The 54,509-nt window shown below is 39.8% G+C and overlaps 4 protein-coding genes and 1 long non-coding RNA gene across 7 annotated transcripts; 2 read left to right on the forward strand and 3 right to left on the reverse strand.

The window, feature by feature from the left end:
• The first annotated feature begins 223 nt into the window (after positions 1–223).
• Positions 224–3,719, forward strand: LOC131226809 (putative disease resistance protein RGA4). Its single transcript, XM_058222534.1, has 2 exons — positions 224–3,590; positions 3,703–3,719. The coding sequence occupies exons 1-2, from the start codon at positions 224–226 to the stop codon at positions 3,717–3,719; spliced, it is 3,384 nt and encodes a 1,127-aa protein (XP_058078517.1).
• Positions 3,720–3,827: 108 nt separating this feature from the next.
• Positions 3,828–17,789, forward strand: LOC131227775 (uncharacterized). Of its 3 annotated transcripts, none has more exons than XR_009162492.1 (6): positions 3,828–4,016; positions 5,151–5,282; positions 7,622–7,759; positions 11,686–11,878; positions 12,080–12,165; positions 17,582–17,789. It is a non-coding gene; the product is annotated as an uncharacterized LOC131227775 (long non-coding RNA). The 3 variants fall into 3 exon arrangements; XR_009162491.1 differs by lacking the exon at positions 17,582–17,789 and adding an exon at positions 12,325–12,680; XR_009162490.1 differs by lacking the exons at positions 11,686–11,878; positions 12,080–12,165; positions 17,582–17,789 and adding an exon at positions 10,483–10,750.
• On the reverse strand, positions 13,896–21,530 carry LOC131227774 (calcium and calcium/calmodulin-dependent serine/threonine-protein kinase-like). Its single transcript, XM_058223587.1, has 7 exons — positions 19,445–21,530; positions 18,665–18,719; positions 17,571–17,681; positions 16,714–16,946; positions 15,481–15,688; positions 14,580–14,639; positions 13,896–14,191 (listed from the first exon to the last, which is right to left on the reverse strand). The coding sequence occupies exons 1-7, from the start codon at positions 20,161–20,163 to the stop codon at positions 14,015–14,017; spliced, it is 1,563 nt and encodes a 520-aa protein (XP_058079570.1). The 5' UTR covers positions 20,164–21,530; the 3' UTR covers positions 13,896–14,014.
• A 4,905-nt stretch (positions 21,531–26,435) lies between these two features.
• LOC131227828 (large ribosomal subunit protein eL30-like) lies at positions 26,436–34,122 on the reverse strand. Its single transcript, XM_058223644.1, has 5 exons — positions 33,973–34,122; positions 33,597–33,702; positions 30,151–30,252; positions 28,855–28,923; positions 26,436–26,689 (listed from the first exon to the last, which is right to left on the reverse strand). The coding sequence occupies exons 1-5, from the start codon at positions 33,991–33,993 to the stop codon at positions 26,649–26,651; spliced, it is 339 nt and encodes a 112-aa protein (XP_058079627.1). The 5' UTR covers positions 33,994–34,122; the 3' UTR covers positions 26,436–26,648.
• A 5,579-nt stretch (positions 34,123–39,701) lies between these two features.
• LOC131227063 (uncharacterized) lies at positions 39,702–50,031 on the reverse strand. Its single transcript, XM_058222768.1, has 6 exons — positions 49,685–50,031; positions 45,589–46,770; positions 42,891–43,145; positions 41,943–42,094; positions 41,117–41,763; positions 39,702–39,853 (listed from the first exon to the last, which is right to left on the reverse strand). The coding sequence occupies exons 2-5, from the start codon at positions 46,766–46,768 to the stop codon at positions 41,128–41,130; spliced, it is 2,223 nt and encodes a 740-aa protein (XP_058078751.1). The 5' UTR covers positions 46,769–46,770; positions 49,685–50,031; the 3' UTR covers positions 39,702–39,853; positions 41,117–41,127.
• Between the last annotated feature and the right edge of the window lie 4,478 nt (positions 50,032–54,509).

Consider the following 54,509-nt stretch of genomic DNA (forward strand, 5'->3'; position numbering starts at 1 on the left):
TATGTCAACTCACGTGTTGGGCTCTCATTGGCTTATTATATAGTGAAGAATCTAAGATAGATGGAATTTGAACAGGCAATAATAGAAGAGGATATGATAGATGGAACATATATAGGCAATGATAGAGGTGGATAATCTTGTATGTGATCTTGAGATCCTTCTCTTTCCCTTACTTTGAACATCTCTAATTTTTTTCCTTGTGATTTCCTGTTAGGAACAAGGAATGGCAGAAGCAGTTGTATCTGGCTTTCTTCAACTAGTTATTGAAAAACTAGCATCGCCAATTCTAGAAAAGTGTAAACTGTTATGGGGTTTTCACAATGAGATGGAAAATCTAAGAAGCAGGTTATCAACGATACAAGCAGTGCTTGAAGATGCGGAGCAGCAGCCAGTAAAGAGTAAGGCGTTACAGAATTGGCTGGGAAAGCTTAAAGATGTGGTTTATGATGCAGATGACATATTGGATGAGTTCACAATAATTGAAGCAGACGCAGAAACAAAAGTGGAAGCTAAACGCAGAAAATTGCAGATCGGCACCTTTTCAGCATCGAACCTGGTTTCCCGTTCAAATATGGCAGATAAGATAAAGGAGATAGGGCAGAGATTAGATAAGATTGCTGAAGAGAGGTCTCAATTCCATTTGATAGGGGGAGAACGGGTGTCTGATATTAAAGGCCGAGAACCAACTGATTCATTTGTAATCGAATCAGATGTTTATGGAAGGGAAGAAGATAAAAGAAGGGTAATGGAATTACTGATTAGCAACGATAACGGAGAGGATGTTACAGTCATCCCCATAGTCGGTATGGGGGGCCTTGGGAAGACCACACTCGCTCAGTTAGCTTACAGTGACGTGAGGGTAGCAACGCATTTTGTATTAAGAATGTGGGTTTGTGTGTCGGACGATTTCAGTCTGAGTAAGGTAACAAAAGATATCATAGAGTCAGCAACCCGTAGCAAATGTGATCTCCAAAGCATGGATCAGCTGCAGCATCGCCTAAGAGAATTGCTGAGGGAGAAGAAGTTTTTACTTGTGTTGGATGATGTCTGGGAAGAAAATCCTGTGAATTGGGATCGGTTGAAACAATTTCTCAGAGGAGGTGCAGCGGGTAGTAAAATCATAATAACTACCCGTAGTGAAAAAGTTGCTTTAATCATGGGCACTCTCCCTTCACAGCATTTGGCAAGATTATCAGACGATGATTGTTGGTCTCTGTTCAAGCAGCGGGCGTTTGGGCATGGAAGACAAGAATATCCAAACCTTATAATGCTCGGACAGGAAATTGTGAAGAAGTGTGGGGGCGTCCCTTTGGCGGCGAAGGCGCTCGGAAGCTTGATGCACTCCAAAACAGAGGAAAGAGAGTGGTTGTTTGTTAAAGAAAGTGACATTTGGAAACTAGCCGAAGAAGATAATCACATTTTACCTGCTTTGAGGTTGAGTTATTATCATCTTCCACCACATTTGAAGCAATGTTTTGCATACTGCTCAATATTTCCAAAAGATTATCAAATCAAGAAGGAGAAGCTAATCCGACTATGGATGGCAGAAGGTTTTATTAAATCATCAGGCAGAAGTCAGCAAATAGAAGACGTCGGTGGAGAGTATTTCAATAATCTATTATGTCGGTCCTTCTTTCAAGATGTTCACAAAAATGAAGATGGGAATATCGTATGGTGCAAGATGCATGACCTCGTGCATGATCTTGCATGCTCTGTTGCTGGGAATGAATACTCGATTGTGCAGGAAAAGAATGCGGTACTGAGTATCCCTAACAGATCTCGTCGTTTGTTGTTGGATTGCGGGGATAACACATGTGTCCGAACAGACCCAGAGCCCTCAACGACAGCAAACCATTTGCGAACGCTGCTTGTGCTTTCAAATTGGTATTTCAGCATTTCTCATAATGTTCTGGTACATTTTATGTTCTTACGTGTGCTCGATTTAAACTGTATGAATGTCACCATGGAGTTGTTGGTTTCAATCAGCAAGTTGAAGCACTTAAGATACCTCGAGCTGCCTATTACTGAAATACGAGCCCTTCCTGAATCCATTTGCACCCTTCACCATTTGCAAACCTTGAGACTCTGGAGGAGTTATGATCTTGTAGAGTTACCCAGGGACATGAGCAAAATGACTAGCCTAAGACATCTTGAAATTGGTTTGTGTGATCGATTGACCCATATGCCAGCTAATATGGGAGAATTAAAGTTCCTTCAGACCTTGCCAATATTCATAGTTGGTAAGGATAGTAGATGTGGTATAAGAGAGCTGCAAGGTCTAAACCTTGGAGGAGAATTGACTATTCAAAACCTCGAGAATGTGATGTGTGCAGCAGATGCCCAGGAAGCAAACTTGAAGGATAAGCCGAACCTTTGTGAGTTACGCTTTTCATGGGGTCAGGATATTGATCTTCAGTTGGAAGGAAATGTCGAGCAAACCCTTGAAGGTCTCCGACCACATCAAAATCTCAAAAGGTTGACTGTGAGAGAGTACATGGGTGTCAGATTTCCGCGTTGGATGTGTTCTTCATCACTTCCAAATCTGATTGAAGTTTCAGTGATTAATTGCAGAAGATGCGAACAACTCCCCCCGCTCGGCCACTTACCATTCCTGAAGGTTCTTGTGATACAAGGAATGGATGCCGTGAAATCTATTGGCAACCATTTCTATGGCGGCAATGATGTCACAGAGGCATTCCCATCACTGAAAGAACTCGCCATCCTAGAAATGCCTAATTTAGAGGAGTGGTCAGGATCCAATGGAAGAGTACTCTCCTGCCTTAACCGATTAACTGTCAGGGGATGTCCAAAGTTAACAACACTTCCATGCCTGCCATCTCTAAAAGAATTGGAATTGACGGATGGTAATGAGATGTTGTTAGGTACAGTGGCAAACCTTGCTGCTTTAGAGGATCTGTTTATTGGGGGCTGCAGTATGTTGGTATCTTTGCCAGAGGAGTTACAAAACCTCACCTCTCTCCGGAAGCTGTTGATTGCAGAGTGCAATACTCTAACGTCCTTGAGACTACAAGGCTTGAGCTCTCTTCAATCTCTATCCATCGACGGGTGTCAAAGCTTAACGAGTTTGATAGGAGGACTGCAACACCTCACTGCCTTACATTCCTTGGAAATTATTAATTGTCGGGAGCTGGAATATTTACCAGAGGGTATGCAACACCTTACTTCCCTTCGAAAACTCACCATACTGGGCTGTGAGAAGTTGACATGTTTGCCGGAAGGGCTACGACATGTCACAACACTGGAAGATCTAATGTGTGACTGTCCAAGTCTAACGGCTCTGCCGGAGTGGATAGGAAACCTGTCATCGCTTCGATCTTTGGAACTTTACAATTGTCCTCAATTGGAGTGTTTGCCAGAGGAGTTACAAAACCTCGCCTCTCTCCGTTCTTTGTGGATTGAGGGGTGCGATGGTATAACGTCCTTGAGACTACAAGGCTTGAGCTCTCTTCAATCTCTATCAATCCTCGGGTGTCAAAGCTTAACGAGTTTGATAGGGGGACCGCAACACCTCACTGCTTTAGAAGGGTTGAGTATTACTGATTGTCCGGAGCTGGCATATTTACCAGAGGGTATGCAACACCTTACTTCCCTTCAACACCTCACCATCAAGAGCTGTCAGAAGTTGACATGTTTGCCAGAGGGTATGCAACGCCTTACTTCCCTTCGACAACTCAGCATCAGGAAGTGTCAGAAGTTGACATGTTTGCCAGAAGGGCTACGACATGTCACAACACTGGAATATCTATCAATCGGTGGAATGATTCTGCCGGAGTGGATAGGAAACCTGTCCTCGCTTCAAGATTTGAGAATTTACGAATGTCCTCAATTGGAGTGTTTGCCATCAGGGTTGCAACTCCTAACAAATCTCCAAAGTCTAAGAATCATACGATGCCCCCAATTAGAGAAGCGATGCGAGAAGGAGAAAGGCGAGGATTGGCACTACATATCACGCATCCCACGTATTCAGATTGGCGAGGCTGCCCCCATTTAGGATTGTAAGCACCACTTCTCACTCAAAACTTATCTGTGCTTTATTAGTCAGGCATTTTTACTGGAAAGCTCCTTACTAATAATATGATTGGGAATTTTATAAAATACTACAATATTAAGACTTTATTTACATCTCAGTACTTTTCTAAAATTATCTTCGCATTAAACTACCTCACTGATCAAGGTAATTGTCAAGGGGCACCTTATGTCGTGTTTTTCATTAAATGATAAAAATGCCCATCCTTAATGATTTATCTCAATTACTTAAATGTAAATACCATATTTATGAGGTGTTTATTGTTGAAAGTTGTTGGTAGCAAGGGGCTATCGGTCAGTGCTCTATGGATTTATTTCCAATATCATTTTATAGCATGATTCAAAAATTAAGTCACGTCCAAATCTCAGGTGGACCAAGGAAATAGTGCTCTTTAAGCACCCACAATTAAAAACTTCTTAGAGGCCCAGAAAGCTTTGGATCAAGCTTATGTTTATTATTGGGAAATGCTTTTTAAGAGAAGAAATTACAATATTGCTCACCTTTGCCTTTTTTTTTTACAACAAAGTGGAGAATCAAAAGTTGTGGGGTCCATGTGGTATGTGTCTCACATCCAACCCTCCAACATCTGCACACAAATATTATTATTATACTGAGTAAAAATATGAAAAATCCAACCATAAGGTGGGCTAATCCAAAAAAAAAAAAAAAAAATGTACAGCATTCAAAATTCTCAATTTAAGTGTAGCCCATCCGCTAATATGATTGACCTGATATTTTGGTCATGTTATCACCATGGTGTGGTGCATATTTTGGATGGTTTGGATGTTATAAATATACTACATGGGCCTACAAGTACCGAGTTTCACTACTTACTAAAGAAAAAATGAGAGTATTTTTGTAATTTCATCCCTCAAAATGCATCACCTCATAATTTTTAATTGTAGAGGCTTTATTTGGTAAAATATAGATTCCTCAAGAATTTTGCGGTAAAACTCCCAAAAAAATAGAGGTCACTTCAGTCATTTCAACTGACCAAAAGGCAATCTTACGTGCTTTCCTTTAGTCAAGACACTGTGTACTAAAAATGCTTAACTAACTCTCAGTAGACGTATTATCATTTTAATTAATTGTACTTCTTCAGGAGTGCGATGGAGCCACACATGGGCATCTAATACCAGAGACAATTCAGGAGCTCATGATAATCTAAGGCTAATGCTACCTTGAATGCTTGCATGGTTGAAGTTACACTGCAAATGATCAGTTCAAATCTAAGGTAATTAACTTTAAGATTATTAATTTTAAATATATGTTGGAGTGAAATTAAGTCACTAAGGTCTGGCTCTGATAGAAATAAAATTTTAAATGTGAAAAATCATGCTGTTTATAGTATTTTTGTTACATTATTTAATCTAACAATATTTTAGGCTTGTTTGAATTGATGGAGTCCAAAGAGTAGAATTGAAAGGAAAATTCCACATCTGAGGAAAATAATGGATGAGGAAATCCATGGAAAAGAATCGTAAAAGGTTGTCTATGTTACTTTCCATGATTTTAATGGCCCGTTTGGATACCACCAAATAAGTTACTTTTTCTACTTACAACAGTAGTTAATTAACTTATTTCAGATAAGTTTGGTTTATAATTAGATAAGTAACTTTTTTTATTTAAAATCACATCACTTAACTTTTTTACCTTTTCTACCTTTCATAGTTACTAAAGAGACACATCAGGAGAGATGAAAGAGAGGAGAAGATGATGAATATGTTGTTAACCAAACATGCTTATCTGCTTAATAAGTAGAAACTAAGATAAGCTACTTGATGCATAAGTAGCTTATCTTAAGTCACTTACGATCCGAACGCCCCCTAATGGAAATGTGGAATGATCACTGATCAAAAAGTGATATTTGCCTCTCAAAAAGTGTGGAAATGTGGATAATCAAAGTCTTTGGAAGAAAATGAAAACACTCTTTTCTAGGAAAACTGTAGAAAAGAAAATAGCTTCTCACATGTAACTTTATTGTCGCAACAAACAGAAAACATCACATTAGCAGAAAACTCTTTCTTTGCCACAGTTTTTTTTTGGATTCCACCAATCCAAACAGGCAGGCCAATCATCCTTTATGGACATTGCAATGATCAGATTGTTGGAATGACAAGAATTACATGCTGAACAATCATACAATGAAGGATGTTATTATCAAATAATGCACTTACCATGATTGTACATACCCTATAATGAAGTAAATTCCATGGAACTATTTGTCCATTATGCAAATTCTGTCTTAGCATTGTCAACTACCTGAATTTTTTTGGTAGATGCATCATATGGTTCCTGGATTGCCTTTTGTGGTTAACTGATATGTTTGGCAAACAGATCATTTAAACACCATCATTTCATTGTGAAATGGGAATGGAACTCCTCCAAATGAATAAGGAGCCTAGCAGCAAACATGCCAATGTGGTGCACTTGTGTGAGCCTGAGCAAGAAAGCTGGTTGTTGAACTAAAAATCAGGCCAGTCTACTTATTAGGTAGGTGACACGCATATGTTGAATGTGAATCAATAGTTATTTTCTTTGCAAAGTTTCTAATTTTTTGTTACAAAAGTGGCGCAACTGGTGTGTGGATGACGCTGAGTTTTGGAAGTTCATATCACAATGGAACGTCATGTTTACATGATTTTAGGTTTGCTAACAGGGCTCTCTCCCCTTCTGATCCACCATGTGATGATTCAAATTGTTCATCCAGAAGTTCCATCTGAAGATGGTCCGTACATGGAAAGTCTTCCTTACCTAAAAGCAACTTGAAACAATGGTCTATATGTTATGCGAACTTGAAGATGTGATATCAGTTATATTTCTCTCATGGGGGCGGCCATATATTATGGGACCTTCTAGATGTATAGTTTGGATCAACATATCATGGGGTGAATGGGCAAGCCTTGATAGGAAATCTCATTTAGTGCTGAACTGTCACTGTATTAATAATCAAATTTTCTACGCTTTTTTCTTTATATTTAACTTGATCTTTTTGCTGATGTGTTTCCTAGACATGTTTGAATGCTTGTTGCTCTCTCTCTCTCTCTCTCTCTCTCTCTCTCTCTCTCTCTCTCTCTCTCTCTCTCTCTCTCTCTCTCTGTGTGTGTGTGTAACTTTGGTTTTGATCATCACATCCTATTGAGTAGTCCGGGGAAGATGATTGATAATTGATCACCTACCAGCAACAACAGGACTAGTTCTTGTACTACAACATCTTTACCGCCAAAATGCCATTTGTGTAGGAAATCAGTACTATGAAAAACTATAGGCCTCCCTTCTCAAAAACCAGGCTGATCAGATCACTAGGTGTGCATTCCAATGTTGTGGCCCATCTGATGAGTGGACCAGCCTGATTTCTGTGCCTGGTAATCTTCATGGTGATGCCTACCATTTTCATAGTAATGGTGTCAATTATAAACAGCTGGAATCTACCATGTCGACAAGATACAACACCATAAGTTGTGGTAACTTGCTTGTGGGTAATCAGTTCTCAGGATGATTTCTTAAATTGTTATATGATGGTTCCTTAATACTGATAAAATTATTTTATTTTGGTAACCCTGGGCCTTTCAGGATTAGAGATATATTTAAGGATGAAAGTGGTTATTGAAGGAGGGAATTCTTGGCTATTACAAATGATGTGGAGATTTTCTTGGCCTTTGGAAAGTGCATTCTTGCTTCGAAGCCGAGCTCTATTTTGAATGAGTTAAGGTTGTGATCTTGCTTCTTGGAAATTTAATGTGTATATTCCCAGTAGTTGGTTTAATTGTGTTGTTGACTCTCTTGCAAAGGGGTCCATAGATATCTTTTATTAGTGACTCTTATCCATTGCCTTGATTTATTTTGTTATCTTCTCTTTGTATTGGGGATTCCTATTCAATGTCTTGAGGGATTTTGTTTCTTTCCCGCTGTTCTATTGTTTAATAGGATTTCATTGATATTTAAAAATTGAAATAGATAGACAAAAAATGATTTTTTTTTTTTAATTCATTGGAATTTTTTTAAATGATTATTTTATTGTTTTTTGTGATTAAAAAAAATTCTAGCATTGAATCATGTGATATATACATAACCATTTTCACGGCTTAAACTGAATGTTAAAAACTAAGTTTTAAATAATCAAAACACACCATGGCATTTAAAACAAGTAAATTATTGAATTGATTTTGCTATCATGAGGTTCAATAACCCGCTCGTGTTTATAACTGTGCTTGTGGACATGCCATTGCACTTGCAAATATCGCACGTGTACAAGATCAAGCTCTCCATGAGATGGCCCACAGGTCTTAAATCATCTAATGTGGGCCATGGTATACAAAACAAGGGACGGAATGACAGATAGAGGTTTAAAATCATTTAGACCTACTTTGATGTTTTTGGTTTTTGTGATTGAAAAAAAAAAAAAAACTATTATGTAGTATTGAATCATGTTATATAGTTAGCCATTTTTCATGCCCTTAGCTAAACTGAGTGAAAGCCCAGATTTTTGGACCAAAAGGGGAAGGGGAAGTAGAAGGATCCCTAGACCTACATGAGAAAAAGGAGGATTTATTCAATCACATAGTTTGGGCTCCTGGAATATGGTGCCCTTGTGGCAATCTATTTGATTGTAAGCTCAGATCTCACATGCATTTTTCATATTGGAACATGCAACGGCATGTGGAATAGCAAAACTCTGTATACAATATATCCTGTTTTGTATTTTTGTGATGAAGGCAGCAAGTGTGTGGAGCCCTATGGATCCACAAGCAAGCACACGTGCTAACTTGGCACATATGTAATATTCAAGCTTTGCAGGAAGTGGGGGATGCTATTTTATCTTCTGGCCAAATAATCAATCTGGTCCACTCGTGTGGGCCACAATGTAAAAACAAACAGAGGGCTAAAACATCCTGATGTATAGACTGGCATGGCTTTTGGGCTAGGGCACCTACTTGGTGGGGATCACATGATGGAAGGCCTGGATGTCTAATACATGCTCTGAATTTGCACGTCTTTGCACATAGATGTGCTTGGCTGTACGCGTGGGATTAACTAACCTCTTATCATAATTACCTACAATCAATGTAAATAAATAGAACTAAAATACACGTCCGCATTACCTGAGTTCTTATTTAGAGGTTTGCTAAGCTTGTGTGCCAGGGAGCCCAACTACATGTCATCTGTTGTATTTATTTCAGAATACATATTAAGCAGCTATTCAAGTCTGAGATATTAACTGTTATGCTTGTTACAATTAATCAAATGGGTTTTATGTGCTATACTTATGTTCAAGGAATTGATCTGCCATTGTATTTTACTGTTTGGTTGTGTATTGCTCCATTTACTTTCTTGTTCATGCTCGAAATTTTACAATGCCAAACAGTTGGTACAGGAATACTAAGTTTGATGGGCCATTGCCAAATAACAGGTTTCAAGAATTCAGGGGATTCCACAAAATGGATTTTCATTTGGATGGCAGAATGGATGTCTTGTTCAAAATATAGTTTAAAATCCCAAAAACTTGACTTGATGTTCAGTCTTTTCCAGTAGACTCGAAAACTCAACCCAACTTCACTCAATATCTAATAATTATAAAATAAAAAATATATATTAAGATTGGTAGTAAATAATACTTTTGTTTAACATGTAAATAATATGAAACAGATAATAATAAAAAAAGACCTAGACACTGAATATGATGCATGTTAAGGGATCACAAATGGCTGATTCACACCAGCCTTTCCATATTCATTTTAATAAACTCTTTAACAAGGGGAGTGACTCAGTTGGAGTCACCATGAGTCACGTTGAGTCAATCGAGTCAACGGTTGACTCAATGAGTCTCTTTGAGAGTCTGAGTTGGAACCAAGCCACTTCTGAAACTGAGTTCCTGTCAATTCAGTTCAATATCTTGCCAAGTCAGGGTGGCTCGGCTGAGTTTCGATTGAAGTTAGCGAGTTTAAGAACTATGCTTCAAAATCTGGATGTTATTTGTCAAATGTGCTTGTTTTATGAGAAAAATGATCACACTATAGTATGAGTGTAATGGTTCTCATGCATAACTCAAAAAGTCCAAATTCTAATGAAAAAGGTAGTAAGTTTGGTATGTGAGCCTTGATAAACATCAAATACATGCATGGTTTTTTGTTGTTGGTTAACAAAGAGTTCATGCTTGGCTGACGTTTTTATCCATTCTTCTCCACAACTTTTACATTTTTCAGCCATAGTGATGCATGTAATGTGAATTATTATTTAAGATATCTATTATAGTACTTTTGACTTTATAAGAGGAGGGCTATTTTTTTAATCATTATCTTTATTTGGTTTTGATGGTTCATGTCTAATGAAGCACATCTAACATAAAAACATGATCTTATCCTTAGTCAAGCCCTCTGCCCCATGCGTCTAACTGCCGCACATCCCAACTAATATATTCTTATTTCTTTTGCAAGATAGCTTGAATTTTGTCGAAGAAAGAACCAAGCTATAAACCGTGCATGCAGCTTAAGGGAGGGGTGAGGAGGAGATGAACATGAGAGACCCCTGAACTAGTGTGGATCTACATGACAGTCCATACATGTGAATGTGCTGCATCACACCTCCATCAAGCTTTCCTCTCCCCCCACTCATAACAATAAAGGCAACATGAACAATGTGAAAGCTTCTGTCTGCTCCTATAATTCCTTTTCCATTCTCAATTAAGATAATTTCATAGATATATTGGCATTATTTTGTTATATTTCTTTTGATGGAGCCATAAGTTTTCTCTAATGTCCTATTATTTCATTTGTTGTTTATGCAGTTAACGCTTGGCCAGTCATCATTTCTAATTGGAATTGCTCATGCGGATGTAGGTTGTTCACAGCACACATGCCAACTTAGGATATGTGTCATAGAGATGGGCAATTGGGCATTCATCTGGTAGGGAAAACTATCATCAAGCCCTAAAACAAACATTAGGCTGGTTAACTCATCAGATGGGCCGTGCATGTACATTGAATATGGGCCATTCCTCATTTCTTCCAATGGTCCATTTTTCTCATTCAAATGTGGGCCACCTATAGAGTAGACCAATATGATTTTTGGGCTTGAGCATTAGCATAGTGTGCCTTTACCTGTCATGCACTGCTCCTGTGTACCTCAAGCAGCATTCATCTAATTGTATTCATTGTATGGGCTGTTTTTGAAAAATAATACAAATAAGTAAATGTTTGCTAGGTGTTTCTATATCGAGCTAGGCAAGCCTTAGATCAGAAAGCGATAAGGGAAACAAGCGTGGAACTCAGCAGAGAACATTTACCTGTTAAACCAAAAACTAACAAGAAGTTGTTCACTCATTTGTTATATTTATGCCAAAAAGAAAAAGAAAAGCAAGGTTCCCCTGTTTTCAGTGCAAGAAGCACATTAGCTTCCTTGGTACTGTCAGGGCTCTCCTTGTCTTTCTACAATGTGTTTAAACATTAGATTTTCATCTTACCTTTCACATTCCATCAAACTGCCATATTTTTTCTTAATTCACATCTAAGACATCTACGACAAAAATCAGCATTTTGTTTTTGTATTTTTCTTTACTATGAGGATACTTAGTTTCCTAGAATGTGTTTTCGTTGGATTTGAGTGACGAAGCAAATGAGGCATTGTCTACTACATTGCAGCTGATGATAAACAAAAACAATGCCATGATGTTGGTGAGCTACATCAGGCATCCATCTCTCACTTCTCATATTAAAGGAACGGGCCAAAAGGAGGGAAGCGATGACTGACTGATGATAGCAAGCATCCCCACGATGGAGAATGACCATATAAAGATCTTTCCACATTGAGGAAATATCTCTCGACTTGCATTAGGTAACCTTAACAATTACATTCTCTCTTCATCTTGTTCTCCTATTCCCATATTCCATTCTTGGTTGTAATGGAGCATTAATGCCAGGAACTTTACTTCCCTTCTAATTGCATTTTTTAATAACTTCTGTAAGTTCTCACATATGTATCTAATATTGAACTGACTCTCCAAGTTCTTTCAACTGTTAATACATCGCCATGCAGGAAGTGGACACTTAGAATGCCTAAGATGAGAAACAACAATAGCTGGTGAATGCCAACACTCAAAGAATCGAAGCATCTATGAACAAGTAAGAAAGCTTTTTTTTTTTTCCTACAAGAAAAGTTGAATCTAATTGAATTCAGTAATATCGAAAATCATTAATGCTTCTTAGGTTTGTATGACAATGTTGCCCACACGCCATGTGAGCAGTAACCAAAATAAAATGCTTGTTATATATTTTTGATAGGCCTATAGGATATCCTTGGTGACCATCTATCTTATGGACCTGTCTTTGTGGAGCTTTCTTATGTCCTTTGGGAAGTTGAGTACATAGTCTATGATCCGTAGATACTTTTGGAGAGCTAACATATCCATATCAAGTTGAAAGGCACACCAATGGTACAAACCTTACCATATAAGTGGCGATAAATGCGAGTGGCGAGCTGCTGCTAGTTCACGAGATTCTTCTGTTGGTTGTAAATGGAGGGTTAGAGAGCACTGATTGTTTTTCAGGCAACTGACTTGTCAATGACATTGAATTTGTAATCTTTCTTTTCCATGGAGTTGATGTTTACAAATGTTAAATTAAACCAAATGCCAATGTAGACCATGTGTAATTTGTAAATGGATCAGATGATGTTTATCTTTCCATAAACTCCTTTTTTTTTCTTCCAAATCTATAGATATGGACACACCAATTTGACTAGGACGAAAGTAATAGTTAAATTTGTGAATGCGACGCCATGGGAACTTGTACAAACAGCATAGCTGAACTATGGCACGATAATAACTTGGATTAAGTAGCTGAAATATGGCTCTGCAAGATGGTATGCTGATGGCAGTTAAGATAGGCTTGGTGGGTACTGTCCCAGTTTTATTCAAGCTTTATGATAAGTGTGGGCATGGAATGCCAGGAGGTGAAACCCATACCCACAGCAAACTGCATTGATGCAGCAACTGTCTTAAGTGAGTTTATTTCTTCAGTGCATTATCTTTCCAACCAGACCACATGGTGGACAGTGGAGATATGAAACAGTGAGTAATGGAGATATGGGGTTCACATCTCTCCTATTTGTACAAAGGAAACAGTCCATTGCACGGTACTTGATAGTGCTCCTAGTTGTAAGACTAGGATAGTCCAATCAATCAACCTAGATTATGCATTCCATCCAACACACTATTCATAGGAACTAATGTAGGGGCATTTTCACACCGGACTTGAGTGGGGTGGCCTGTGGGATGCAGGGCACACTCAGGGTGGGTGGCCCGTGTGAGGCAGGTGGCTCGTCTGAAGCGGAACCTATGTGAAGTGGGGCCCACGAGAGGAGTTCAGCTGAGGTCCTAACCCATGGGATGTGGGGCCTGGGCTATGAGATAAAGGGATTAATTCGCCACACTCTATCAGTTTGAGCTTTTAGAGTAAGTGGTTAATTGTCCTGCATCAGGAACCATTTAAAATCACACCCAACAACATTTAAAATAACAATGATACAACAATTCTAACCAAATGACCAATAGTAAATAAAATGGACAGTCAAGATTGTTTATAAATAAATGACTCCAGTCAACAATTTCAACCATCCATTTGGTGGGGCCATCATAGTTACTTATTGACGCAGGACAATTAACTACTTGCTCTAAAAGCTCGAATTGATACACATGCCCTGCCCCTGATGACTAGACATGCCTACTCCTGGGTCACAAAACATTCGTGGTGGAGCCCACCAAAGAAATACATGCCACATTGGCATGCTTGAAGAGAAACGTGAGTGGCTATTGTTTTCACTTCCCACAATTCCAGACCAGACATCATGAAACTGGCCAAGGACTAAGCCTTCTCATTTTTGTATAATCTTTTGCATATCTAATAATTGTGAATAACAATAATCAAAAGAAAGAGAAGCATATTGTTGATCAAAATCTTCGAAACGGATGAACTAGATTGGCCGCAAAGAGGAGAGGACTGCATCTTGGAGGGAACTGTCTCTCTTCATGGCAGCTTTGAACTCATCGAACGTGACCTTTCCATCACTATTGGCATCCATCCGATCGAAAATCTCATCAAGCTTCCCAGGTTCTGTTATGTCTGCTGGAAGGCAGTCTTCTGGCAAGGCCTATATGGATTTCAGTTAGCAGATGTTTTCTACCATATCCAACATAAAACTACAGAGAAATGCTAAGGTGATTCATGTGCAGGCAGACTGGAAAGGAGGAGATTCAGGTCACACATGTACAAGATCCAGGCTGTTCATTAGGTGGGGAATGCCATGAACACTCCTTGTCCCAAAATTCTGGCTGGTCTGCATATCAGGTGAGACACACAAATGTTGAACATAGATCAACATGTATGGCTCCCCTAGTAAGTGGATCGTTGTGATTTTTGTGCCAGGGCATCTTCAAGATGGTCCCCATCAGATCAATGGACATATCTTGCACCTTTGTACTGCCTTAGCATTTCTTGAAACTCTGCGGGGCTTCAAAGGAAGGGTGAGAGATATTTACTCTAAGCATTGACGCTACTTCTTCCTTTGTGATGCATCCTGACCTGTCTGTATCATACATCTGATGGGAACATAAAATACACACATGTTAAGCTCACATTTTTATGTAGTCTAGAAATTCAAGATATGAAAAGATAATTTCATTTCACTTGATGAATACACAGTTCCTTGGAAGACATAGGCACGAGAAACAAATTGTGCATTAGGCCATTCCAGAAAATGATCAAAATAGAGTTTATACGTAGCAAATGTAGCTGTCTGAAATTATTTAAAAAAAAATTAATTATGTTGTTAAGCATTTTGAATTCTGATTTGAATAAGAGAAGCAATATATACAATATGTGATCGAAATAGTTGCCTTGTTTTCTCTTACCCATCAATGGTACAGGCAGTGGACTCTCAATATCCTATGAGACTATCTAGAACGCCCCATCATGGGATGTGCCATGACCTAATATCTCCCCTATCAGATGAAATCAGCCATCCAATAAAAATGGATAATTACAACCAACAGTCTGCAACGTATAGAGTAGTCAGGACATCCAATGACGAAATTTTTTTGGGGTTATCTCCCATCCACCGTGGGCCCCACCAAAGTAAATGAGCAAATTCTCAATCCAACATTATATATTTACTCATTTTGTCAAATATATATATATATATATATATATATATATATATATTGCAAGAGAGTATCTTGAGTAGTACTAATTAACTCAGGAGTAGTTGTATGATCCTTGACCCATGTATCTGGGAGTACACTCAGATCTAGTTTGTAATAGTGGTGCCCATTGTTTAGTGATCCAAACCATTGGTTTATTGGGCCCCACCACGAAAGAATCTTCAAGATCTGTGTTTCCTCCTGTCTGTAGTTTACTGCTGTTCAAATAGTAGTAAATTACCTGGAAGCAGAGCTGGAGAGCATCATCTCCATGCGAATTTCTGAGGCTTGAGAAGCCACATAGGATCTCTCTCATGTCCACAGTCCCATCACGGTTGTTGTCGAATAGATCAAAGACACGTGGAGCAAGAGGGAGAAGCGAGCTCATGTTCATTGCTTTTAGCACTTGTTCAAATTCAGAAAGAGTGGCATTGTCTCCATTTGCACATCTGCATTGAAGGCTTCTCATTTATTGATCAGACATTTAAAAAAATTAAATAGTAAAACAAATTATTTTCAATTTTTGGGCCAGATTACAACATGGGTTGGTCAAACTTCACAAGATAAGGCCACTCATCCTCAATAGATCTGGACATAAGCACACCAGTCTAGACTCCAATTCGTGAATCTCATTGTGGATGAACAATTGCCTAAAAATCACATTGTTTTCATGATGATAATTTTGTGATTTTGCCTATCAAATTTAGATTTCTCTTTCAAAAAAAAAAGAAAAAAAGATTGCTAACAGTTTTCTTTTTATCAGTCTACCAATTTGGTGGTTGGGATATGCTCATCCAGTGGGGCCCTTGGTTTAAGGGAGTCAATATTGGATTGTTACTTGCAATTTGATTAATCTTGTTAGAGGGAGTATTTAGTTTACTTTGGTTCTCCCTTGGGACACCATATCTTTGTTATTCAATTATTAATAAAAGAGGTTAGGTAGATCATTCTGTCATTAACATGCCATCTTCCCAAAATCCCTCTCTCTACAACAAATCTCAATTAGAGAAGGCTGATGTTTGGATTGCTCAATTGAACTGAATTACAGTAGTCATGTTCATATTGGCAATTCCAACTACTCCAAGTCGACCTTTAAAACACATGGAATTGCTGTTAGGATTTGGTCATCACTACGAAACACGAATTACAATGTTCCCACTTCCCATGTTGAGTTTGGTCGTCTCCTCTATACTTTGAATTCTTGCAAGTTCGTTCAACAGGGCATCTGAGCAGACCCTAAAACTAACTTTAAAACATTAACATCATAAATCCATAAACATTCACTTTGAGTGAACCGTTTGATTTTTCTTTTCTTTTTTTTTAGATAGGATTCAGGTTGAATTCTTTACCGTTTTCCATGGGATTAAATCCCAATAATGAATCATAAGATTCTATCTACATTCGTTCTATAACATTTTGCACCTGGTTTCGACCATAAGATACTAATGGAGGAGACAGTAGAGAAGAAACTCACATTCTCTTGAAATGTTTTCTCAGCTTCTCGAGCTCCTCATGAGTAAGATCATGTGACCCTAACAGAGTCCTTAACTTCTTCGTTCTCAAGAAAACCGTGCTACTCAACACACTCGCTATTGCTGCAGCGCGGAATTTGCGCCGTGCATTGAAACTTTGCAGCCGTGAAACAACCTCCAAGTCCATTAGGTCCTCCTTTGCCGAGTCACCGATCACCCATGGATGCAGTATAAGCTGTTTACAGGACAAGTTTTATACTATAATAGTTAATAACAGTGTATATTATATAATGTATAAGAATAAGGTTTGAAAACTCAGAATTCAGCTTAGAATTGGAGAAGGCTTGAGTACTAGTTGACTCGAAACTCTACTCGGTTGCCTTTTTTAATTTCAAAGGCTTCTCATTTACTCTGGTTTTTTGGTTTGCTGATTACTCAATTGAGATTTTCTGGGTCTTTTTTTTTCCTAGAAAGAAAATTTAATTTACCTCCCCTAACTCAACCCAGATCTTGATCAAGTTAGGTCGGTGAGTTTTTCAATGACTTTATCTAGTTTTGGATGAGAAATTCATGAGAATGCCGATACTTAAACAGGAAATACACAAATGTTTGAACCAGCATTTGCTCATCCCAATCAATATTATATGTAGGCCACCTTTTGGTGATCATATTTGTTCTTATGTGGGTCTCCATGGTGGGTCAGAGGCACTGCAAAAAATCATTCCTAATATCTGTATGGGCCCACAATACCAGCATTTTATAATACCTAGAGATGGCCAACATGTATGATTGATGTCTTTTTAGATTTGAGCATAAGTAGCTAATGTAACAAGAATGGACTAATGGTCATGCTATATACCTCTTGTGCAGTGGGTCTTCTGTGAGGATCGACAGTCAGGAGACTGGAAATCAATTGCTTCGCGGATGAAGAGATGGTCTTCCAAGTATGTTCATCAAAGCTGAAGTCACCCTGTGTGGAAACCATTTCCCATAAGAAACAGAAACACAAGTATAGCAGCACTGAGTGTGAAATCATTTCACACAACAAATCTTTTCTATGAATTCACATCAAACGACATTAAAAAAATGAAAGAAAGAAATGTTGAGACCGACATCCATGCATTTGGAGGGTAAATTTTGAAGTTTGGGATACACCGAAGGGAAGAAAGAATGAGCAGCTCTGATGTAGAACAGGTTGCAGATGATTTCATGAAGGGCCAGGATAGAAAGAAATCAGGCCGAAAAGCTCGATCTAGGGTGAAAATGGCCTTAACACACACTATAGCTTCTGATAGTCATTACTTTGCGACCGGTTATCAGCTTCAGGTTATGTCATTGGAAAGCTCTCAGCAAGCCTGTAACATGGAAACTGAGAATGCTGGTTGGACCCAAGGGATTTCTCGGAGAAAAAAAAAAGAGGATGTTTTGTGGATCAAAGTCGTCGTTTTGTTCAAAATCAACTATTTTAATGTCCTGTTTTTGCTATTTTTGGGGTTTTAAGAGCCCAGTTGTAGTCCAAAGTCTTTGTTTTAGTCATCTAAGAATTATTTACAGGTTTGGTTAGGATTAGATGTCTTTTTACTGTTTTTAATCATTTTTTACTATTTCAGGAAAGTTTATTTCAATTGGATTAGGAATTTAGGGCTTCTTTGCTTATATAAGCCCATCAAGTACACCGTAAGCAACACATCATTTAATAATATTAATTGTATTCTCATTTTAGAGATTCTTTCTCTCTCCTTGTGGATTCAAGGGCTATTCTAGAGAAGAAATCAGTGATCTCCTCTTTTCTCCTCACATCCACTACAGCAAGCTCTCATAAGTAGTAACAAGCATATGAGCTACACCAAAATTATTAAGTATGTGGAGAGAAAACAGAGGAAAAGAACTGCCAATCTATATCATGCTCCAGTTCTACCACAAGCTTGCAAGGTTTAGCGTAAATGAACTTACCGCTAATATCATTTTTTGCTTCTCCCGATTCGATGTTGCATGAAAAGGTGGATACCTGAAATTTCAAACCATACCAGGAATGACCTAAACAATGCTTGCCAGTCTACTTTCTTAGCATACATCTGAAAGGTCAGAAACAGAGATGAAAAGAAAGGAAATACTTGCAGACAGGCAGTTGCCTAACCAAGAATCCCCCAAATGCACCAACATGGTGCAATCGTGCAAGAACCGGGATGTCCCATAGGTGGGCCCACTGTTAATGTCTGCTGGCCTAAAAATCATGCCGCTCTTTTCACATGTGTGCCAACACATTACATGGATTTCCATTTTACATAAGATTGCAGGACCCACCTGACAAGCATGCATCCTACTATTAGGCCAGCATACATTAACTGTGGGGCCTGCCTGACAAACAGCCCTGATCCGACACATGTACCATATCAGCACACGTGGGTAGCGTCTGGCTTAAAGTGACTACAGATAGGTAGCTGCAAGAAGCATTCTTCATTTTCTAGATGAGATTATTAATCTCTTTCGGATGTTCAATTGAATTGGGTAGCGACAACCTCATTTACTAAAGAGTAAATGACCAAAGCAGGTTAGCCACATTCCATTCATAATGTCAGAGTAGCACCCTGAATTGGAATTACTAATATTTCAATCCAACATGCATTAGGGGTTTGGTTGTCGCTATGAATTAAAATGATGACAAATGAATTGCAATTCATTTCAATTGAACATCCAAACGCAGCTTAAGCACTAAAACAATAGCTAGCATACCCTGAAAGGAGGATGTACAAGATCACCCCCAGAGACCACATATCACTGGCAGAAGATACTGTACATTGACCCAGAGCTTCTGGCGATACATAATCGATCGAACCAAACAACCCAACAATAGGATCGGTGAAATCCTCTACAGAGCTCAAACCAAAGTCCATAATCTTCAATGGCGAACCCTCACTGTTGTTCAAGAAAAGGCAGTTCTCAGGTTTCAAATCACGGTGAACAATGTTCGCCTGATGAAGGGCGCCTAACCCACTTGCAATCTGCCGGACCACTACCGCTGCTTCAACCTCTGAATACTTCTCCTGAGAAACTATCCTATCAAAAAGCTCACCGCCCGAGCAGAGCTCTAGTACAAGGTGGACGCCATTTGTATCCTCATAAACGTCGTACAAATGTATTACATTTGGGTGTGGAGAAACATCTTCAACAATCTTCCTCATGACAAGGATTTCGTTTGTCAGCAATGCATCTGATATTGAGACCTGTTTCCATGTTGGCAATCCCAAAGCAGGGAAACCCTTCTCTCCGCCACGACTCCGCGGCATTCCTGGTGGCATGTATCCAAACCTCTTGAGAGTTTTGATGGCGACTTCGGTCTTGCTTCCATCTGGTTTGCTCAGTCCCCTTCTTACAACTGAGAATCCCCCTCTTCCAAGAACATCACCGACTTCGTAGTCATCGGATAGTCTTCGGCTTTCTTGTCTCAACATCGATTTAAATCTTTCTTCCAACAAAAGCAGGACACCTCTGATATTTTACCCTCTCCTTAAAGAAAGAGATTGTTTGTTCAAAAACAGAATCTGAGTTGTTTAAAATAGAAATCAGAATTAGAATGAAACTGGATTCTTCATAAAGCCAAAAACCCAATTTCGAAATTGAGGTTTAGGATGAAATTCTTACAAGGATTATCAAGCTAAAAGATCCTAAAACAAGAAATTCAACACAACCAGAAAAGAGACTCGGAAAAGTTGATTCTTTTTTTCTTCTTCGCTCAAGATCATACCAGTCAATTTAAGTAAATTATATCAGTAATACCCTTAAAAAGAAAGCAAGAAAGAAATAAAAATAAAAAATAAAAGGAGAGAGAGGGAGAGAGGAACCCAAAATCGTATCTTCAAGTCCCAAGACTAAAACAGCTTTAAAAGAACCTAAATTACCAGAAGACTTGTAATACTGCAAATCTATCGCCAATCAGAGAGAGAAAAGGGGAATCAAATCAAGACCTGCCAGCAAGGATGCCACAAAACTCCACAAAAGAAAAACATGAAAATTTCAAATAAGCTGAGGAGAAAACAAAATTTCCAAAATCAAATAAAACGACCCAAAACTACAAAGTAAAAAATCAAAAGTCAAAAGAAAAAAAAATCTAGCAAACACAGTGCAGGTAATTCTTAAAAGACAACATAAGACCAAAGAACAAACATAAGTGGGAAAATAGCTGCAACCCAAGATCGCCAAAATCAAATCAAAGACTGGAAATTTCCAAGGAATGCCCAAAAATCTAGCAAAGTTCAACGTGGGTATTCTCGAAAACCAACGACAGACCTAAGCAAGAAAAGAAAAACCCATAATAAATATCTCTGAAATAAAATTAAAGACCTGAAAACTAGAGAATAAGTTTAGAACTCCCAAGAACACCCAAAATTCTAGCAAATTTCAACGTACTCTTAAAAAGCTCACACAAACCAAAGAACAAACATAAGTAGAAGAAGAAACTCAAAACCACAACTTGAAATTACAGAATTGAATCAAAGATCCAAAAGCTATGAATAACACCAAAAATCCAGGAAAATCAAACGTGGGTATTCTTGCAAAACGACGATAGATCAAAGGAAAAACATAAGCGGGTAAAACCTGCAACCCAAAAAATCACAGAAATTAAATCAAAGATCAAGAAAATCCATCTTTCTTGAATCTCCTTTTTCAATAGAAAGAGATAAGGTGATGAGATAAGTCAGAGAAATTAAAAAACAATTGATTTCTTGAAGGAATTGACGTAAGCAGAAAACGACGGACATTGACCCATGAACTGTTTCCATTAGATTACAGCTTAGACTATGGAAATTTTGTAATTATAATATTATTATATTAAATGGATTGAAGGGAATATAAGGGGTGGAGATAAGTGCTGAGGAAATAGAGACAAGAGAGAGAGATTGTTGGAATGTATGAGATTGATTCTCCTCCATGTGTAGATTTTTCATGAGAGCTTCTTCCATTATCTCTCATGGTTGCTAAACAGCTCTGTCATCCATGCTCTTAGAAAGGAGAAAGAAATACCGTTAAAATGGCAGGAAAGTTAGTTTGTGTTTGTGGGGGTATTATAGTCATTTCATACGATTCAATTTATAAAGGAGGAGCTATGTGATACTCTGACTCCGTATGACACTTGATACGCATGCACTCAGATATAGTGAATATATCATATATTAAACCAATTAAAACCGATTAAATTATGAATTCCACTTTCTTCAAGTCATAATCCCAATATCAGGTTTTTTGAACAATCATAACCTCTGATTCATGTATTCTTATTTGTGGAAATAGACGGTTGGAAAGTTTTCTTTTTTAACCGTCCAATAAATATATTTTCAGATATTTAGATAATCAGATAAGATTAATTTTTCAATGACACATATAAGCTGCATATAATAATTTTGACTGTTTAACTTGATTATTTGTATAATTCATGTGCAATTTCTAAGTAATTTGTACCTGCTTATTATTCATCATACTCTGCCAGAGTATCAAAAAATTTCTCTTTGGGGAGATGATAGGATGGAGACGGAAGAACCGTAATATGGTAGAGCATCTCCCCACAAGAAATGTGGCAGGCTGATGTGAAAATCAGGTCCGTCCATATGCAGGGCCCGGCCATTAGACAATCATATCCATCCGTTATGTGGCCATTAAAGTCACAGTGGAAAGCAAAATCAGTTAACGGTTGAGGATAAACTGAAGAAAAAAAAGTAATGAATGGGATTGTCTACTAGGTTTAATTTCCGAACGTGGGCCATCCCTCCCCGTGCTAGTATATGTGTGGACCTAGGGTTGTACATTGAGCTGAGTTGAGTTGAGGTTGGCCAAGCTTGGCTTGGCTTGTCCGTGCTCTTCTCGAGTTCAAGCTTCAACTCTAGCTTAGCCTTGAGCTTACCATTGAAGCTCAGCTTGTTAGTCAAAACTTTCGAGTTTAGCTCAAGATGAGTTAGTGGATCCAGTTTAGGTGAGCCTACCTCGAATCGAGTCGAGCTTGCTTCCAACCTGACCCAACCTAAATCAAACTCATCAGGTCCATTTAATTATATATATATATATATATATATATATATATATATATATATATATATATATATATATATATATATATATATATATATATAATATTAGATAGAGCCATAAGGGTACCTTGTTGTTGGTGCAGAGAGAGAGAGTGTGTGTGTGTGTGTAGGTTGTTTGGCTAAGACACGTCGGGCAGACGCCGAGTCAAGCTCGGGCAAGTGGGAGAGAGAGAGAAAGAGAGAGAGAGAGAGAGAGAGAAGCTTGAGCATGACGGGTTAAGCAATGAAGGGAAAGGGTAAGAAAGGAACGGACATATAAGATAAAGTTTATATTTTAATTTTTAAATATAATATAATATATATTCAAGTCAAGCCGAGCTCGAACTTTGAGCTAAGCCAAGTTCGAATGAGTCTAGTCAATCTCCACTATATTTGAACTTGTCTTGTTTTCAAAATAAGTTGAGTCATATAAAGCTTGGCTCGTCTTGAGTCATCGTTCGAGTCGAGTCAAGTCGAGCTAAATCGAGCCAAGCTGAGCAAGTTTTTCGAGCTAACTTAGCTTGTATACAGCCCCAATGGACCTGATCAAACCATCACCCTGCCAAGTGTCCTGTGGAGAGATCGCTCGGGAGATATCATATCATGCAATCTGCATCTGACTACAGTCCTACAACTCATCCATCTTACATGGCCATATTGCCACGCCTATATTGGACCGTATAGAATTGTGGGCCCCACATAAATGGAGCATGGCCTAAAAATCGCACCACTCGGATATGATTAACGGTCTGATTTTACTAGTTGAATTTGTTCTGCTAAATATTTCTTCTTGATTATCCATTCGATGATCAACAGATGGACGGTTAGGAAGGTCCAGCCATTTTCATTTCAAGCGATTAATCAATCCACATTGGGCCTCATGATCTGGACGATTCAGATTGAAAGAATGGCTGCCACGTGTACTTCAGATGAATCGTTGCCCCCTGTGAGGGGTAGGTAACTTGATGTTTATATGATGCAATTGCAGAGTATGGTAGGTCATATACCTGCAAGCATCCACTGTACACGTGGCATTCATGTACGTCAATCCAGACCATTTAAATTGGGGGACCGACTGTTTCCTGCAGATGGAGGATGTGATGGTTTGATTATTTTTGTTTTGAATTTTGGCCGTGGACTATTTGAAATTGCCAACGTCTATTTGATGTGCATCAACCAAATGATCAGGACCGTTTGAATTTTTATTTTTTTTTAAATGTGGGCCACACCCCATCATCAGCATTATTGAATATTGATTGGCATATTTGTATCCCATGCGCAGGACAGACAGCCAAACTAATTATATAATTCTTTAATCTAATACATGTGACGTGGACCATGACGTATCATTTTTCTATATATATTTTTTTAATTCTTCTATTTGTCATTGGTTTATTACGTGTGACTCGGGATGAGTCACTGACTCGCTCAACGCAATACACAAGCAGCTTTGCTGAACCACACGCGTGTGCAAGTCAGCTGATGTACAGGCCACTGCATATGCCAACGTGGCTGGCAATTGAAAAATCCAAGCCATCCATCAGATGGGCCTCACATTCAGTAGGTGAGTCATTATATTAGAAGTTAACAAGTTAGAAATCTTGGAAGCGATTGGGTGGTGACGCCAACACCATCCAGTTAGGTGATGTTGAGTGTTGTGAGACCTATTGTGATGTACGTTTTTTATCCACACCGTTCATCTGTTTTTCCAGAACATTTTAGTTCATGAGCCCAAAAATGAAGTAGATCAAAAGTTCAAGCGGACCATACCATAGAAAGCTGTGGTGATTGAAGGTCGCCCTTAAAAACATGAAAAACATCTTGGGTGCCGCAAAAGTTTTGGATCAAGCTGATATATATATATATATATATATATTCTTCATCCAGTTCCGTGTGACCCTGTCAACAGGTTGGATGTCAAATAAATATTCCAGTGGGCCCTACAAAGGTTTCACCGGCGGGTGTCATTATCCCACTTTTTCCTCCTGTGGTGTGGTACTCTATAGATTCGGATCGAAATTGGATTGCGTACTGAGTTACTCAGTGCGCTCTTATCGTACTGAGTAAACTCTGTTGGGCCCACCGAGAATGCATGTGGTTTATCCAGGCTGTGGTTTATCCACACCGTCCATTCGTTTTTCCAGATCATTTTAGGGGGTTTAACCCAAAATTGATGCATATACAAAGCTCAAGTGGATCATACCACAGGAAAGAGTGGAAGTACTGATTTCCACCATTGAAAACTTTCTAATGCCCCTAGGGATGTTTATTTGACATCCTACCTGTTCGCAGGATCAGATAGACATGGATGAAGGGAAAAAACAAATATCAGCTTGATCTAAAACTTCAGTTGCCCCCAAGAATTTTTCAACGGTAGATGTTCAATTCACAATGTTTCCGGTGTTGTGTTTCAATTGAGATTTGTATATATTCCATTTAAAACCGATTGACGTAGTGGATACAATTCATAAATGACAGTGGGGCCCACAGAGTTTACTCAGTAAGCAATCCACTTTCCTTCGGATCTACTTATTTTTGCGCCCATATGCTAAAATGATCTGGCAAAACGGCATGGATGTAGAACATACACATTAAAATGGGCCCCACAATGGCATTGGCCTCCTTGGGAGAACTTAATTAAAAATGGCAGGAAGGGGATTCAGTAGCCAAGCAGCCGACTGAGCTGACCCGCTACTGAACAAGGGGGGCTCACTACAGACTACGATTCACTTAGATGATTCAGACCATTGAGACCCAATACCACAGAATTCGGGTGATCCTGGTCAATCTGAAAACCGGACGATTTCACATAGGATAACAGATATTTGGTGGTTAAAAGACCCAGTCCTGAGTCAATCCGAGTCACCCCACTCTAAAAACCATGGTTCATACTCGATCAGATATTAAGATCATTTCCATCCAAAAACCTGATCTTATCACAATTTCATGTCTACAGTAGGCCACAGGGCTTGGACGGTTTTAAATGCCTCTAGCATATACAATTTTGCAGGCATCCATATGATTAAATAGGCTTCTGTTACAAGTTGAAAGTGCACCATTGATAATGTTTAGCTCATGGGGGAACCATGATGAGGTCCAACAGATCAGGTAGCCACTGGACACTTCTCTATGGCCACCAAAGTTTTCCATCAAGCTGTCCATATGACGTATGAACAAATTGGATGGAAAATAATAATCACGATGAGCCCTGGAAAAGTTTCAACAGTGAGAATAATTGTGACCACTGCTTCCTGTGGTGCGGTCCACTCAAGCCTTTGATCTGCCTCGTTTTGGGCTCATGCCCTAAAATGATCTTTCAAAATGGATAGATGGCTCAAATAAAACACATATATCATGGTAGGCCCCACAGCCCCTAACAAGACGGAGAAGTACCTAATCCACGCCCCCATTTTGTGACTCATCCACTAAAATGATAGAGAAAAAAGAATGGCCAGCATGGATAAGACATACAACATGGTGGAGCCCACAGAGCCACGGCGCTACTAGCAGTGTCAGCATGCGATCCACGTCCTGCATCAAACCCAGACTGTCCCAATAGTCGGTCAAAATATTAATGGCCGACTATCACATTTCGCTGAATTTTTCACAGTAATGCACTCAGTTTTCCACCACCAGTTTGAATGATGCCAGTGACACATTCGGCATATCATCCAACTGGTGCGATCTCCAAGCTGTCTCCATTTAGGACCCACTAAATGCGCAGTCCCACACCCCCACATGGTTTCAAAGGTTTTAGTCTCTAAAAACCGTTCTAGGGTGACTTCTAACAACAAAATTCACATTATACTGAAAGGGCCTCTATAACAAACAGACCCCCTGTAAAACCAGCCATTAAAATTAGAATTTTACTCTCTAAATCACTGCTCCCCAGGCAAGCTCTTGATGATATCCGAGTCACCTGAAACAAAAACATGCAAAAATCAAAACAAATGGCCCCTCTTATTCATGGCTAACAAGATTTCATCAAATCAGAACTCGGACGCAATCTAATAAGACCATTGTTTGCCTGACATAACCACAAAAATAGCTTCTCTACACTAGAGTATGCAAGCTGCACCTCACACAGAGATTTAGAGGTGAGGACCATACATCCCAGTCCATATATGGGCCAGAAACCGAAACCAAAATCAAACAAGTACCATGATGATCCTAAGCAAAACCAATGACTGTTCATTTTGTTCTAATCATCCAATTAACCTATTTTTGGGCCACAGGCCAGCACACGAGCAGCCCAGATCTTGTACACACTTTCCATTAAAACTGGTGCCGAAAGGCATTCATTTCTCTACCCAAGGGGTCATCTCCTGTAAGTTGCAGTAGTTGCAAGGACTTGCAGTTGCAGGTAGTGTTTGGATTGGAAATTTTACCCGTGAGTTACAAGCTGTTAGCTGTAAAAGCCCCATTTGAAAACATTTGAAAAAGAAGAGATTTCACTTTCCTGTGAGTGACAAATTCAGGCACTATGACCATCATGATTTAAAAGATTGGCTATAAAGGACAGTTGCAGCAGCAATGGATCTCCAATCCCATCTCGATGGAGAGAAGCCATTGAAGAAGTCTAGACAGGAGTTGTGTGTAATCTCCTCAGTTTCTCTCTTCTGGTGACAAAGACAAGATATCGAAGGGGTCTGGATGGGAGTTGCGTGTAACCGCTATTACACACAGGCCATGTAACCCAAAGCTGTGGGGCCCACCGTGATGTCCATGAGACATCCAACTCCGTGTCACACTCCGTCCCCTAAGTTTTTCCAGACTATTTTAGGATGTGAGCCCAAAAATGAGGCAGATCTGGAACCCATGTAAGCCACACTACAAGAAACAGTTGGGATTGAATGCCCACCATTTAAACCTTAATGGGACCTACTGATGTATGGGATGAGCCTGATCTTTGTTATTTCCCTTCATCTTGGTAAGAATCACCATGTGAACAGGTTAGATTAAATATAAAATATCATCATGAATCCCAGTAAAGTTTCAGTGGTTGGTGTTTCCCTCCCTACTTTTAAGAAATGGTGTGGCCCACTTGGGTCTTGAATCTGCCTCATTTTTGGGATCTCATTCTAACATGAGCTGACAAAACTGATGAATGGAGTGGATTTCATGCGAACATCGCAGTGGACCCCATAGAGCTTTACAGGTAATCGACATTCCTACCAGTATATGATAGTCAGGCTGCATATGATGCTTGATACACAAGCACTCAGAAATTGCACGTGGCATATATTAACTCAGATAAAACAGACTAGATTGAGCAGCCTACTGTTGCCAACTTAGAGTCCCAGGATCAAATTATCCTAACCTCTGATTCGTGGACACTTACGTGGACATAGGAATGCTGGATAAACCCCACCCCCCCTTCTAAATTTGGCTGCTTGTTCGCCATGTGCAATTTCTATGTAATTTCTAAATGCCCATGTATCACCCATCATACCCTGCCAGATTAGCATTTTGAATCTGTTGACCCACTTTTGTGGCCCCACCTGATGATTGGTAACCTAAGAATTGGCTCAGAGATTCATCTAGATGGGCTCGACCTAATGGCATATCGTATTATCAAGCTGTTTTACATGATTAGAAGAATTTGGAGCAATTCCGCCCTTTAAGCCCTATTTGGTGTAAATACACACTTCCTACCTGTAAACACTTTATAAAGGTTACCTAAACACTTCGAGCAAGCAATTTACAACTTACATCCAAACAGGCAGCATTTAAACAGGAAAGTTATTTACAACTTGAAAAGTTGCAAGCATCCAAACGATCCCTTGAAGAAAAGAGAAATGCTATATTGGCATACAGGATCTCCAAACACCTTAATTTTTTTCAGATAATCAAAATTCGGCAAGCTCTTGCCACATCAGGTTTTGCTTGTCATCTTTGGGGAGAAAGGTGCAAAATCAAGAAAATTTGAAATTTCCACTCTTGCAGCACTCTCCCTGCTGGGCCGACCAGCAAAATTGACATGAAGTGGGGCCCACCCACTGACTCCTAATTATCTGAAAATCAAAATCTCTGAAGATCCTGTGGCCAACATGATCTTGATATTAACAACAGGATTATTGTTACCTGGATCGATGATGCTGAGGCAGCACACCCGGAAATATTTGCCGCAAGCAGTGCCCAAATCCACATTATCTAATAAAAAAAGAGGAACACAGACCAAAATTCAAGATCTGGGGCAGGAATAACTGAATGCTATACACATCATGTGTTTTCTTTCTCATTTCCCAATGCAATATTGTGTATGAACTCACCATGTAATCCAAAGAGACATACACATCATGTGTTTTCTTTCTCATTTCCCAATGCAATATTGTGTATGAACTCACCATGTAATCCAAAGAGACATAAACGTGTAGGGAAAACATTTTGCAAAGCCACTGGATGATGAGGCCTCAGTGGCTGCATTACAGCAGGGCACACATGTACAGCACCAATTATGCTACTTCTCATCCAATGCAACATGTATAATACGGGTGCAACTGGGGCATGTTGGGTTGGGTTGAAGGTCAACCCAAGCCCAACCCCACCCAACCCGAGTTCTACACGGGGTGCCCAATCTAAATTCCTATATACTCAACCCTAACCCGACCAACCAACCTAAAACATGTGATTATTACCAACCCGCCCTGAATTTGCTTAACCTGAATCCAACCAAATTTCAAATTGAGTAGGTGCTTCCCAACACTTAACCAATCTGTGGGCCCTGATAACATGACCCAACCCAATCTGAACTTGGGTCGAGTCAATAGGGTTCTGGTTGACCCGAACCCAAGTTGCAGCCCTAGTATAAAAATGAAGGACTTCAAAGTTTTCTTGAACCCCAGCCAAAATCTTAAATCAGGAATTGAGGAAAGAACTGAACAGAACATATTGTGCAAAGTGGCCAACTACATTACAAGAACATACTGGAAATTAGAAGAATTAGATGATCATTGCCCAGAGGGATATGTGCAAGACTGAAGTTCCCAATTTGTACAAGGGCGCATGGTTCATTGATCCCGAATACTGTTCCAGTGCGCATGACCATGGTCCCAAAATGTACTCAATGCAATAATCCTAACCTTTCGAATTCTGGCGACAAATAGACAGTAAAGTAGATAAGTGTTGCAATGATCTGTATTCTAGTACAAAATGGCCCATGATTGTGGATAGGATCTTCCAATCTGGGAGATTTTGCAGCATCAACCATCCCCAGTGATCCCAAACAGACAAATGGTCTGGATCACTGGATCATAGGCACCAAATTAAAAAATGAGTATCCTATACATTTTTTCTTCAAATTCCTCAAAATTAAAATTAGCTAAAGATAAGATAATGCATGAAAAGAACCCAATTGAAGGATCAATGTAAGCTACTCACTCCCATTAAAGTGGTGAACTCCGACCTTCGCCAACATTGCATAGTACTCAATCTCAGATTTCCTAAGTGGAGGGCAGTTGTTCGCAATGATGATCAACTTTCCTGTAGAGGCAAAAATAATAGTAATAATAATAATCAATTATCATTCAGATGCTGATATGCCAATTAAACAAACAACATTTCTGCTACATGCCAAATTAGTCTTCAACAACATAGTTCAAAATGCTAAATTCAGCCAGTTACACCATAGAAGTGTAAGCATTGAGATGCGTATAAGTATCAAAATGTATAATAATTATCAAATGCATAGTATCAGAATGTATTTTCTGGGTGCTAATATAAAAATTAAAGGACATTATGTCCACTAGTACCTTCAATACATTCCATTATAAATGCATGGTATCAGAATACAACCTCGATGCATTCGGCCCCAAATAATTTTTACCGAATTCAATATCATACAAAGGTCGATAGTATCAGATTCAAAAGGCACCATGTCGAGAATGTATCACGGTCAGTTTGTATGGTGAAATGATACGTTAAAAAGATACTTTGGACTTTGATCAATGACTACCAGGGTAATGCGAACAATAATTACCGTTACTATACAGGCCGTAACAGTCGTTATGGCCAATTTAAAAAGATAATAAATTAATTAATTAAATAAATAAAATTGTATGGCCCCATAAAAGCCATTATGGGTCATATCCTTGCCATTACAGCCCGGTAAGCTGTAACAGTTCCCACCATCACCATTACATTAACAGCCATTACGTAGCCATTTTTTAAATACCTCATACAATCAGTAATTTGATCAGTTAAATTGAAGTTTGCAAACAAGGCTGATCGAATCTAGCCCAGTCTCTTGCAAGGATGACTGGGTTGTGGAAATGAGACTTGTCTTGATTCTGGATGAAACGCCCTAGTTTCCTGTGTCCAGTGCAGTTGACAGCAAGCCTCGCCATGGTTTCCGTAATCCTGATTCTGGGGCCTCCCTTCATCCTGGTGGGGCATCTCAGATGAATGGATTGGATGGCATGTAAACACCACAATGAGCCTCACACATAATGTGGAAGGTTTTAATGGTGGTCATCCCCGTCACGACCATTCCATGTGGTGTGGTCTATATTCGCCCACATGAGTTTGAATCAGCTTGATTTTTGCACACAACTCCAAACCAAGGTGTTCTGTAACAGTAACAGTGGCTGTAACGGCCGCCACTGTTACCTTTACAATACGGGCTGTAACAGCCGGCCATTACGGTCTCTTTTTTTATTGAAAAAAAAATTCCCAAAAACATGTATTTGCCTTGTAATGTTGATTAAAATGTATGGAAAACATGTACAGTCCCCATAACAGACAATTTTGGGGTTGTTATGGCCTTTATTGAGGACGTAACGTTTCGTTAACAGCAATTGCGAGTCATTTTTTTCCATAACGGTTGTTACGGCTGTTACGACCCCGTAACGTGTAACGGTTGCCACTGTTACCTTTACGTAATGGCCTTTACAACATACCATGCTCCAAACACGGGTTGATGCACCTGATGGACAAGGTGGATCTTATTAACATAAAGTCAACCAGACCACATTAGTAGCAGGCACGCTCCCATATGCCTAGACAAGTAGTGCTAGTGTTTTCGGCACTAGATCATCCTCAAAATATCTTAGATGTACAACACACGTGTCTGGTTGGCATGCATGCTGCAGTGGGACTGGCAAACCTCTTGAAAATCATGTCAAGGTTTAGTATCAAATCCATCTCCAGAAGATAATGACCTGATTAGGGTCTCAATTTTAGGTTGGACTGAAATAAAAAATGGTGGCAGTGCAGCTTGGGTAAACTTCTCAAAATGTTACCATTTAGGTTAAAACACTGTTAGGGTTTTCAGTTTAGCTGAAGGAGAAAACAGACATGCTAAGGGGCCATTTGGATAGGAGTAAATAGAGGTAAATGGGTGGGATTTGGGAGTAAATGGAGGTAAATGGTATATGGGGTGTGTTTGGATGGAAGTAAATGCATGTAAATGAAATGAAATGGGAGTAAATGTGCATGTAAATGAAATCCTCACTCCGAGAGAGGATTTGGAAGTAAATGCATGTAAATGAAATGAAATGGGAGTAAATGTGAAATACCTTTTTGAGCTTCCTTCGAGAGTCGCACATGTAAACAAAAGTGACACTATGCACATGTCGTCATACGCATGTCACACTAATGATACTCCAAAACAAAAGCAAATATCAGCTACATCACTAAAATCACACCAAAAGAATGATCCAAACCATCCAAAGGATGACCATCTAAATGGATGGTAAAAAAAGGCTGGCAAGTTTGTGGTCTACCCGGGACTCTAAATTTCCTCATTTTTGGCTAAAGTATATAATTCAATGGACTTATTACAATCCTTCTATTAAATATCGCATATGAACACTAAGTTGGGATATTCAACTGATTTGGGATATAACATATATTCTTATGAATATATTGAAAATTTTAAACGCATTCCAACTCCTCACATTTACTCCCATCCAAACAGAATATTTTGATTTCAAATGCATTTCATTTACTCCCATCCAAACATAACTTTGTGAGCCATTTACTCCCAATTCATTGACCTCTAAATCCACTTCCCATTTACTTCCATTTCCGATCTCCCAATCGAGCCCCAAGGCACTTAGCACAGTGGGAGATTAAGGAGATGAACAACACTTGGTAAAAAGCAAATATGATAGCATGCAAGATCTGGTCATTCATCAAGTGGCCCCAACCACTGAAGATTCCCTTGACCACTAATCAAGTTGGTCCAATCATTAGGTGGATCACGCACATATGAGAAAATGGATTAATATTTAAATTTTTTTTTTTAAAAGACCATCTGATTCAGCATAAAATTGCGGCCAACATTGTGGCCAACATTGTGGACCATCCTACAAAGTCAGCCCAACAAGATGATGGGCTCCACCTCATGAAAGGCACAGATAGCGTAATTTCATGAATTACACGACCCACATGGATGGGGAGATTACCGACAATCCTCCAGATAGAACAGTCTAGAAACCTTCCCTCAGCAACTGCAAATACATAACTAAAAAAAAGAATAACAACAGACCACATTCAACAGAATAAAGACCAACAAAGGATGGCAACAAGATCACAACTACAAGATTTTTGGGGGATCAAAGAATAAATCTAAAACAAGGTCCATAGATCAAACAGCACAAATCATCAATACGGACAGCCGCTCGTCCATACACAAGACTCCAGGATGCCATGCACATCATCACAACAAGGTTGACATAATTCTTCCAAAGACTACATAGTTGTTCTCAAATCGCTTTTTTTGTGTGTGTGTAGGCGCATTGCAGAGGTGAGCCCACGGCGCACGTTAGCAAGACAAGGTGGGTGAGAGCTAACGTGAGCCGAGAGTGATGGGAAATGAAATGTACCTTTGGAGCTGCGAAGGGACCTGAGGACGGTCTTGTAACCGAGAGTGTACTTGCCGCTCTTCATCACAAGAGCCAGCCGATTGTTGATGCTCTCATGAGTCTTCTTCTGCAAAAAAAAAAAAAAAAATTTAAAATTAAAAAAAAAAATTTAAACGATTTTTATATTTATATATACATATATATAAAGAATGGGTGCGTTTGGTAGCACCAAATATCATGAAATTTCATTATTAATCAGTCCACTTGGTGCAAATTTTCCTGACATTTGGTGCAGCCAAACACACCAAAAATGAAAATTTATCAGATTTACAAAAGGAGAGAGAGAGAAATAGAGATATCTCGTTTAGAGGTAATGAGAGAGAGAGGGAGAGATTACAGTCTTCTTTCCCGCCACCATTGTCGCAGCTCTCTCTCTCTCTCTAAAAACCCTAAAGATAGCAGAGGCAGCCCAGCAACCCGACGGCTTTTCAAGCTCTTTTGCATATATAGAGGAAGCCCTACATTCTCATCTTGACTGGATTGCCCTCGGCACGTGCCGAAATTTCGGTGATGCCACTGCCAACTATTGACCCCAACACTAGCTAGCTAGCTAGTGTCAAAGCTCCGTGGAGCCAATAGGATGAATATGTTTTATCCATTCCGTCCATCTATCTTTCCAACATATCTTAGGAGAAAATCCCAAAAAAAAAAAAAAAGAAGAAGAGTCAGATCAAAATTTAAAGTAGACCACACCAAGTATTGATTGAACGTCCATTATTAAAAAAAACTTTATATAAGGCCTAATATAATGTTTATTTACCATCTAACCTGTTGAAAAGGTCACACATACATGGATGAAGGGAAAACACATATATCAGCTTGATCCAAAACGTCTGGGCTCCAAACATTTTCAACAGTAAGTGTCTAATCACTATTGTTTTCAGTGGTGTGGTCTGCCTGAGATTTTTATCTCCACCATTTTTGGGCTCATGACTTAAAAGGAGATGTAAAAATGGATGGACGGTATGAGTAAAACACATACATCATGGTGGATCCATATAGCTTTGACACTGGTTAGCTAGCTGGTGAACCAAACCCAGGCTTGGACCTAGTAGGTTGGCCCTTGGGCTGGGCTTGATCTCGAGTCATTTGACCTCTACCCAACATGAGCGAACTAGGTGCGGCCCATACTGTGCGGCCCACCTTGATTTATGTATTTATATCCACACCATCAATCTGTTTTTCTAGATTATTTTAGGACATTAGCCTAAAAATAAGAAGATTCAAATCACAGGTAAACCATACTATAGGAGACGGTGGTGAGTGAATGCACTATGTGTAAACACTTCCTAGGACCCACTGTTGATGCAAGAATCTGGACCGCCCTCTTCCGACATCCAAACATCTGCATAGGAAGAAGATAACAGAGGCCCTGACTAAAGCAGGAGACCCTCTAATGCCAAAGTCAGGCTAGGAATTTGAGTCTGTGTTGAAGGGTTTAGGGCAAGAGATTTTGCGTACCTTTACATGTAGGTAGGCCTCTTATTTATAGTGTTTGTAGGGGCAAGATGACCCATAATCTTAAGCACGATCTTAGCCGTTAGGCGAGATGTGCGCGAGTGGTGAATGTCGGCAGTTACCCTAGAATCACGCAGTGGACAGTTACATGCAAGTGATGGGGGTGGCGGTTACTTTTGAATCATGCACAGCCGAGGAAGATCATCCACTCAGCCGAGGAGATAAGTCGGCACAGTTCTAGTCGAGACGTCGTAGGTTGACACAGTATGGATCCCTCTTGGTTTGACCAGAGATGGACTAAACTGAACTGACCCGAGCTGAATTCTATCGGTCGACCGGAGATGGGCCGGGTTGAATTGATCGGAGCAGAACTGATTCCGAGCTGAGTTGATCCGAGCCGGACTGATTCCAAGCTGAGTTGATCCGAGCCATGGGTCAAACTTGATTCCTCGTCGGCTCTATCTGCTCTTGATGGGCCCTTCCTCAGCTTCACTGAGCCATCCAACTCCTTGTGGGACAACTGGGTGAAAACTCAGGGATCATGCGCCGCTGAAGACTGCACTCGTAGGGGTGGACCTCAGCTTCTCTTGGTCAGATGGTGCGGGAATAGGTGCTCGTAGATTCGAGCTGACCTCGAAAGTGGTCAGACCATGGGTGAAGAGAAAAAACAAATATCAGCTTCAAACAAAAGCTGTGGATCATTAATGGTCAATAACTATGTTTCCTATGGTATGGTCCATACGAGAATTGGATCTGCTTCATTTTTGGGCTCATGCCTTAAGATGATGCAGAAAAACTGATGGACAGAGTGGATAGAGAGTACCATACTGTCTTGGAGGAGGATGTGCCGCACCTGATCCTCTCTTGGCAATGCGCTAGGTAGCCAGCCCGACCAGACAAGCCTGTCCTAGTTTTGGGCTGAGTTTGGGCCTATCAAATGGGCCCGTGGGCTTTGCTTAGACCTTGTAACAATGGCTGGCCAATTTTTGAGTGGGGTGTTGGCTCTAGTCCTTTTAACCTGACTTGTCCAGTCCTTGCACGACTTGACTTTATTTTTGTACGTGTTATATCCTACAAATATACCATTGCAGTCTTCTGATAGACAACCTATCAATCTTAAATCTAGACCATTAGTTTCACTCCTCTAATACGTCTATTTCTTCATGTTGGCCCACTTGAGTAATGGATGGATTAGAAAATTTCAAATAGGAAATGAGAAGTTGATTTCTATCATTTTTTGTACCAGGTTAGGTTAGGTTGGGTTGGGTCGAGTCAGGTTGGGCTAGGTCCGATCAATTTTTTGGCTTGGGCATGACTTGTTGTCTTAAGCCTCTGAGTCTTAAATGCTTGATCAATTGGATATCGCTAGGGTGTGCTTTTCAAGTAAGAACTCGGTTGATCAAAATCCAACGATGGCCGGTCATGAATATTTATATTACTCCCTATAGTGATGATGTTAGATAATATCAATCTAAAATTAATTTAAACCTTAGATGTTTTGTAGTGTAGTCAGACAGAAGTGATGTAATTAAGTGTGCTGTATAGATTGATTGTGTTAGGCGTGGCCTAAGCTCTTCATTGCATGCTCCTTTTATCGCAAGGTTTTCTTGTTCGTGCAAGATCCTCGGTGGTCACGATGCTCAGTTGGGTTTTCTTGTTGGTGCAGATTATTGATAATTTTAACGTACGGTTGTTCTCTAATCATCCCAACCTGGTTAAAGAAACAGTCGCAAGAAACAACTCGTTTTCAGATCTTCTTCCAGCGTAGCTATAGAAATTCATGGATCTTACATAATTAGTAGACCCAGATTCATTACGGTATCTTTGGTTCCCATCCACTTTGATAACAATTCACTTCTTGAATCATTATCATAGCCGTGAGAGCATAAATTATCTCTGGAAAGTGGTACATCCACCATACAAATTTCCAGATAGAATGTGGGGTCAACCATATTGTGTATGTGCCATCCAACCCATTCATCAGGTGTGCCCTACAGGAAGAAAAGGAAGCACCCAAATCAAAGCCATTTAAAAACTTAGTTGGGAAACAACAAGCGAATATACAGGTTTTACGAGTGATTGTATATATCTCCCTGTTGTGTGTCCCACCTGAGTTTTGAATTCCACCTGGACATAACGTGTGGATCGACACTGCTCTAAAGCATGGTAATTACCACAAGTTTGAGTATGTAACTAAAGCAATCAACAGCGGGACCATTTGAGCAATCAATCCATCCACAGGCCTGTTCAACCCTAAACTTGTCACCCTCATGTTCTAGTTAGTACAAGGACAGTTCAACCCTAAACTTGTCACCCTCATGTTCTAGTTAGTACAAGGACAACACGACCTCTAAGATTCCTACGGTTCATACGCAGTGGGCCCCACTCGATGAACAGCCTGGATTGTCAGATAGTTTTGCCAAGTGTCAGGTTATGTGCCCAACAAAAGGATAACTAACCTTTGCAGAATGGATGGACAAGGTGGATTTCCTCCGAAAATCTGTCGCTCTGCGTCCCATGTAGTGTCCTGGGTGCACTAAGAAGTTCACGTTGTTGGAAGCTATGCCGGACCACAGAGATGCATGTAACAAATCTATTCAATCCATCAGTTTCTAAAGGCCACGATAGGACAGGAATCTAAAAATCAGACAGATCCAAAACTCAGGTGGGCCACACCACACGAAAACAGTGAGAACAAAAACATCCACCGTTGAAACCTTCCTGGAGCCGACCATGATGTTTGAATGCCATCCAAACCGTTAATAGGGTTGTTACCAGTCAGATAAACTGTAGCCAGAAACATCATCTGATACAAAAATTCCGTGGTCCCCACAAAGTTACCAAAGTCTAAAAATGGATTGCGGACCCATCAAAATCGGGTCGGTTACGCCGGATAGTCATGGGTCTGGATACCATTGACAGTCATAAGAGTGAACCATTAAAAGTGCACAGGCCCAGAACCAGGCCAGAGAAATCATCAGTAATCGAAAAGGGAACAACTTAGAAAGGCAACCAACAGCTCACATGTGCACTGTGACAGCCCAAGCATTTCATTATGTGGTCTAGGATAAAACAGAAAACGTTTCTCACAAATCATATACATGGGATGCCAGTAGATTTACAGGAGAGACAACAGGAAGAAACGAATAAAGAAGGCTCATCTGGTTTGATATTCCAAAACAATCGACTTCATTATGAAAAGCCTAACATTTCAACATGATATGAAATTTGTACGTGAAAAAATTTTCTGTATTGGGACTTAGCTCCGTCTCCATCTCCTTTGTTCTCCAGACTCCATTTTCAGCCCAACACTGCCAAAAAAGATCAAACACAACAGATAACAACCATGACTACGGATAATAAGAAACCACTTGAGATAACAAATGTAAGGCTTCTTTTTTCTGTAATGATTCCCTCTGACCATCCTACATGTGGGTTATGTTTCAGGTCCGAATCTTCACTGCCCATGTACAATAGGTACTGCGGTGAATCTGGTGATGATAATGGATAAAATCAGACCATTGAAATTGTTCTTTTATCTCTTATCAGTAGAAGCACACTCCGGTGGTACCAGTACCGCCATTAGGTTAGAGTGATACAAGTCTGATGCAGGGTCCTCCAATGTGTTTAAAAACTACCCGTCCCAAAAAATCAGCCTGAGAAGAAAACTCAGGTGGGCTATTGTACATGGAACATGTTGCGAAGGAACGCCAATCGTTGATTAGATTAGGGGCCTACTGTGTTGTATATGTAGAATTCAGGCCATTCAAACCCTTCATTAAGGCCAAATGACGGGTGAGGACAAAAATCAGGATGAGTGACAACTCAGGTGTACCCTTGTGAAATTCAGGGGTGGCCATTCCCTCCCATCTTGTTCCCTTTTCTTTGGCCTACTTCAGTTCTGGATTGGGCTGAGCATTAGGCCTTATTGGTTTTTTGAGGTGTAGCATAGGATGGATGGGTTGGATGGTATGAATACATTGCAGGGCCCAAAATATGGCCAGTAGCACTGTACCACTGAAACATGACCCTTAAGGGTATTATTATTTTATGAGGACATTCAATTATTACAAAGTTAACTATGACTCTTTTAAGGGTGTATTTAGATGCATTAATAACTTCAATTAAGAGAGCTTAAGTTGCATCAAGAATGAAAGATCTAATCACAGGTTAATAGATAAAAATCAGGCCAGTACAATAATAGGCCGGTGTACGCTGTTTTCTATGGTCTAGCCCACCTAATGATTGGACCAGCATGATTTCATATGGATGCCAAGTGGGCTCCAAAATGCTAACTCAGATTTCTAGAAAAGAAGATGAGTTCTGGTCATTCAAACCTCCAAAAAGGCAGCTAGGCTATTTTATCTGCTTGCTTGGTAAAAAAAAACATTGCTACTTTATCTGCTTGCTTGGTAAAAAAAAACACTACTATTCAATAATATCGAGAAGGAACTAACATTTTGAGCTGAAATTTTGGTTTGAACATTCGCGAAATCCCAATTATTTCATGAACACGTGAGCACTGACACCTCAAGAACACAGTTAGGATTTTTATTTTATTTTTTTTTATGTGGGGGGGGGCTGGGGGGGTGGGGGGTGATGAGGTCAGGATTATTGCAATTTCAAAGTTCAAGTGGCTGATTTCACTAGTTCAGATCATTCTGTGTTTTTTGGAGAACTCACCAGGCATTGAATTTCTTGAATGCTTCAAACAGCACGTGCTTCAGTTAAGGGCCAGTCCAAATTTTAGAATATTGACACTGCAAGAACAAAACAAAAGGAAAAATAAATAAAAGGTTTTGATATGAACGCAGTGTTAAGTGTCAGAAATACTTGAGGCTTGTCCAACAAGATGATATCTGAAAAAGTAGGGGTGGCAATGGGCCAGGTCAGGTAGCCCACCAATCTGACGGGCCGGACCTGGCTTTTGGCCAAGCTTGTACCTACTATGGCCGATGGATAGGCTTGGGCTCACATCCATGGCCTATCGATTTTTGGGCTCAAGTCATTTGAGCCCACCGACCCGACTTTATATGTACGTGTTATATACTATAAGTATGCCATTCCAATCCACCATCATTAGTGTAGGCCATTAGATTCATTCCTCTAATATGACTATTTTTGTGCATGTGTAGCCCACTTGGTCAACTGGTAGATTAGAAGCATTAAAGTGGGAAGCAGGGATTTTTAAGGTTTCCAGACCAGGCCAGATCGGGCCAGGCCTGGGTCCAACCAATTTTTTTGGGCTCCGACTTGAGTCTGCTGCTAGGCCATGCTAGGATTAGGCCTTGGGTCTAGCCTGGCCCAGCCGCCCAGCCCATTGCCACCCTACTAAACAGGGGTGTGCTCCGGTGGCACTAGCACCACCTTAAAGCTTACCGCTGTACCAACCAGATGTGAGGCCCACATGATGTATGCATCACATCCAACCCATCCATCAGATGTGGATCTCATGTTACCCTAAATCCCAGAAATCAGATCAATCGAAAACTCAGGTGGGACACAGCACAATGGACAAATTAGGAGGGTATGCCATGTTGCACTAAGGCGAATCTCACTTGCAAGCCAACCTGATTTTTGGACAGCCCGCCCGTCATGCCAAATGGAAGGTCTGAATGGCCTGGATTCCATATAAACAACAAGGTGATTCCCCCAGGTAAATCAGGGATTGGGTCCCCTCTCAACTTGTTCCCTGTTGTGTGGCCCACCTGATTAACGGATCAGCATGACTTTTGGCCCTGGAAGTAACATGGGCTGACGCATCTTATGGAAGGGTTGGGTATCATGCATGCATCACGTGGGCCTAACATATGCCTGGTATGACCATACAGCTAACGGAGGTACCACTGGACTGCACCCAGTCTTACAAAGATCAGTATTAAGTTATTCGAGCATGAGACCTACTGAGGCCACTCATGTGAGTAGGATTACAATCCTATTTCCTGAGAGCATAAGCATGAGTACCCCTTGCATTTCTCTAAGAGCATGAGCCACAAATAGGGTAATTTGTATTTGAAACAAACCTGAAACAGATCTACTGCCTACTATGGATATCCACACTCTCATTGTGACTGGCAGAGGTGGCCGCCAACTTGGCAACAACTTGTTCTTCTGAAAGAGGAAGGTAATAGATGCGAGGATTAGTGCGTGTTTTCCTGAATAGGTCATCAAGTGTCACAGGTGGATTGAGATTCCTGGGAGGCGGCGGCAAAAGCCTCTCTCGGACAGAGGAAGGATGGGGGTAGGGGGGCGGCAGAGGAAGCGGAGGTGGTGGAGGCAACTGCTGACGGGGTGGTGATAGTGGCTGCTTTGGTGGTGGAGGCAGCTGCTGCCTGGGTGGTGGAGGTGGAGGTAGCTGCTGCCTGGGGGGCATAGGGAGCTGCTGCCTGGGTGGTAGAGGCGGCTGCTGCTGTCTGGGAGGCAGAGGTTGCTGACCAAGGGGCTGCAGTGTCTGACGCAAACGTTGAAACTTCGAAGGTGGTGGTGTTGCCCGAACACGAGAAGAGGTCAACGCAGGAACAGTTGATGGTGGTGCTTGAGGTCCTTCGACCTTGACCTTGACATCTCCAGGGTCAACAAACTCGACAATCAATAGACGGCCACCATTCATAGGCCACTGGGAATTGTATAGTGCATCTCGGGTTGCCACTGCTTCCTCCACCGAAGAATACTGACATCATAACAAGGCAATGAAAGCAAGCTAAATCAAACCAACAGGAGGGAAAAAGAACAGTACCAAAAAACAGAATATAAAAAGGCAGAAAAAACAATACCATACGAACAAATGTGATTTTGGAAACATGATGAAAATTGAGATTGAAAAGAAATGAGGTTAGTCCTAATTCTTGCCGTGACATAACAATGAGTCTTGATCTCATCCATCCAGAAGCTGCAGACAGTTCCAGTCTTTGAGAGAAGCTCTTGTATAGCTTTCAATGTAAATGGTCGAAGGAAATTGTCTATTCTCAAAGAAGTCGTTGGAGATCGCTGCGGTGGGGGAACTGCAAAAACAAATAAACAGGTTGATTGCGAAGCAAATACTAGTCCCTGCTGTTCTCAAACAGAGGAACAGTCAATAGTTTGCCACGTGACTTCTAGCTTGTTGCAGAGGAAGCCCGTGATTGAGAAGCCATACGAACCATCAGACAACCCATGTTTTTAAATGACTGATGGAAGTTTAATAGTGCCCAGGGCAATAACCACTGCAGAGTTGAGACTAATAGATAGCATTTGCAGTTGAAAAGACCCAGGCAATGGAAAAATGAGAGTCGCAATCAATAGAATTGCATACAGTGTTATCAATAAACCAAACACTTCGCCACCATCAGAAAAAAAAAAAAAAATACTCCAGCAACAATGCAGGCATGCCTAAATACACAAACACAAGCATCCCTACCCTATCACATCCACATAGAAATAGACTCATCATCATGCCTTGTCCCAGTTCTTTGGGTTCTGCACAAGTACGTGCACAACCACACATGCACCACACACACACACACACACACACAAGTATGCAGACATATACATCCATGCCTATCTACATTGGTCGATGCAAAATATTTTGACTTATGAGGCATTATGCAATCCCAGGCAGAAAGCTTGCACAGTATTTTTCAGGTTTTATTCAGTGAACCAAAACATTAACATTATGTTCCCACTTGAATGCGCTGAACTAACTCCCACACAAAGCATTGTACAGTAGCCCCCCCTTTTTTTTGGCAATTGTACCTCAAATTTTATGCACAGAAAATCAGAATCCTGTGTGTACGATAGGATGGGGAGTTGGCTTCTTACCAATTCGTTCCATCAGGATGTCTCCATGAAGTGAGGAATCAGACCTGGCAGGCAGGGGAATCAACTTGGGACCATCTCTAGGTCTTGGATAATTGGGAGCTGGGGCAGCAGTGGGAGATTTTCCAGGAACTTCTGCCAGTTTGAATGCCTCTGCTTCCACACAGGAAAGCTGCCCAAACTCAATCATCTTTAACTCATTCACACCATTCCGTTTGCGCTGCCTTCTCAAAGATTTGCTCTCTGATGGTGGCTCATCTGGAAAAAGAGGGTAACACCTTGAGAACATGTATAGAAAATGGAACACTGACCACAGAGGTGGTAGAACTTTCCCTCAGAACTACTGGATATATGAAAGTGGAAAAACATTTTATAACCTTGCCAACAAAAGAAGCATGCATGACTAAAATATGCATGCTTCGTAAATGCATGATGTGTTTGATATTTTTTCCGTTGATCACAATGCCTTTAAGCTTTATGTACTGTTTCCTTTCAATCTTTGGGTTATCTATTGTTGTTTCTCCCAAGTGACTTTTCTGTGCATTTGCTTGCTTGAGAAAGGACTAAAAAAAAAAAAAGAAGAAGCTTTCCTATGATTGCAATTTGTTTTTCTTTTCTCATTTTTTATCCATGCATATGTTTACACAAGTCCGATGCATGTACAGATATACTATGGAGTTTAACATTTATATTTTGTTTTTCCTTTTCTCCTTTGTTTTATGCATATATATGTTTACATAAGTCGGATGCATGTATGGATATACTATGGAGTTTAACATTTTATGTTTTGTTTTGCATGCATTTCGATAGTTTTTTATATTTGGGAAAAGATTCTGTTGCTCAATGTGGACAGAGTCAGTGGCAGGTGGAGGTGGCAACTCGCCAGGTCAAGCCTGACCCTTTATTTTTAATTACTTGAAAGGTAGAACTGACCCAATTATTAATCAGGCCCAGGTCCAGCCATTTCAATGATCTAGCCTTCGATTTCAGGCCCAAGGCCCACCCATTAACATCATAAAGGGACCTGTTCTGGGGCTCAAGTTGGGCATCAACGATAGACAAACCAAGCCTGTCCTGATTTCAGCCTAAATCATTCAGCTTTGCCTGGATGAGCGAGGAGAAGAAACATGAAGATGAGGAGATAACTTTTTTTTTATTTTTTATTTTTTACAATATAATATTCTAAAATATATTCCGTAGAAAATAGAGGCTGAGGTTCCTGTTTGTGTCAAACAAGTAACTTCCCTGCTGTGCACTGATTTGTACATGCAGGACACATGGCTCGTTTATCCAAGCTATTAATCCAATGGTTCCCATCATGGATGGACCATGCCCAAAAAACCTCTCAAATTGGAAGATCTTAACCATCAAAGCTATTTTCTATTCTCCTTTGAATGTGGACAGTTGGTGCGTTCCTTTGTAAACATGTATTTACATACCAACCATGGAAAGGTTTCTTGACAGAATGAAGAGAAGTATTAGGCATGATTCTTCCATGAGCGGGCGATCAGTTCATATGGCTTGGTAAACCAACCATGGCCCCACATGTACAGATTTGGTACAAACAGTAAAGTTCCCTGTTCAGCGCAAAGAGGAAACTGGCTTGGTAAACCAACCATGACCCCACATGTACAGATTTGGTACAAACAGTAAAGTTCCCTGTTCAGCGCAAAGAGGGAACTTGGCCTCTAGAAAATGATAAAAGCCATTTTCTTAAGCCACCTGTTCAACCCAACCCGGTGACTGACCAAGTCCCAAGCTTAGTCTTGAAGAAGAAGAATGTCAAACACGCTGATCTCAGGGTGACTCAGTTGGTACCAGGCCCCTCATTCTAGCATGATTTGACCTATTTTCCAAAGTTGAACAAGAAGAATTGAGAAGCAAAAGGAGTGGGAAGAGAAGGAGGAGAAGCAAGAGGCATCAAAGAATACAAATGATCATATTTTTATGATATCTTCTTCTACTATACAAATGCAAAAGATCAGCTTTTAACGATATCTTCTTTAACTATAAAATTGCAAAAGATCATGTTTTAACGATATCTTCTTCTATTACACACACTTTGAGGTCTGTGTCATGGCTTCACGCTCTGAGGTTGAGGGTTCAAGGAGTCGATGCCATCATCATAGAAAACAAATAGGAAAACAACTAAAATTTCAAATGGCATTAAAGTCTCAAAATACCATGTGTATGGGACCATATAGGGCTTTATACACAACCATACTGTCCCTTGTGCCAAACGGTTGGTGTCCATTGGCTAATAAATCATGCACAGGTTACTTTTTAGAATATAAACAGCCAATCATGGATTGGAGTCCAAAGCCCATCCGGTTGGGCCTAAAAAGCCCATTTCATAACATGTGATCAAGTTGGACCCACATTGGCTGTCCTGTAATACACATGGCGTGGGACTCAATTCCATCATAAATGGTGGGAAATAATGAGCACACTAATCCCGAGTGCTCCATGGATGCATTCAACTCATGCTCTATGTACCTTTCCCCCTTCTTGTTTTCTTCATAAAATTAAAGGGGAGCATTGAGTCGGTCTGGATCATATCGAACTCAGTGAATCAGAGGGGGGCATTTGGTTGGATGAGTTCATGCCCAATACAAAAGTAGCATAAATAACTAAATAAGTAATTCTCAGCAATAACTAAAACATAAAGATATTGGAAAAGCATGAACAAGTTGATCGTCACCTTCAATTTTTCTCTTTTGGCCATGCTGATCCAAAGACTCACTCTTGCCAGAAAAACAATTATCATCGACAGAGTATTGATCTGCCACAGCATCAAATGCATCATCTTCCTCCACCTGAAGAGATTCAGGGATGTCAATCTTTTCTCTTGTATCCTCATCATTCGAGATGGCATCTATCATCTGTTTCTCCATCACATCCTCTTCCACTGATTCTCCAAGAAAATTTCCACCACCATTGAAATTTTCTGAAGGCCCACCACCAATACCAACATTTTGGTCACTAACGTCAACATCCACTGCATGACTAACCTCTACCCGTTCAGTAGCAATCTGCCGACCACTTTCAACTTGAACATTCGACATGTTGATACCACCACCATCATTAGAAACAAGGTGTAACACCTCAGTATTCATTGATGCAGGTACTAAATGGACACTTTTAGTATTCAAATCACTCTTTAGTTCATTTTCTTGATTAATTGACAAAGGGCAAGTAGAAGGACAGTTTACCACCTGACTGACTGTCTCAGTTACCTGGTAACTGGTTCGGGATATAGGGAGTTGGCTTTCATCAGCAACCAGAGCATCTGCTTCCTTCAACTCATTCCTGCAAAAGTCATTCTGAGAATCAATTGAATAGCTGTTTTCAACTGGGACGACAACAACGTTATCAACCTCACTGCACTCAGGATCAAATTTATATGCCAATTTCACGTCTTGATCTCCATGAACTTGATCAAGACCTGCCAGTCCGCCACTGTTGTCGTTGTTCACTGAACTCACATCGTCATCCAACACCAGGGCCTTCTCTGATTTCATGCTTTGATCTCCATTGATTTTATCAAGACCCACCACTCTGGAATTACCATCATTGTTAGCTGAATTCATATCGTCACCCACCAGCTGGGACTTCTCTGATTCAGACCCATCACCATCGTCAGCTTCCACGCATCCTTCCTTAACTGTGTCTGAATTGGCAGTTGGTTGAGAACTAGTAAATTCATTGCCAATTTCTTTTTTCTCCCTCTGTTCTTCATTGAGGACTTCTTTGAGCCGCCTCACTAAGTCCTCCTTCAAACCGTTTGTTGGTCTATTCCTCCTCTTAAGCTCATACTTCAACTCCATAACCCTCCACTGAAGAAGGGGACGATCCCAAAGCGAAGGGTCTTGCATCGACATTTCTAGAATTCCAAGAAAAGAATTTGTAAAGAAACATAATCAGAACCTTCAAAATAAAAGCTAGTTAAAAGAGCAACATGCAAGCATAAAACTGTTCAAACAAGTAACACTTCATCAAAAATACAAATTATCAGACTTGTCTTTGGGTGGGGGGACTACAAGCCCAGCTAAATTCAGAATAAAATCAATTGAAAACTCACAACCATTTTGCACACATGTACAGATTACAGATGCACACAAAATATGAGGGAAAATATATTGTAGAATCTTCTATAAACCTAATAGCCCAGCCAATTCCCTTGACTTGAATCTGAATTAAAGAAACCCAACCCACCCACTAGATTCATCTGCAAAACTGAATTATGCAGACACCACAGAAAACAAATCCACCAAAAACATCCATATTCATCGCCAAAGGTAAAACCCCAGAAAATATAAAGAGCTGTGACTAATGTTCGACATCATCAACTGCAACTAAAGCAATAAAATCATATACAAACCAAGAAATCCGACACGCTGAAAAATTGAATAAATGGGAGGATCAGCAAGCAAATAAAATTTTACGGAACCTTGTGCAATTAGCAAATGCAAAAAATAATAATAAAAATAATAATAATAATAATAACATGCAAATTCATCACACGATCACTCATCTCATGCTGTAGGGAAAATTGTGAAAGCAAAGGCCTGAAGTTATGCTAACTACAAAACTAGGCATCCTTACAAAATTCTGGAATTATCCAGAATTCCCAAGTGAAAATTTAAAATATCGAAAGCACTTTTTAAATAAAATACTAATAAATGTTGAAAATCGTTGCAAGCACCAAAAACCATATACAAACTTCAACCAAAGCTTTAAACTGAACAAGTCAATCTAATTGAACACCATCATCATGCCCAAAACCTGTGGAAATTCATCCGCAAATTATTGAAATCAAACTGCAGTTAGGAAAGGAAAAGTAACAAACAAGTTATTAATATATATATATATATATATATAGAGAGAGAGAGAGAGAGAGAGAGAGAGAGAGAATCACCTGAAAACACAAAAGTTCCAGCAGCTAAAATAGAACCATAGCTCAAAAACACGAAAACAACGTTTGACTCAATCCCTAGATGGGTTGGGTCGACTCGGCCGAGTCTTTACTTGATTCGACTTAGTATTTAATAATTAAATTAAATTATTTATAGCAGTGATATTCAAAATAGTTATGTCAAGTTAAACTATATAAAATAGCTGAAATGAACAAATGCACAGTTCATCTTGTTCTGGTTACAAGTGTTTGCTTTCTCAATGAAGGTTATGAGCCTGAAATGTTTGCAAATACTTGGTTTCCCAGCGAAGGTTGTGACTAGTGACTTTGAAATTCAGTCAAATTTTGACTTTTATTGGAAAAAGTAAAAAAGTTCACCTGACTTGGCTCAAGTCATCAGAAGTAGGGCTAGGCACCTGGACCTTTGTGTACCTAATGGGCTCAACCTGATTTTAATGGGTTCAGGTACAACTTTTTGGGCCAGTTAAGAAATCGGGCCAGATGCAGGCCTCGCCTTTTGTGTCCCAATTAAAATTTAAGTCTAGTCCAGTTCATCAACTTGGACCCGGTAAAAATGGGATCAGGATGGGTGAAGTTGGGTCCGGGTCAGGTCTTGTTAGTTGTAATAGAAATATTATATATATTAAATGTGTTGATTATTCTAGCAAAGGAATAAGGTCTCCTAAGCCACACGCATGTAAGAGAGCGTGTTTACACACCAACCATGAAATTCCTCATATTTGTCCTGAATGCAACTAGAAACATATATCTAGTGACACACGATGGATATTCGAGCCTAACCAGGTACCGGTCTGGGTCTTCAAGAACCAAAAAAAAAAGACCCGGTAAGACCAGAACCCAGTTAGCTCAAGTACAGTTACTATAGGACCCGACCTAACCCGAAATCAACCCCTTTGAAAGCCCTGATTCAGGAATTGTGTCTAGCCGACTCGATGAGTCTTGTTGACTATTGATCTAGTCAGTACACCAACTTAGTGAGTCTAGTTGACTCTCAACTGAGTCAGCAAGCTGACACAACGAGTCTTGTTGATTCCAGACCAAGTTAGCAAGCCAACCCGACGACTCTTGACTGCGTCAGAGAGTCAACTCAACGAGTCCTGTTGACTAGTGACTGAGTTAGAAGTTAGAACCAGTTTACTAGTGACTTGGCTCGAAAACTCGCCGAGTCGAGTTGACCTTTATCCAACTTCCAAGCCAAGTCACTGAGTTTAAAAACTACGAATAAAACAAATAAACGAAATGGATCTAAACCTTAATTATCATCAAACAAACAACCCACCACAACCCCGCAAAAAATAATAATAATAATAATAATAATAAGAAAAACACAGAATGCACTACCATAAGCTAAATTCATCCCTAGAAATTCATCAACATGCCCTACAAAACCAACAAAATGACTATCAAAGAAGAACGAGAAGGTAACCCGTGGGACTACACGAAACACTAGTCCTCGGGTTCCTCCACCCTTGATGTTGCCCATGACATCCAACCGTAGATAATCCCCACATCAGATGCCCATGAAGATCAATCATTTAAAAAAAAAAAAAAAAGACAACTCATCAAATAATCCAGCCTCGAAATGGGTGATCAAAGAAAACCAACGGTTCACATTCTACAACAAGAAACCGTATGCGTGCAACGCAAAGTGGGCCATCCACGCCGAGGTCCAGCAATTGAATCGTTCCCCATACACCACAAATTGCACGCCTTGTCCGATTTCAAGTACCACAGCAGGCTACGTAAAAATTCCCCAGAAGCAAAACAGCAACGACAACCAAAACCCTAGAATCATCTAAATCCGCATTAAAACCCTATAAATCGGCCACCACAACAACAAACAAAACCCTAGAAGCCGTACCTCTTGCAAGAAGACCGCCTTCTCCTCCGACAGCGACGAATCCAAAAAGGAATCCGAAAAAGAAAAAGAAGAAACAAAACAAAAAACCCTAATTTGATAAGCAAAAACTCAAGGGATTAGAAACGGAAAGAATCACAATCTCTGCAATTTCAAGAGAGCGTTAGACTGAAAAACGAAACAGAGAATCCGATTCAAGCGGGGGTGTCAGATCGTTGCTGCCGGAATGGAAAGCCTTCCGTCTCTCTCGCACGCCGGAAACTGACAAACGACCGCCGGAAAATGGAGGAATGTGGCGGCGAATCCTCGCCGGGAATCGAGAGTTTCTGCGGTTTTGAGTGGAAGGAAAGGAAACGAAAAGTGCGGGTTCGGACAAGACTTTAAAATGGCGGTTCGTGGGCCCCAGTTAGGATACATGTGAGGATCATCTAACGTACACGTGGATGAACCTCACATCTGAACCTTCCAAGTGGTGGGACCCACTGTAGATGGATTGTAATCCAAAACTTTCACGGAAATCACGATCTTAACCGGTCGCTTGGTGGACCTCGAGTGAACGGTAGAAAAGAAAAGGAGGAGTTATTCATACTCTGCTGGCGTATCATGCTTGACACGCAGGCAGCAGTCGGAAATGTACATGTGCCTTGGATTAATCTCGAGTAAAACCTCTAAATTGTGGACCCCACTGTAAAAAAGTCACAATCTGAAAATCAGATTTGTTCAATAATCCTCAATAATCCTAACCTTTAATTCCTCACACTACTTTAATGAAATATAAGTGAAATCCAAATTTTATATATATATATATTTGTTGGATATTTTTATTTTTTATTTTTGAACGTCCAATCAATGTCCCATAATCTGATAATTCTATAACTAAACAAATGTAATTTTTTTTTATATTTGGAATACATATAAACTGGGCTCATAAATTCGACAGTTCAGTTTATATCTATAGCAGCCAGGGGTACAATTTCACATTTACCGCGTATCATCCGCTACGCACTGCCAGAGTATCAAAGTTTTCGTATTTGAGTAGGAAGCCGATCACGTGGCATACTATGTGAGGATCACTGTTCATCCGTTTGGGCAGCTCATTTTTGGATTTTTGGGCATTAAATAAAAATTTAAGCATATCAAAATTCCAAGTGGACCACACCATAGGAAACAGAATAAATAATAACACCTACTATTAAAACCTTCTTAGGACTCATTTGACATCGAACCTATTCATAAGGTCACATAAGGGAAAATACAAATACTAACTACATCTAAAATTTCTGTTGTCGAAGAAAAGTTTTCACTGGTGGGTGTTGATGGGGTTTTCCTCCTCATTTTAGAGGGAATTTAGTACAACCAGTTGAAAAAATGAATGTTTTTACATAGTGCTTGACCAGTCAAGTGGACTGTTCAACCGGTCAAGTGGGTAGCTCGACCAGTCGAATGGTGTTCGACTCAAAATCCAGCGAGCAATTGGTTTTGGAACTCCGTGGTGTTCTACCAATTGAGGGAAGTGCTCGACCGGTCGAGTGGGCTGCTCAACTGGTGGAAGACCCTGCCTGACCAATCAAGGTTTTGCAGATTCAGTCCAGATTTTGTGTGGACTGTGTAAATTTGAGGCAGTTTCGCAAGATGTGCGAAAGGGAGTTGCCTAAACTATAAATAGGGGTCCTTATGGCTTTTCTAGAGAATGCAAAAGAGTTTCCTAAAGCTTTGTAAGTGTTTGTTGTATCTTATACAGATTAATATATTTCTGTATAATATAGAAATCGAAAAATTGTAAAATAATCTAAAATCAAGACAGGCTGAAGCACGTCTGAAACGCTGTCCTTAAAGCGTTATTTGTCCCTACTCAAGTGAATTGAGTATGCTGATAGGTTACAGGCAAACTGCTTCTAGGATACGACGAGCCTGGTGTGGGTTTGCGTTTAGCAAATACGAAGGCCCACCAAATGGAACTCTTATACACTCTATCTGATAGAATTACAATATAGAAAAAATCTTAAAAGAGAAAGAAAGATAAGAAATTTCTTTTGATTTAGAACACTGCACTGATTAGTACTTCAACCATTGGTTTAGATGAACCGTTCTAGACCACATCGTTGGTCTGTTTTTCTAACAAAGGTTTAACCCTTGCTATCTTGTTGGAACCACTGAAGTATTGGAGAGAAGTAGTGAGCTGTGTCTCAACTCGTATGGGTCTACTGGAGTGGGTTGAGAGATGGATTGGAAACCCATATAGACCCTCCTTTTATAGGCTATGATATCTGGGGGTTATGGTCCAGAGAATTAAATCCCATGACCGTTTTCTAGATGTTGGAGAAAAGTAGCTGTTTTATGGCCATTTTCTGAATGTTGTGCATGGGCCATTAAGCTACTGCATGCTGACTGTTGTGAGACAGCAGCTAGCCGTTTTCTAGCTGTTGGGCTAGCCATGCAGCAGTTACAGTTGGACCTTACACTAACTGCACAGCTGTTACAGATCTGCTGCAACAACTCTATTTTTCGGCCCTCTATATTATCGGGAGGACTCTCATTCAGTCCTCTAGTCTCCCTTTCATCCAGTCATCCGCCTTAGTAGCGAAGGAGAGACTCTCTGCGACACGATCCGGACGAACAAAGTGCAAAGTGCGCCACTAGCGCCTCTACAGCCATACTACCTCATATGCCCACGCCTTCGCACCGAGCCCAAGCACGAGCGCGCGCGGTACGCACTGGAACACGCAAGGTCCATAGTCCTTAGAGTAGGTGAGTAAATATTATAATACTCCACTGTTTTCATTTAAACCATTTTTTCTTCTCTTCCCTTTCCCATGTGGGACTATTCCTAAAAACTCACAAAATGGTGTTTTTTCAAAAACAATTTTTTTATATATCGTATATTATTTTTTATTATTAAAATATATTTTATAAAAATCAATATTTTTGCAACAGTGTTTGCTAAAGGGTTTAGGGCTATCAAAGGTGTGAGAGAGAGAGATAGAGAAAGGGAGAGAGGAAGCTTGTGGAAGGGAGGTTTTGCTCATAGAGGTGATGTACTCTGCACTCTTTCTATATCCTCGTAATTAGTGAAATCTCTTTGTTTCTCTTTATTTTCTTATTGTTTATCCACTCCTACGTGAGTGAATAAATGTTTGATTCAAATGGTGTGTGCTTGTGATCGGTTGTAACATTTTACTTCATAGTGGATTGTTGATTTGGATGAAAGCCCGTGATTTTTACCTCTTTGAGGATTTTCCACGTAAAAATCTCTCATGTCGTGTGGTTTGTATTTTGATTTATTTTATTGTTTTATTATCCTATAATTCTAATATTTTTGGGAAGCTGGATCTTAAGTTTTTTTGTGTAACGGCCCCCAACAAGTTTTAACTTCTCATTGTTTTTTTATGGGGTCTTCTCAACCTTTGGATGTGTTGGGTCCTCACTCTTGCCCGGGTGGTAGACTCTTAAGAGTTTCAACTCCGGGTCAAGGGTTCAAGTACCCATAGGTGGTGAAATTCCACTAGTGTGAGTGTGTGGGGTGTGTGTGCGTGTGTAAAAAAAAAAAAAACAACCTTTGGATGTGCTTCGGTTTTAAGCTAATAAAATGGTTGGACAATGCGAATAAGACACGTACATGACAGTGGGCTCTAATAAGTTTAGAGTGTATGAAAATGGCTTCCATTTACTAAAACAGTTCTTTTTTAGGCGAAATAAGAGGTTTTTATTTATTTTTATATACACACACACGCTCATGCCATAGTGGGATTTCACCACCCATGGGTACTCGAACCCTTGACCAGGTGTTGAAACTCATGAGAGTCTACCACTGAGCAAGAGTAAGGACCTAAAATAAGAGGTTAAGATCAAACTTGATTGAGTTATTTAAATAAACAAATAAATATAGTAGATTTACATTACGCCCCACTACTTGGACAATTCGGATATTGCCATGTATACACTAGGAAGCCTCACCTATACTCATGAAAAAAGTGAGGATTTTCGTTTGTTTATGCTTCTAGGGCCTAGTATTCATTTGGATGCTCTAAAATAAGTTACTTGTTCTACTTGCATCGGTAGATAAGCAACCTATATTAGATAAGTAAATTTGATTCATGATTAGTGATAAATAATTTTTTACTTAAAAGTATGTAACTTTAGTCCAAATTTTTTTTTATAGCTTATCTACTTTCCATAAGAGGCTGAAGGCGGTATAAGAAAAGACAAAAGAGAATAGAGGCTGATAAGTATTTTGTTTACTAAACATACTTATCTTCTTGATACTTAAAAATTAAGATAAACTATTTGTGAAATAAGTAATTTATCCAAATGCCTCCTAAGGGATTTTTATAAAATCCCATCTGTTTATAAATAATTACATAAAACCATGGAGAGAGAGAAAAAAAAAAAAGAGCTTTCCTAAAAACAACACACCATCTAAAGAAGAGTTTCTTTATCATTTACCACTTTACATCAAATCCAATCAAGTCCTTTAGCCTATTTACCAAAAATAAAGAAATTATTCCTACAATAGCCTAAATCATTGCGTTTTGGACCAATATAGATCATTCTCCAACTCTAGATTGCCACCCACCATCTTTGAATGGTTTGGATCACAGTTCATGTACTGCAGAACAGTCCAGATGGTCCACCACCTACATCCGAATGGTCCAAAAGGCTAACCACGTAGAAATGAAAGGTCCTATAGATGGTTATTTAACATCTTGTAATGGTTTATATTATTATCCATTTATTTTTAAATGGTCTAAATTTTTTTCCATAGTTATTACTTTATAAGAGTATTTCCTCCAAATTGTCGATAGTGATATTAAAAAAAAAAAAAAAAAAA

The sequence above is a fragment of the Magnolia sinica genome, chromosome 15 (genome assembly GCF_029962835.1).
Source record: "Magnolia sinica isolate HGM2019 chromosome 15, MsV1, whole genome shotgun sequence".
In the NCBI taxonomy this organism is placed as follows: Eukaryota; Viridiplantae; Streptophyta; class Magnoliopsida; order Magnoliales; family Magnoliaceae; genus Magnolia; species Magnolia sinica.

What these genes read in the sequence shown, in the direction of transcription:
- LOC131226809 (XM_058222534.1), top strand. Translation starts at nt 224, where the DNA reads ATGGCAGAAGCAGTTGTATCTGGCTTTCTTCAACTAGTTATTGAAAAA.
- LOC131227774 (XM_058223587.1), bottom strand. Translation starts at nt 20,163, where the DNA reads ATGTTGAGACAAGAAAGCCGAAGACTATCCGATGACTACGAAGTCGGT. An exon ending in CTCTCCAGCTCTGCTTCCAG is followed by an intron (nt 14,640 to 15,480) that starts GTAATTTACTAC and finishes TGTTCCCATCAG; the next exon opens with ATGTATGATACAGACAGGTC. An exon ending in AAGTAGCGTCAATGCTTAGA is followed by an intron (nt 14,192 to 14,579) that starts GTAAATATCTCT and finishes AAATCCATATAG; the next exon opens with GCCTTGCCAGAAGACTGCCT.
- LOC131227828 (XM_058223644.1), bottom strand. Translation starts at nt 33,993, where the DNA reads ATGGTGGCGGGAAAGAAGACT. An exon ending in TGGTGGCGGGAAAGAAGACT is followed by an intron (nt 33,703 to 33,972) that starts GTAATCTCTCCC and finishes TTTTTTTTGCAG; the next exon opens with AAGAAGACTCATGAGAGCAT. An exon ending in AGTTCACCACTTTAATGGGA is followed by an intron (nt 28,924 to 30,150) that starts GTGAGTAGCTTA and finishes TTTTTTTATTAG; the next exon opens with ATAATGTGGATTTGGGCACT.
- LOC131227063 (XM_058222768.1), bottom strand. Translation starts at nt 46,768, where the DNA reads ATGTCGATGCAAGACCCTTCGCTTTGGGATCGTCCCCTTCTTCAGTGG. An exon ending in CCAAAAGAGAAAAATTGAAG is followed by an intron (nt 43,146 to 45,588) that starts GTGACGATCAAC and finishes CTCTTTTTCCAG; the next exon opens with ATGAGCCACCATCAGAGAGC. An exon ending in CATCCTGATGGAACGAATTG is followed by an intron (nt 42,095 to 42,890) that starts GTAAGAAGCCAA and finishes TTGTTTTTGCAG; the next exon opens with TTCCCCCACCGCAGCGATCT.